The following is a 53,294-nucleotide window of genomic DNA, read 5'->3' as shown; positions in this document are numbered from 1 at the left end:
GACCTAATAAATATTTTCTGTTTCTACAGTGCATTTGGTGTTTACAGTGTACTTGTTACATCAGATTACTTTCACTGTAGAACATTGTATTGAAATGTAGATATAAGCCTATGAAAGACCAAAGAGCTTTAGATTTAGAACAGCAGTGTTTACATGGTATATACAAAAATGTATTATTATGAAAGAAGTGTTTGCCATTTGATGCAAATGCTTCATTCTGACATGTGTTTATGGCATTTTGAATGCAGTGTTGCATTTTGAAGGAGATGTGAGGCGTTTTGCATTTTGTGTGTGCCGTTTTGAGAATTGTGTGTAGAGTTTTGAAAAAAGGAGACTTAGTTTTGAAAACCTGTGTAAGCAATTGGTAAAAACTGTAACTTAAAGATCAGGAATGGTCATATTAAGTAAGAAGCAAATATGATTTCTTTTTTCCTCTGTGTTATTAAATAATTCATGCATCAAAGACAATTTGTTTGAACAAAAATGTAAAATATTTTATTCATTATTTATTAATACATTATAAGTACACTATAGCATATAGATAGCTTTAAAATCTTTAAATCAAACAAATGTACTCATTAAAAAAATGCTATCTGTTTTTTAATGTTTTTGACAGAAGTCTCTTATGCTCACAAAGAATCCATCTATTTGATCAAAACAATGTGCAGTATTATTACAGTTTTAAATAACTTTATTCTGTTTTAATGTTTTTAAAATAATTGACAACTTTAAAAGCTGAATTTTCAGCAGCCATTGCTCCAGTCATCAGTCACATGATCCTTCAGAAATCATTCTAAAATACTGAAATATTTATTATTATCAGTGTTGAAAACATTTTAATATATATATATATATATATATATATATATATATATATATATATATATATATATATATATATATATATATATATATATATATATATATAGAAAGTTTAAAAGAATACCATTTATTTGAAATATAAATATTTTGTAAAATGTATTTACTTTACTGTAATTCTTGATCAGTTTAATGCATCCTGGTTGGAAAGATTTAATTTCTTAAAAAAAAAAACAACAACCTTTGACCCAAAACGTTTTGAACATTATTGTGTATAAAGGCTAAACCTTTATAAACCTAAAATGTGTGACTGTGGTTATTTAGTTTAGGTGTTCAAATCAAGTTTATAAGATATTAAATATTTGGAGCTTGAATGTGAATTAATGCCAGAAAGCTAGCTGGAAAGATTCCTGCAGTGGAGAAAGCTGGAACGAGATTCTGAATGCGCAAGACGCACTAAAAATCACTGAGAATATTATATCAAGCTCTTGGAGAAAGACCAGACAGCAAACTGCAATTTAATGAGAACAAATGAAGTTACACAAATTCAAAGAGTTTGATGTGACACGTTCTTTGGTGACTTGATGTGATTATAAGGGAGTAATTTAGCTTAGATTTCTTTATCACAGATTTTAATTAATTTCAAATCACATAAAGTTAATCAAAGTTAGTACATCAGAAGAGTAGGTCCCATGAGTGCAAAAACTGAAGGAACTATTGAGTGAATTAATTGAAGCACATAAACCTGAAAACTGCCAATCAAATATCCAAAAAGTCTTGAAGTTTGGTCACTGATTCCATGTCAAAAAATGCATAATGAAGTGTCTTCCCCTCGAGTCCCGCACAAGGTTCATTAGCTTCAGCACATTTAAATTCAAATCACAATTTCAATATGAATGGTACAATTGAATGGTAAGTTCAATTATACCCTTTGCAAGAAATTTCACTTATGAATTATAGCCAGATTGAATATTTCATCTGGCCTTATTGTCACTTCCTTATCACAATGTACTGATTTTCCACATTGATTTCTGACAATGACTGTGTAATGGCAGGCTGGAATCAGTTCTATAATATGCTCTTTCCTCCAGAGAAATGTGATTATGTCTAATGAATCTGAAGCTTTTGGGAGATTCTTCCCTGATTGCTTTATAACCTGATGGGAAATAACTTTCTTAATTTGACCGAATAGGCAGTTGGCTTCTGTATATGATCCCAAAAAACGATAAGATCGAATTTGGAATTGTTCTGTAACTTTACAAGTAGCCTATTACATTAGGATAAAAACATGAATAGATCAGTGAACCTGACATGTCTTATTTCCTTTACACATTATACTGCCCATAAATCCCTTCATCTCTATTCACCAAATAAACATTAATCTGTAACCTTCCTCTTATTCCCCGTGAAAATGAGCTCTGTTGAGATGTCTGCCGCCACAGGCCCTTGTCATTAGTATTCTCCAGATAACTCTCCGGCTGCTTCTGTCATCAGCGCTGTCTCTATCATAAGAGCTGCCCTAGAAGCTTTCACAAGCCCACCATCATTTCCATTTCATTCAGAGTTGTAATTTGAGCGCTTTGCCTTAAAAAGACCCTCCTGACTGATTAGCTCTACATTAGGAGTTGCAAAGTGGTTTGAATTAACAAATATTTCATGGACAAAGTATTGGTTGACAGAGCTTTTTCAAAGGGGTTGCTTTGCCTGTATACAATAAGCAGCGTATATTTGTGTGTATCACTGGGTGTTTTGACAGGCAGAGTCTGTTCACCAGCTTGTCTAAGGACCTGTAGTCAGCAGTGATTTTCTGGGATGACAGTTTGAATCTGTTTAAAGACTCCATGGGGAGAGTGACAGTGTGTCCTTTAAAACTTCAGCACACACACCTGACAAAACATATAAGCTTACAGGCGTAATTGCTTCAGAGCCGACCACTCCCCAAACTATCTGAAATTTATTTATTTTTTCACGTTTTTTAGTCCGTACGCACAAGATTTTCAGGAAATTGGCCCTAACAAGGGTTGCAAATCAAGTACACGCTTCTGCTTCCATTCTTGGCTCAAAAGCTCTGATTGATGACTTTCTGACCTTATCAGATTCTGCAGAAATGTACTTATGTTCAGATCATGCAAGGCTTATTATTAGAGAACTGAGCAGAAAACTGATCAGTGTATGTTGATGTTTGGAGATAGAAACGACATGCATGGTCAAGTAAAATTCGGCAAAAGAAAAGAAATTGTGATTGTCTTTTCTTTCTTCTTGTGACATATATCTGGGTGAAACAGCTTCTTGAACGGGAAAAAATTTAAGGTGGTACTTGATTTTGTTCATCGGGAATTGATTGGATCGTTGGATGGTTGTCGTTTGCTAAAGCAATATCACATGAGAGATAGATTGCTGAAGAGGAAAGATTATTGTCCCATCCTCACACCTACACGTTGTTTTCGAAATGCTCAAATATGATTTTTTTTTCAAGGGTAACACAAAAAGAGCTTTAAAGCTGTCAACGCTGCTCTCTTTTTTACATACAACAAAATATATGATGATTACTGTTCAGTTGCAATTTTACATGTTTTATTATATTTATTAGTCTAAGATTTGAACAAAGATGCACATTAAACAGAAACTATACCAACAAATCTTATTTTTAATAACTAATATAATAAGCTGTTGTTTTTTCTCCATTGGTCATGTCTTTTCTTGCCCAGGACAAGTTAGTCAGGACAGTCACTCTTTAAAATAAATTAAATAAATACATTCATAGATACAGAATGTGTGCATGATGTTCTTGCCCTATACCTTTGATATAAAAGTGAGCAAAAAAAAAAAAAAAAAAAAAAAAAAAAAAAAAAAAAAAAATATATATATATATATATATATATATATATATATATATATATATATATACGTGACTCTGTTACTTAATAAAGCTTTTTCTTTCCAGGTACCATACTCGCAAGTATACTTAAGAGGTTTTATAATATTTGTGAGGGCATTTTCAGAAAATTGGCCCTCACAAGTGTTAACAAATCAACAACACACTTGTGCTCTCGTTCTTGGCATAAAAGCTTGGTGAGTGGCATCTTACTCCCATATCAGATTCTGCAGCAGTGCACTTACGCTCAGATCATAAGGGGCTTATTATTAGAAAAAGCAGAACCTGATGAAAGCAAACCAGGCCGAAGACAGATTAGTAAAATAAACTATGATAGTACATTTCTCTCTGTATAAGTGCATATGTTTATGCAAGTGTACTTGTTTATGCGAGTGTACTTGTTTTGTCCTCGTATCACGTGCCATTGTAACATTTCAGGCTTTGTGAGCCCTTCATTTAAGCAGCTGATTACCACAAGCATAACCATGGCAACTGGTTATGAAATGTCAGAGTTGCACCCATTTCTTTCCATTTTCGTTTTTTGCTAAGTATTTACTTATCTACGGCATCAGAGCCACAATTCATCTGTATCAGTCAGAGGCAATTTCATCTGAGACCTGAACATGTTCCACTAGCACCATTACCATGAATGTAAATCTATAAAAGCTTTTGTAAAATAAACTGGTTCTATTTGTTTCCCAGATGTAAATGCCAGCCATTGTAGCCAAAGATGTCAGCCGAAAGGCAATCTTACAAGAAAACAAGGCATCTTACAGCATATATTTTTATATTTTAAGCCTGTGGGGCCTATTTTAACGATCTAAGTGCATGTTTTAAAGCACTCGGCGCAAGTGCACTTAGGGCGTGTCCGAATCCACTTTTGCTAGTTTAACGACGGGGAAAACCATTGAAACCATTGCACCATTGACCCGCCTTCAAGGAAGTTAACGCTTGTCAATAGAGAGTGGCCAGACTCTCTGTACAAATGAAATGTACGAGAGTCTGGTAGGACCAGGCTAGCAGTCTATTTCAGTTAGGTCAAAATAGCAACACGCCAACAATGCGCCTGAATGCAACTTTTTTGCTATTATTTATGCATTTGCTATTTAAACAATGTGGCACAGGACGTGAAAATGAGAACTGCGTCGGACTGAAACTAGCAAAAAACACTTGCGCTGCGCTTGGCGCTGCATTGCGCCGGGTGTATATGATAGGGCCCTGTGAGTTAAATGATGATAAACAGATGTGGCAGTTCTGTTTGTTTTTTGTTTTGTGGACATTTTAAATGCAACAAGGTTTGTGATGACAAGTCAGATTCATTTATTTTTCAAGTTCAAATTCATATATGCAAGAGAACCTCTAATTTAGCACCTGCTGAAGACTTAATCTATGGTAAACAACAGTTGATTGAACTTGAATTGATTGACTCAATTTCATTTTATGAACCACACTAAAGGACAATAAAACAACTGATGACATGCTGATTACCCAAGGACACGGCAAACCACATGAGGGTATTAGGTAGAGCTATTGAAAATATGCTCTTATATGCTCTCCACAGCTCTCATTTAAACTAAATTAGAAATTCAAAACTGAAATAACCCTGGCTTTAGTCCTTCACTTTCACTTTCTCTCTTCACGTCAGCAGTACATGACACTTTGTATGCTGAGGAATTCAGACTTTTTCCTTCCTGCTTGTGTTTTAACTGACTCATTTTCATAGATGCCCTTTAAAGGTCAAAATGAAATAAACCACTGATGATTATCTCAGTGATGTGGTGCACAAAACAACAAGAAACAACTGTAAACACAAACCCCTGTGGACCTCTGCTGCTGTTCCTTAAGGCGATGAACTGCAGGGACTCTGAGCTTATACTTCAGCTCTGTCAGCGAGATCCACACAATAGTGCCTCATGGGAGAATAGAAAGAGAAATGAATGAGTGGATAAAGCAGCCAGACATCACACGGAAATCAATGAGGCTTCATATTCTCAGAGATGGTCCGATTACCCTGTGGACTGCCTGTCATGTTTAGGCTTGATGTCCATTGTCCTTTTAGATGCTATCATTAATCTCTCAGTGTTCTTCGGTTCCTTTGAAAGCGCAAAAATAGAGTAAGTGACTCAGTGACTGCCTAACATTAAATGAATGTTAAACACTCCATGGTATTGAAATCGGACACAATCTGATGCGGTTGATGCCTTGTATCTGCGCCTCGTGAGATTTGGCGAGTTAAATAAGATTCACTGTACAAAGACATTTAGAAAACCTTTGAGATTTCCATTCATTTCTGTGCCATTTGGGTTTTTTTGTAGAAAATCTGGCACCTTGGATTAAAGCTGACATATGATTTGGGATGGTTCCTTGGTGGATATATAATTAACTTGCAAGCACATTCTCCTTTGTGGATCATTCCGAATGATGCCTTGATAAACGGCCACTCAGCTTTAAGAAGGTGTTGATTTGGCTTTTGTTAGGCAGTAAAACAGCTGTAATTAAAAAGACAAGAGCAACATGGCTTGTCATCTCAATAACTTTGATGAGATAATTTTCTGTTCCACCTTTCGAGAAAATTTTTGGGTGTAGAACCGAGCAATATTGGACAGGAAAGACAAACTTGAGACCAAAATAATTATGTAGCACTATAGCAACCTTACAATACCCAGCCACCCACCTCCATGCATACACTGTTTCTAACAGCACTGCAGTCCTGCTGGAGAGAATCCTCTTTGAAACTTGTTTTCTTTGAGTAGATACTGAAACTCCTGAGAGATACACTCATGGCATGAAGATGTGTGTACGTTGTTGTTGTTGTTGTTGTGTGTGTGTGTGTGTGTGTGTGTGTGTGTGTGTGTGTCTGTGTGTGAGATGCAAGAGGATGTGAGACAGGGCGAGCTGAGCTGTGTGGTGTTTTTGCTGATGTACTCATCCAGAGCATAAGGATATTTCCTTCAGTGCCTTTGGGACATCACCAGGAACATTACATGGACATGCTTATACATTCATTCAGGAATGTTCAAGGCAAGTCCAGCCTTGTCCTGTTAACCTGCTTTAGTGTGTGTGTGTGTGTGAGGGTGTGGGGGGGGGGACTCCATGCTGCAACAAAAGTAATTCTATTTCAACATCCAATCCAATCAATAGTTCAGACTGCAATTATCTACGAGTCAGAACTCATCAAAATGGTGACTTATTTGATTAGACCAAGGATTCAAGTTCAGTATATTATAATGTTTATCGGCCACAAAGGTACTTAATTGTGCCTGCCCATTTCCCTTATTTTTACATTTGCCATAAACTAATACTCCCTGAATGTTAAGCTTTAAAAGCACTAAGAATTTAATAACATAAATAAGTTTTAGGTCATTTTTAACAAATCTTAAAATCAATATTTATTATTTCACATTGAATACTTTATTGTTGTGATGCCAAAATTCACTTGTAACATTTAAAACAATTGATTTTAGCTTTCTGACTTAAAATTTTAATCTGCCAGCTGGAGTGCCCATGATCGCCACCAGAGGGCACTCTTTCCGTCTCCTGTGCTACATCATCATAATCTACATTTCCGAGTATGGGGTCTCTGCGAACAAAAGTGGGCGTTTCTAAATTTGTGGGTGTTTTCAAAATGGTGGGTGTTTATAAATCATTCAATGAAAATTATGCCCTTCACCCAACCCCACCCCTAAACCTTACACTAACTATGATTCACTGGGTTTCCACCCATTTGTTGCAAAGTTTTGTTTATCTTACATCTGCAATTCTGACAATCTTTGCTGGTTTTGATCTTTTGCCTGTTCTTTGGATTACCTTTGTTTGCCTGTGTACCTTGGACCCTGTTTTATGTTTTGATTGTTTGCCTGTTTTTGACCCTGTGCCTGTTTATGGATTATGACTGTGGATTACATAAATAAAAGCTGCATTTGGATCTTCAGCCTGTGCTTCAGGGCAGTTTCGTAACAGAAAACTTTGCCAATATGGACCCAGCAGTCACCCTAGCCCACCTTCGCCAAGGAACTCGCTCACTCAAGGACCACAACAAGGACTTTCTGGACATTGCTCATTTCAATGATATACCAGACTTTGCTCTTACTGAAATCTTCGGCTATGGACTCAACGATCCATTACACTCAACGCTGTTGAGTGGCCACCATGCCTCCAGCCACCATGACCACCATGCCAGAGTCTTTAGCCGTCATGGACGCTGCACCTGAAGCTACTGAGGCAGTCGCTAGACATTTGAGACTGGCTTCCAGTTTGGTGGACCTACCACAGATGTCGGTGCGAGCAGCTGCATCTCCATGGTCCAGACATCGCCTTTGAGACCAGGGCATCCGAATCCGTTGGTATCAAGTCTGAGGGTCTCAGAGGTTCTCCCACCATCGATTGCATTCCCTGTAACGACGATGGCCATTCTGTGTGTCTGAGGCGAGGACACTTCGTCAGTTTCTCCAAAGATGACTGCACCTGATCTAGTTTAGTCCAAGGCGGTGACATCTGTTCATGAACTCTGTCTGCCAAGATACAACCATGGAGGTGAATGACAGTCTGTAAACTTACTGTCTGTCCTATTACGACCAAGGAAACCATCCCTGAATGTCCTGACTGTCCTGTCGTCTTCAAGCTCTCTGCCTGTCGTGTCACAGCCATGGGGGCTGTCTCTGAACTCTCAGCCTGTCAAATCACAGCCATGAAGGCCATCCCTGAACACTGTGCCAGTCCTGTTATGGCCTCAGGGGCCATATTTAACCTCTGTGTGCTTTGTTCCAGTTCCGCCTGATACGTTGTGTTGGTCTACAATTCCTCCCATCTGCTGTGGTGGTCTTCACTGTGAGAATCTTCAGTCCTGTCTGCTCTGCTGTGGTGGTCTTCTGCTTCGCTGTGGTGGTCTTCACTGTGAGAATCTTCAGTCCTGTCTGCTCTGCTGTGGTGGTCTTCTGCTTCGCTGTGGGGATTTTCATCTGCTCTGCTGTGGTACTCTTCTGCTCTGCCGTAGGGAACTTCAGCACTGTCAGATCTGCCGTGGTTTTCTTCTGCTCCACTGTAGGGTTCTTCAGCCCCATCTGCTCGGCTGTGGTGACCATCAGCTCCTTGGTTTTCTCCAGCTTTGCTGAGATGGTTCACAGTTCCGGTCCAACTTGGCCACATGCTCTGATGGCTCTGCCCTGGCTCCCTGATCTGCGTCAGTCACCAGTCCTTCTTCCACCGCACAGGACTGGTCCTCCGTCCCTCCCCCTGTTCCTCCTCAGCTCCACCTCCTTCCCAGATTCTACTATCTATTGTAGGAACGTCTTTTGTAGGACTTGTGTTTCCACTTATCTGCTGCAAAGTCTTATTTGTGTTACAACTACAATTCTGAGCGTTCATTCCTAGTTCCTGGGTTCATGGTTTTGATCTTTTGCCTGTTCTTTGGATTGCACTGTTTACCTGTGTTTTTTGGACCTTGTTTAATTGGATTGTTTGCCCTGGTTTTTGACCCTGTGCTTGTTTATGGATTACGACTGTTGGTTACCCTAAATATAAGCTTCATTTGAATGTTAAACCTGTGCTTCAGAGCATATTTGTAAATATATATAATTTAAATAGAATTTTTTAGAAATGTATCATTAAATCATTGGTTACATTTACATTTAGTCATTTAGCAGACGCCTTTGTCCAAAGCGACTTACAAATGAAGAATGCAGCAAGCGAGTCATCATGAAGAGGCAAAAACAATGCAAGAAGTGCTCAAATACAAAGTTCAGGCATTGCTTACAGTAGCATAAGTCAGACAAGGGAGGATTAAAGGGATTTTTTTTTTTTTTTTAAGAGGTTAAGTGCTCACGGAAGATTCTTTTGAATGTGGTCAGGGATTCTGCATTCTGGCTGAAGGTGGGGAGATCATTCCACCAGCAAGGAACCGTGAATGAAAATGTTCTGGAGAGTGATTTTGTGCCTCTCTGTGATGGTACCACGAGCCGTCACTCAGGTTATCTTCCATAACATCAACTTATTGGTATCACTGCATCCCTATTAAAATTGGTAGACATTTTAAAATCAACCAAACTATAGATACACTGATAACATATACGCATACACGTAAATCAAAAAAGCTGTTATGATCTTGCTTTCTTCTTAGTGTCATGAGACAGACAACAATGAAAAACAATGAGAGAACTCCAACAGCATTTTTCTTGTTAATTGCTGTCACATCAGATCACTCCTGCCAGAATATGAACAATCTCCATTTTAAAACAGAGCTTGCAGCAACCATTCCTCACTTATATAAAGTATTGTTTTGAAACAACACAAAAGACCTGCATCATGGTGTGAGTGGGACTGCGTTACCTAACTGAACAACCCACTATCAGTTTACTTGCGACCTGAGTCTGGATAAGTGTTTGTATAAAGGGAAATTAAATGCAAATGAAACATGGCACAGCATCATTCAGCAATTATCTTACAATTAAAGGGATGGTTCGGAGTAAAATCAACCTATAGGGTTCTTTGCACCATGAGCCCAAGGCAAACACCCCCCAGAAGCCTTTTTTCCCTTGGTCGAACATTATTAAAGTTAGAGCTTATTTAGAAATATCAGCCGGATGGCTTAGTGCAGGCGCTAACGGATCCAAGGATGTATCTCGTAAATTACCCCACTAATAATGCCCAGAATGGTACCAAACTTATACAGTAGTACAAATAGGTTCTGTACTCATAAAACAAGGCATTGGATAGTTTGTAAGTACATCAGGAGTTTATTTAAACAACACTTGCCTGACAGCTCATGCTACTGCTAACCCGGACGTCGACGTCACTTCCGTGATTTGGGAAAAGCACGTAAAATACAGTGTTTGGCTCGAGTTCATGGTGCAAAGGACCCTAGGTTGATTTTACTCCGAACCATCCCTTTAATCACTCTGAGTACTGTAGAATTATTGGTAGGGATTATTCAGTAGCCTTTTAACTCAGGTAGACTTCCATACACCCCATAGATTACTAAATCATAGCCCACCATAAAATTGTGGTCAGTGTAAAATTGTGCACCATAAAATATGTATCTGATGCTGACAGCCAGCAAAGATTGAGTGGAACGGTTCCAAATCTTCTGTCCAATTCAATCAAAACAGCTTAATACAAGCACCCATTCACATTTTTACATGCACACAAAGCATAATGTGATTAAAGTCAGAATGGGATCTGTCTATGATTATTATGATGTGCAACAGGAAGAGTATAGGCTACATTACTCTTTTCCTCTTCAAATATCGCAAATGAACTCTGTTGATGTTCAGCAGATTTTGCTATGCAGTATTCTGCACATGAACAACCCAATTGTACCCTAAATGGCAATTTATCCTCAGAATGATTTGTGTTAAATTGCTCAAGGCTGGGCATTATACACAGCGGTTCTGGGTTTTTGTCACACATTTCTGTTTGATTTATAGACCGGTGTTACACGTTCAACCACATAGAGCTTTCTTTTCCTCACAATGAAAATAAGATCATGCAGGGTTTTTAATGTTATCGTTGGAATGATAATTATTCCTGGCAGTATGACACTTTCCCAAATCAATTTGTGGGTTTCCACTCTTAGGTGGCTCATCATTCTTTAGCAAAAGGGCCTGTCAGAGTTCAGTCTCTTTTTTTTCGCTGAGCTGATCAAATTCTGAGTCATGTTGCTGATTCACAGCTAGAACTGACTGATGACTGCATAAGAGATCTTAATTAAACTGCTCATGGTTTGAATGCCTTATACTTTACTTTGAGATCATCTTCAAATGATGTAAGCCGTGCGTGCATGATCACCTAAGAATTACTGTGCGCTTTAATCTGTGACTTGAGCTTAAGTTATTATAGGCCTCCAACAATATAGTCAACAGCATGTCAGTGTGACAGAAGGTATGGTCTAATCGCCTGATAGTACTGTGCAAAGTTTGCAAGGTATTCAGGCCATCTTACTTTTTTTTTTTTAACAGAGATTGTCTTATTATTGGGAGATGAGAGGGTCTGTGGCTTTTTACCATTGGAAAAAGGGTACGGCTAACTTGGATCACATGAGGCATAATGCAATATTTATAATTAAATTATTCATTTTCTCTTCATTCATTCATTAAAATGCATTACATCAGCATCATAGTGCATGGCAGTCATTCAAGTCTTATTATATTTGGTAAAACCTGAAAGCAAGAAAGAAAACATCAATATTGTTTATTTTCTTCAGAAAATAATATCACTCAATATTACACAACGGCACCTATTATTAAATACCACTACACATTTGCTGGTAATGAGGCCTACCTGTCTCGACTTTCCCCAGGCTACTCTACTTTCTCTTAAAAAAATAAAACTTTTAGCATAGTGAAATCTACATATAGTTTCCAACGAATGTACTGTATTTTATATCAAAGAAAAACTCCAAGGCACTCTCCTGGAATGTTAAAAATGCCTTTATTTTATGGCATAGTCAAAAAAGACTTTTAAAATGACTCCAACACGTGTGCTGAAACGCGTTGGAGTCATTTTAAAAGTCTTTTTTGACTATGCCATAAAATAAAGGCATTTTTAACATTCCAGGAGAGTGCCTTGGAGTTTTTCTTTGATATAAAATCTACTCTACCCTTTCCAAAGAGCACCTCTACTAGGATAAGTGAATCCGGGAAGCGCTCCTGCTCTACATGTTTTAAGAATGTACTGTATTGTTTGTTTAGTGAAAAACATGTTGAAGATTAGTGAACAGCCTGTCGATTCATTAAATGATATACACTATTTCCTCACAAAAGCTGTTTATTCACTGTAGTGAAGCCTCCTCCATTGATATGCATTAAAAAAACAGCCATTTGTCCAAAGTATTTGCAACGCCTCAGGGCAGCTATTTCGGGCATCCATGACCAACGGTGCGTCCGAAATCACGTACTGAATAAGTGGGTTAAAAAAGTATGTTCTATATGAATGTGTGTAGTAAGAATGTAATCTGTACATGTTGTCATTATCATATGACCTTCAGTTGTGTCACTTCACCTTCATTCATAAATCCTCTTCCATGGCATCATGGGAAAAAGTGTCCATCGAATGCGCACTTCAGAATCTCGCTGACAATAGTAGGTCATCTGAGTACTTTTCGCCCACTGTATTTACATGTAATACTTCACTACTATATAGAATGCGAACAACAGTACGCCAATAAAGTTTTTTTTTTTTTTCTGGTAGTGATCCGCTTACTTTTCAAATAATATGTATTCGGACATATTACTCTGTTGGAAAAGTAAGCAGATCACATAGCCTACCAGAAAAAAATATTGGATCCATTTGAATTTTGCACCAAATGCTATATTTTAAAGCGATATGGAGGACATTAAGAGGAGGCTGGCTTTACCGAGCTCAACGGCTCAAGCCGAGCTGTGATATAAACGAAACGCTGTATAGAGAAGGAGGAGTTACGTCACAATCTTTTCACGAAGCGTTGCATTCCGGGAAGGCGCCGCCATATTAGGTGGTAACGCTATCTGTTGCCATGGTTACTTCAACAGTGAGACTGAGAGAAATAGCGAAAGAGAGAGAGGCCAGCTTAGTATTTGTTCACATTTTAGCAATACGCCGCAGTTTCTTGGGAAGATATGGAGAAGGAGGAAGCGAAAGGAAACGGGCTCTATCGGGAGAGACAAAATAAACGCTAGGCAGCGTTATTTAGAGAAACTGCTTGTCACTAAACTGACAGCAGCGACAACGAGCGCTCAGCATGATTTCAAAAGCAACGTATTTCAGCGCCAGATGATCGCTTTTTATTTAACACAAATGAACAAAATGAATACTCTGTTAGTCAACTAGAGTTGTTTAATTTGTTATAGATATATATGTACCGCGAGCTGTTTCAAAAAGACACTTTTTTTCAATGACTTACGACTCGCATTGACAGGGCAATGTCTGATCTTTCCGCTTACATGGCAGGTCCAAATGCACATCCGATTCATATCAGATTTATTTCCACATATAAATGACGCCTGAAACCTCAAGTATGACTGAGCTCTCGCAGTTATGGGTTTGTAAGTTGCATCCATCCACATCAGAAATGTTCATAAGCTTATAATGACTTAAAGCTTCTAAACTCTTGCATTGTGTAGGCACTGATACCATGAACCTGTAATTGACTATGTCTATGTGTGAAAGGTGGTAGTGCTTCTGGATCTTTCATCCATGCTGTAGCTGCAGGTCATTCGGGTCCATGTTGTTGATGCTAGTCAGTTTCTCTAAAAAACGCTGCCTGGCGTTGTTATTTTGTCTCTCCCGATAGAGCCCCTTTCCTTTCGCTTCCTATTTCTCCATTTATTCAACCGTATTGCAAAAATGCAAACGAATATCAAGCTGCTCTTTCTCTCTCTGTCGCTATTTCTTTCGGCCTCACTGTCGAAGTAACCATGGCGACGGACAGCGTAACCACTTAATATGGCGGCGCCTTCCCGGAATGCAACGCGGAGTGAAACGTGTGAAATCACATTCTCATTCTCTATTGGCTATTTTAAAATAGTTGGTAAGCTGATCAATATGTCCAGCCGATATGTCTTCCTGTTTCAGTGGAAATTACATCAATACATTGAATAATGCTTTGGGTTTCAAGGCACTTCAGTGGGCCTTTAAATCACAAAACATATTCGCTCAAAATATGATGACACTTTTTTTTTCTTTGTTTCACAATACTCAATGATTGTAAACTGAGGTTGGTGCTTTAGAACTATCTGTGCTGAATTTTACATAAATAAATTACAACAATCCCGTGCTATGGGCACAGCCATTGATACGGGCTGCAGCAGAAGTTTTCATCTTTGAAAATAAGGCTGTGAGGGATAGACAGACGCATACTACATCTCTTCAGTGGGTTGTACTATTTTATGTGTTTTTGGATTGTTCTACAGACGGAAAACTGCAAGAATATCTCTCCAAGAAATGTCAGAAGACAAAAAAAGAAAAAGAAAAAAACGAGCTGTGAAAAATTCTAAGTTAGCTTTTTACAGCGGATACCATTGAAAAGTATCACAGCCTCGCTTTTATACACCTGTCATGGCGCTGCTCTGAATAAGGTCTATATCATATTGATATCATACTGAGCGTTATATAGGCTACATAATATATTATTTCTTTCATTAATTTTTATAGGCTACGTTAAGACATATAGACCCACAAAGCCCCGCCATTTAGAGGGACCCCGCGGAGATTTTCATGACGATGCATTTTAAATGAAAGCATTTAAATCAAGTAAACTAATTAAGATGTCCCCTGCTCAGTGTGTAGGGAGAAGTGAACACTGAGGGATCGCTTCGCTGGCTCCAAGAAAAGAGCGCGAAAGTAACGTTTAATATTCTATTTGTCAATTAGATAGTTAGAAAGAATCGCTTTCAAGGAAATTCAAAAATAGCCTACTTTTTGACATTTACTGACGAACCGCACCTCAGAGAACGTAAAAGCAGCGCTGCGGCAGGACTTCTGAGAGAGAGAGAGAGAGAGAGAGAGAGAGAGAGAGAGAGAGAGAGAGAGGATGAAAGAGAGAGCAGAGAAGACAGCAGCATGAAACGGGACAATGTACTCTTGCGCACTCGTCGCTTTGCACTAACTACAAAAAATAGCCTAGATATTTTATTCTTATGTGTTGAGCACTTTATTCAAAGCTTTTGCGCTTTTCGAAATGATACGATATATGTCTTCTCATCTGGCTTTGGAGTCTCGTAGTAACTATGCATGATCTTTAACCACTGTGCTGGATAAGGCGCAACGCACATTATGAAAGCGTAAGTAACCGTAACGTTCTGTTGGATACTCGACTTGAAACGGACAGGTGATTTAATTTGAAGTCTCGCGCCTGATGAAATGATGAAAAACTTCAGCTTGGTAAGTTTTTAAAACACCTGACGCTACCCTGCTCAGTCTGCATCAGATGCAATGTATATGTAGCCTACTCTTGAGATTTTAACGTCCAGAAAATGAATCTGTCAACATTTAGATCAATTAAAACGTTCGTGTTTTTCAACTTTGGTTAACAAAAACTATCACATGATATAAATCTTGTTTTGGGGTAGCTGAATGTTGAAACAGAATAGGTGATGTCTGTTTCCTCTCCTTCCTTACCCTTTTGAAAAATTTGAAACATGTTAGCTGGTTTCTGGCTGGTGTAAAATGACCATGCTGGTTTGTTGCTGGTCCAAGATTGTCAGCTTGCATTTAGGACCAGGTAGAAACGGGAACCATGTTCTAAAACACAGGTAGCAGCTTAAGCTTGAATGTCCAACAGAAAGCTCCGGTACCAGAACATGTACCAGTCAGTAGAGTGATTTATACTCTTAAGTTAATACAAACCTGAGACAGTAGGCATAGGAAACATCAGAAAAATTCAGAACATCAGATTGTTAAAGGTCATGGCCATGATCAGTGTGAATGTGTGTTACAGTCAAGATGTATAAACTCTCACATGTGGTGTGGTGTGATAATGAATGAAGGGCAGAGCACAGGTCAATGTAACTCCATTCAATCACATTTGCATAATTGCTCTTTTCTCCTCTCTCACTTTTCTTGCCTTTCTCTTCCTTATACCTGCGTTATCACCCTCCCTTATCTGTCTCTCTTGCAAACACACAACACAACTGCAGTGTGTGAGATGGACAGATAGCTGGTGTGAAAGGGAAGCATATGTGCTGGCTCTTTGGATGCTCAGCGTGAATTGTCAGCAGATTGCTGTGACCTTCCCCAGTAAATCCTCTGCCCAAATAACAAGCATACGGTTGACCTGATGTATAAAACGAACATTTGCATATAGGCATTCTGAAACATGATTCTTTGTTAGCCTGATCCAGTGGGAAATTTTGCAGCGATGACTCATTTAAATGATTTTTTTAACCTTTTTTTAATTACCACAAATCTGAGTCAAGATCAATTTAGGTCACAAATGTTTTGTATGTGGGAGGAGTATATTCTCCTCTATTCTTTTAGGATTTACCATGAAGTTTGTTTGTTTCTGAAATCAATTTCAACTAATTTGAACTCACAGCTTTAATTTAGAAATTGTTTTTGGATTAAAGCATTGTCTAACCTACAAACAAACATTTCACATAGTTACATTTGGGCCGGCCCAGGCTTTGCTGGGGCCCTAGGCGAGATTTTAGAAAGTGTCCCTCACAAGCCAACAACCGCCCCCACCAAACTGCTAATGCTGTCATAAAACATGAATAGTGCTCAACGTTAAATATGAAATAAATAAATGATGATAATAAATAACAGCTAACAAATCTAGATAAAAGAATCACACAAGAATTAATCAAACTACAAATCAACAAAAAAAGGAGCACTCTTACCTGTCATTCCTATTTTTAAGCATACACTGAAAATCAAATATTTCAATTTAAATGACTGCAATTCATGAATGCTTTAAACTCCAGTCCTAGCCATGGTTTCTTTTAAAAGATGACACTTAGGACAAGTAAAAGCACTTTACTTGCAGCTAAAAACAAGCAAATACGGCACACAGTGTAAAGTGTTGCCAGTAAAGAGGTTCTAAAAAAGCTATTTCAGAATTGTACACAAACATCAATGTCTGCCATTCAGAGTCGCTAACTTATGATTTCACTGATTTTTTTCCAAAGCATATACGTTGCAATGCTAATGGGAAAAATGATACCTATGGTAACTGCGTTGTCATGCATAAATAACACGTTATGGTGATGTACTGGATTATAATCACTTCATGATGCTGGCAGTGTATAAATTAGTCCAGCATAACATGTTGTCTATTACAACTATTACATTTTCCGTTGATGTCAACTTTGTTATCGTAAACATTTTGTAATCTGAAGTAGGCTAAAATAATATTAATTGGCATAAACACGTGCAAAGTGTGCTCCATTTAAAATCACTAAAAGCACTTATCTCAGACTCCGTATTAATCAATTAAGCGTTCTACACTCTATAATTAATTTCTTATTTACATAGTGACGTTATAATGAGAGGATTCACGAGCCCGCAGAACGCAGCATTGAACAAAATCTCTGGCGTTTTGAGGTGAGTGGATTCTGACTAACCTCGTACACCACTAACACATCTGACTGGCCATCGCGTTTGAGACATGTTTGTGATTGGCTTCTTTGCTCAAAGATGCAAAAACACATTGTAAACCCTTTGACGCTCTCCAGAGTGCAAATACAAATGCGCACTGGAGCATTTGTAAAAAGTTTCTCCAATATGATATTAAATAGCATTTACCTGAGGGTGCTCTTCATAGTCTATGATTTCAGGTTTTACTATCCATTACATATAGTGACAATGTAGGTAAAACCTGACCCATCCACACACATGTTCCATATAGGTATTCTCGCTGTCAATCTCCAGCTATATGAAATCAATGAAAGAGTGAAATTATACTGAGATTGAAGGTAGAAAGCAGAGGATTGGGGAAGGGAGGAGAGCACATGGCCGTTTTTTGTCTCGGCCATGTATGTGTCTCTCTGTTTCTGCTTACAAGCGGTGGAATGTTGCATTTGTGTAACCGTAGCAACATCTCTGGAGAATCAAATCAATTCAGGTCTTCACTTTAGCAGATAAAGAGTCATGGCAGGTAGATGGGGATTTTATATACAAGGGTTTATTTCATAATCGTTATGGTTTATGGTTAGCATTTCTTTTTAGGCGCTATAAAGCACAATTTCTGCACATTTTAAGTGATCATATGTTTTATAATTTGCTTTGGGGAATCATAAAACTACTGTTAAGTCAATTCTAGTGATTTTGTTCTGACTATACACCGTTCTTTTGTTAAGATAAGAATGTCTGCGTGGATGTATTAATGCATTAAGAATAAAGGAATGTGCTAAATGGACTTCAGAATAGGACTGTTAGGTGTCAGTGTGTTACACTGTATGTCATTTACTCTCAAACCATATTTATGTATGGACCGTATGAAACCATATGCATATGCAGGCATACAGTATGTATGCCTGTGAAATTGCCTTAGGCATGAAGAAGTTATTCAGATATTTGTTTTTCAGTCCTGCACAGAAGGAACCCATTTCATTCTGGATATATTAAAGATGGGTTGAGCTTGTGTTCACCCTGTAAATGAACACAATACTTTGTTAGCAAGACAGATTCAGAGGATGCTTGTATGACATTACTGTATGTATTTAGCTGCAGTTAAACTGATTTGGTCAGTTTAGTCAGAGGTGGCCAGTTTAGTGAAATTTAGTAGCAAATGTATACATCTTACATGCAAATAAAATTATATATTTGCTTTTGAGATTGCACATTTGCTCTGAATAAATTGGCTGTGTGTTTGGTGAATTATATTAGCATATATCCATATCAAATATATACACTAATAGACTAGATATATAATAGACATACAGCAGGGCACAACCAGACTAATTTATGCATCTGTATTTTTTTGTATTTAAAGAAAAAATCAAGCTAATCTTTTTTATTTTATTTATTTATTTATTATATTTTTGTAATTCATCAACAGTTTAAGTCAAAGTCTTTGTCTTAGCTCTGGTAATTCTGGTGCCCTACATATTAAACACAGTACCAAATAGAAGAAGAAAGAAACTGTTTCCATAATCCAATTGAGAGAATCTTAATCTGGGATTTTCTAGAGGAAAAACGTACTGACGAGGCATACGCAATATTCCCCTCACATTATTCGTCAGTCTTTCTCTTGGTATTTACCCAAATCCTCTGAAAGTTTCTGTTTCTCATTTGCGTTACTACTGTAATTATTATGTAAAATATAACCTTTAGATTACTCTAGTTCTTGTAGATTCTTTCACTATTTAGAACTCACTAATATTTGCAGATATGATTCGTTTTCTCTCTGTGAACCAGATTATATAATTGTTTTCCCCCAATGTGTGAGTTCATTACTCTGTAATGGATGGTTACATAATATATATAAGTACCTCCAGATCATTAGCATTTACTGCCTCTGTTCTATTTCTGGTCAACCATTACAGTCAATTTCTACCAGACAAGGCATAACATTTTTTTTTTAAAGTCTGCCTTCACAATTCTGCTAATGTGTTCTGCAAGTTACTATATCTTTCTGCAGTACATCTTGCTATATGATGTATACTACCAAATTTGAACATGCTTAACTAAGTTTATGTTAATGACAATTAAAAAAAAAACTTTTTCTAATCTAAAAAATGAATCTAATCTAATCTACATTTTTTCTAAAGGGTTATGAAAATACTTGATATTAGTTTTGAGTGCATTATAAATAAATGTTATTATTAATTATAAATCCTTATTGCAGACACATTAAATCTGTGTCCTGAAGCTTGTTTCCGCCACAGAATAAAACATTTTCAAATATAATTGCTTCTTTTTATCTCACAATTGCGAGTTTACATCTCGTAATTCTGACTTTATTTCTCAGAATTGTGTTATAAAGTCAGAATTGTGTGATATAAAGTCGCAATTGTGTGTTATAAAGTCAGAATTGCAAGATTTCTGACTTCGCAATTCTGACTTTTTTTCTCGCAATTGCGAGTTTATGTCTCACAATTCTGACTTTATAACATGCAATTGTGACTTTATATCACGCAATTCTGACTTTATAACACACAATTGTGACTTTATATCACACAATTCTGAGATAAAAAGTCAGAATTGTGAGACCAAAATTCACAATTAACTTTTTTATTTTTTATTCTGTGGTGGAAACCAGCTTCCATAGTGTCCACATATGCACTGCTTTACCCAAAAAAAAGTAACACTTTAGTTTAGGGTCCAATTCTTACTATTAACTAGTTGCTTATTGCAGAGGTGGAAAGTAACTAATTACAAATACATTCGTTACAGTACTTGAGTAAATTTTTTCTACTTTCTGGGGTATAATTAAATTGTGGTACTTTTACTTTTACTTGAGTTGAATAAAAATAAAGTATTCAACTTCGCTACATTTATTTTCCACCAAAAAGTTAAAAAAATTGTAAAAGCTGAAATAACCTCAAAATATGTAGCAACATAGTGAAATAAGATCACATGATTTATCGGTCAATCAGATGCACTTAAAAGTGTAGCACCCTGTTTTATTGTTTTACTAGCACTTTTTCATCCATACCATTTTAATTTCTTTGTTTAGTCCTCTCACTTACTGTTCTTTGCTTTTGCCCTTCTTAAAAAAACATTCAAATGATCTTATGTGGACTTTTTAAATTTAGCAATAAAACAATCGCTCTTGGCAACAGGGATAGCAAATATGTTTGCTTAGCATAGTGACAAACATGACAGTTTATGAGATTAATATCATGTTTTTCTCCAAAATCACTATACATGTCAGTCGTGTTTGAAATAACTTGCTTCTGTGGTCCATGTTGCTACTTAACACAGAGTGAGACAGAAAGAATATTATTAAAAAAAAAATCTATACTCTGATACAGACTATGTCGATTAGCGTTGCATTTCCTATAAGGGTGCCCTCTGGCTTCCTGTATGAATGAAACAGAAATTACCAAATTGCTAACATTGCCTCATTTTGGATAAAAATAGAAAAACATACTAAAGTACTTTGTAGTAACTTGAGTAGTTTTTCAGCAAACTGCGTACTTGCTCTTACTTGAGTCATTATTTTTCAGTAATTCTACTCAACTAAATTACTCCTCAAGTAGCAATACTTTTACTTAAGTAAAACATTTTAGTACTCTTTCCACCACTGCCTATTAGCATGCATATTACAATGGTATTGGCTGTTTATTAGTGCTTATAAAGCACATATTAATGCCTTATTCTGCATGACCATATTCTACATCCCTTACCCAACACCTAAACTTAACAACTACTTTACTAACTATTAATAAGCAGTAATTAGGAGTTTATTGAGGCAAAAGTCATAGTTAATAGTTAGGTAATAGTGAGAATTGGACCCTAAACTAATTTTTTTTTTTTTTTAAATGGATGAGTTGGATCAGAAAGTGAAGCAGAAGCAGCTAACAAATGCCCAGGTGGCACCTCGTGAATTTAACTGAGAGAATGCCAAGTGTACAGAGATTCTATTTGTGTTATCATTTGTGTTATAGATTTGATGGCTTTATTATCATGAGTAGGTTTGCAGACTTTTGAGTGGTAGTAAATGTATTTGATAATGAGGTTATTGTTAGTTCATGAATAGTTAATTTTGTTGAACAGAAAATGAAAATTAAAAGAGCATAACACTGAACAATCAATACAAATAAAAAATCACTACAAACCTTTTTTTTTTTTGCTACTCTAAAAAGAGGTAGTTCACCAAAAAATAAAAAAATAAATCTGTCATCATTTACTCATCCTTATGACAAACATGAGTTCCTTTTTCTGTAGGAACAACATTTTTTTTCTTTCTCCTAGGTATTTCAGAGAAAAAAAAACTTTTTTAAAAGACATGAGGGACTACACTATTCATTTTTTAGATGATGTTCCAAAAAATGTTGCAGGTATAGAAATGATTTAGTCGTGCATTAATGTGATTCCATCTTTTTTGAGCCAGAAATCAAGGTGAAATAAAACAAGGTTAATTCAATATCAGATCAACCCCTTCACCAAGAATATTGTGTGAATAATGTGTGCCGTGCGGAGTGCTGAGTGGCTTCTGAGGGTTTATCTCAGTCTTCCATTGTGCTTTCAACACAGTCATTCCCTTCGAGGAATTACAAACAATCTCTGCATTTTCTTTAACTCGTGCAAGCCAGCACTCAGAACTACACACTCGCACACAGGCATGCTCGCTCGCACACATAATGGTACGTCTGTAGTGTTAAGAATCAAGGATTGTGCCACTTTATTGTTCACTCCCATGAATTAAATATAAAAACAATTCTCAATTCTAGCCCTCTTTCAACACATCTGATGCAACTTGAAGATGCTTTGCATAAGTTGGATATCTTTGGGGATTTTTTTTCAAGTTTCTTAAAATGTGTGTGAAAAAAGTTTGGCCAAAAATAATTAAAGGTTCTGTCAGGGTATAATAGGATCTTTTTTAGAGTAACAGCTACAAGTGTTTTCTCCCTGAGGGCCAGATTGTTATTTACAGTAAGAGTTAAGGCCCGTTCACACCAGGGATAGCTATAATGAAAATGATAAAGATATAGATTTAAAAATAATTCCAAATATAAAAGAATAGCTGAGTCCATTCCACAACTATATCGATAACGAAGCAGAGGAATGATAATGTTGGAATCACATTAAAAAATATTTTTTTTTCCAGCTGATGAACAATACAAACATTGACAGCCAATCAGAATCCATCCTGCTTTAAAGACTTTGAGCATTTAAAGCATCAGACGACATAACTGCATCGCACGCTTATAATAAACAGAATGATATCATCCGCTGGTGTGGACGCTAATATAGTTATCATTTTTGGTGTGATCAGGCCTTTAGTTTTAAGGAGAAAATCCCACAAACACTGTATCTTCACCACCCTGATTCTGTTCAGGCTTGGAAATTTTAAAAACCTCTCTTGACCTTCAGAAGTGGCTTAATTTAAACTCAGCCCAAGTCCAGCCGAATTGATCTTATTATGATTCAGCAGGTTCAGGTTCAGTGCCGGCCAATCTCTCAGAAAAGATGATTGAACGCTGTTCTTCTGAACTATTAAAAATTCATCACTTCTCAGGTTCCACCATGTCACTGCAGTCTTTGCGGTCTGTGAAGCCTGACGTGATGGAGGAACTCAACATGTTCATCATGCTTCCAGAGGTGTCTCTGTGTAACACCATTGTGTATCCATTATTATAATGTAATTATTTTTGAAATGTTGTCTCAGATAAGTAAGTGGTTGGTTTTTTACACGTGTACTTTAAAGATTGGAACGTGGCTTCGAAACATGCGTCAAAGAAACAAATGCTACGTGTTCACTCAGATGCATACAGTCAGCCTTACCTTGTTATGATCTCTGTTCTGAATTTCCTACTACAGATTTTCTTTTCCCCCTAAAGTCACCTTTATTTATATAGCGCTTTATACAATACAGATTGTTTCAAAGCAGCATTACAGTGAGAACAGGATAAGTTCTTAGTTGATTTAGTTCTGTTGTAAAGATCATCAATTATTAAATTAGTTTGTCATCTATAAAGCAGCTCTGTTCAGTTCTCATACAACAGCGTCAGTACAGTTTAATTAATAATATTGTTGAATATTAAGTGTCCCAAACTAAGCAAGCCAGATGCCAAATACAGCAAGCCAAAATACAGTGGTAAGGAACCCAAACTCCATCAGGTGACAGAATAGAGAAAAAAACCTTGGGAGAAACAAGGCTCAGTCGGGAGGCCAGTTCTCCTCTGGCCAATGGACGAACACAGTGTGATTATGATTCAGGCTGCATCACAAGTCAGAATTCAGCCTTATGTGCTTAGACTGGTCCGTAGTTTTATTTCACCCAGAGTTTGGTGCTTGGGTGAAGAACAGTGCAGATAGCAAATATGATAGGTTTTTTTTTATTTATTTTTTATCATCATTTACTCACCCTTATATCATTTCAAGACTGACTATCATTTGTTTTCTTTTCTTTGAACTCAAACTGTTGAAGAATGTACTGGGAGGCTGTTTCTCTGTGCTGATGCACAATATATCTGTACCAAATAAGTTATTGGCCCATATAAAAAAAATAGACAATGGATGATTAATTGTTCATGCTCATTTCCCCCGATTTTTTTAATTCAGATTACCTTTGCCGTAGACTAACGCTCAAAGTTTGTCTTTAAAAACACTGATAAATAATAACAGTGTTAACCATTTGTCAACCTGCAAATGTGATGGACATCGGTTATGCTCATCCTTGGTAGCTCCTCTGAGGGCATGTCGAGGAAAACAGCTCCGTATTTAACGGATCACGTACAAATCACGTCTTGAACCAGAAGCGATGCGACCTGTTTTACAGAATATGAAAGTTTGTTAGCGCAGTTAATTGCGATATGGCATAGAAGACATTTTAGATATATATGGTCTGCATCTATAATATTTTCAGGTACATATGTCCATTGGTGTGTTCCATAAAAGAAAGTAAATCATACAGGTTTGGAACAACATAAAGGTGAGTAAAAGATGACAGAACTTGAACTTTCTTTAAGCCTCTCTGAGTTCTTTAACTTTACTCTATAACTTCTTCACTTCACAGCTACCAGCTAACAACTAAAGACATTTTATGATTGAAATGTTGAAGGCTTATCTATTAGAGCTATTTTCGGAGTGCTAACTGTTTAGCCTAGGATTCCGAGCTCTGCAATGTAATTTAGTCAGAGGTTTACATGATTAGTGAAGGTTTAAGAAGGCAACAGATGAAAATCACATGAACACTGCGAGGCTTAGGATCTTTTGCGGCTTATCTGGTTTATCACTGACGAGACGCAGACTACATTTTAAAACATTGAAGCACTAAAATCTGTGTGTTTTCCCTTGCATGCTTGTGGATCTTCATTCTAAGGTTGGATTCAATAGAGTTGTAGAGACACTGATTGAGCAGTCGACAAGAGTCGACAGGAATCTTCTGCTTTGCACAGCAAGGTTCCAGATTTGAGGTGATTGAGGACATTCCCATGAACAGATCAAAGCAGAGTTCATACGTTGTATCTAACACATTCATTCTAACTATAAAAGAAAATGTCTTTTATTAAATGCTCTTGAGCAAAACAATGCAGACTCTGTATTGAAGTACTGAGCACAATCATTCTGTTTGCATAATCAAATTAGCTTTTTCTTAAGGTACAGTAATTGCAAAAATTTTTTCTTTGGATCACATTTAATCACAACCACTCAATGAAGAAGATTAAAAAGTTAAATCAGCCTTAGTTTACAATTATATTGATTGTTCCCAGATACATTGATTAGCACAAATGAACAAGTGTGTTTAGACTTTTCTGCTATTGATATTCACAGATCTCTGCATGTCACTCTGATGATATTTGACCCGTGTTCATAAAGCCTCTCGAATCCATAATTCAAATGCATTGCACGTTGCCTGGAGTCTGTGCCGTTTCGTCCGAAGCCCAGTTTTCAAACTCAAGCCACACACTTCAGCTGTCTTCAATATTTAATTCACAAAAGCAAACAGCCGTCATGCCTCAACAAAACATCTTCACACTTATCATTCTTGGCCTCCGTTAATGGTTGGGTTAATAAAGATCTAAAGAATTGCATCTACAGGACATTCACATCAAGAGTGAAAAGGTCAAAGGGGCATGAAAATATATTTGCAGGCCTGAGCTTTTTTTAATTGGAGAGACTATAGGGACATGATAACACTGCAGTAAGAGTCGAAGTGTTGTTTTCTTAAGCAAGAGTTCTATCAGTTCAAATGGTTGTTAACTATGAGATACTTTTCATCCCAAAGTGACCTATGGTGCAGTAATTACAGCGACAGTCCTCTGGAGCAATCTGGGGTTCGCGACCTGCATTACCAGGCATAAAACTAAACTACCGTACTATGTAAAAGAGTAGAGAAACATATCCAATTACTGATTATATTATGACTATATCATGCATTTATTGCCATATAATTGACCATATAAGTTAAAAGCATCTTACAAAGGAATAAAAAATTTACTCTGCACATTAAGAACTCAGTAGGACTGCATAGTGCTCTACAAATTAAGGTCATTGCTTGTCCGTCGATATTGAACTGGTCCTTGGAGCTTTTTGCTTGCTAGAATCGAAGACAACTAGAACTGAAAAATCCATTTGAATGGCTCCATACACAAATGCAGAGATGCATTGAGCAGATTGACAGTGTAGTTTCTGTGCTTGCGTGTCAATTACAATACCAGACCGCAAGTTGATTGCTGCTGTCTGTTTTTGATTTGTTTTCACCATATTCATTATCTTACAGGGATCAACAGTAATGCCTTTTTTCTGCTGGTAGTTTAGTTTTGCACTTGCCTGCCAATGTTTTCAATAAACATTGTTTTTTTTTGTTGTTGGTTTTTTTTATGTAAAAATGATTTACAGCAACAAATTATGTGCAAAAAATATATAATTATGTAATTTATGTGATTTTATATAATTTTTATTTAAAGAGAGAAAATTCTGTCATCATTTACTTAGCCCTACGTTTACACAAAAGAAAATATTTAGAAAAATGTCTTTATTTTTTGGGTCAAAGTTGTATTTACCCCAGCATTTTTCAAAATATTTTCATGTGATACAGAAGAAAGTCATGCAGGTTTGGAAAGACATGAGGATGAGTAAATGATTAACATTTTTATTTATTTTTTAAATCAAATATTAAGAGTACCTTTCTACAAACAATTAAAATCTAGTTATAGCATCACCGCAGCACTGAACCAATAAGTTGTGATTCCGTCAACTGTCCTGAATTCTCTCACACTGTCCTGGATCCCCTTAAGGACCCGATTAGGGGTGTGACAAGACACTTAGATCACGAGACGAGACATGAGATTGAGTTCACAAGAACGAGACGAGACAAGATTTTTCCACAGTATTTTCGACAAAATTCATGACTGGAAAATAGTCTGCAAGTGCATTTTGAAATATTTTAACATCATCTTGTAATGAATGTCATTTCAGTTCTACTTTCTGAGTATGAATTATAATATGCATTGAAAGACAACAATATATAAGCACTGTAAAATGTTTTACCACAAACTCAACTGACTGGCTTCTCTCCTGTATGATTTCACAGGAGTCTCTTGAGACCTTACTGTACATGAATTGTGAGCTTCCAGAACTTCAGATTGAGGCTGTGTGTGACCTCCTAATTGAAACAGTATAAATAACAAAAATAAATAACATTTTTTTTCTTAATCGTATTAAGTTGAAGTTGTAATTCTAATTGAAAGTGACACTGACACTGTTTTTTATCTTTATTTCCGTGAAGCTGCTTGCTTTAAAGCAATGAATTGCAGAGCTTGTGCAAACATATCCACATCGCTATGATCAGATGCTTTCTTAACTGTTTTTTTCTAACCGCTCTCAGCGTGGGTGGTCTCGAGATGTTTACTAGCAATATACCGCTGCTCAGATATTTCAAACTTCTATTTGCTCCTAAGTAAAAAAAGAAAAACAAAAAAGAACTTCACTGTGAGTGTATCGTGGCCTTTATTGCCCTTGCAGCTCTAAGGATAATAGTAGCTTACAAGAAGCTCTGGCTGTTTAATTCAAGTCTCCAGTTGTACTTTTTTCTACATCAGTAGGCTTTTACCCACATCAAAGTCCTAAATAATACCACTTGTCCACTCATCACTGTTCAAAACTTCTTGTAGTCAAAGCCAAACACAACAGCAAGGGCAAGAGTGGGAGGAGATGATGAAAGGCAGCAATGGAGGAGGTCAAATGGTATCAAAGAGACATGTAAAGCCTGCCGGCATACTTCGCACCAATTTTTTTTTCAGTGTTTTTTTGGTACAAATGTAACACTTATCAGACCTGACAGGAGAAGAGAAAGGTCAGAGAAGCTCTCAGTTGGGGTAGATTTGTATTACAATTTTTGACCTACTTAAGCAACTACTATTAAAATAGATTATTTCACAAAAAAAGGAAGAAAGAAGAGACATGTGTCCTTGCAGAAGTGTGAACATTTGACCTGATTATAACTTCTTGTAAGAAATGAAAAAGTATAGCACAAAAACACTTACTGACGAGTTTAGGACATACAGTCACCTTGGGGATGCAGGACAAAGTCACCTTGGGCAGCAATTTACCCATGAGCCACATTTAGTCCTCATGTCTATATAGACACCCTTGAACATCTGTGTGACAAAACATATTTACACTTCAAAAGTTTGGGGCCAGGAAAAATTTACTGAAGAAGTGAATTCAATTTCAAATAAATGCTGTCTTTTGAACTTTCTATTCATCAAATAATCCTGAAAAAGTATTCACGGATTCAACATTGATATAAAAACACTGAAATAATAAGAAAGAATTTCAACATTGAAATAATAAGAAATATTTATTGAGCACCAAATCAGCATTAGAATGATTTCTGAAGGATCATGTTTTGCCATCACAAGAATAAATTGCATTTTTAAATATATTAAAATAGAAAACAATTATTTTAAAATGTAACAATATTCGACATTATTACAGTTTTTACTGTATTTCTGAACAAATAAATGCAGCCTTGGTGAGCATAAGAGACTTCTTTCAAAAACAAAAAAATCTTACAGACTCTGCCTGCCTTCTGCTTTTATTTTTTTGTTAATGTTTTCTCAGTTCATATGCAATGAAGTCATACAGATGTGGTTCTGCTGAAATGTTACCATTTAACGCAGTCTTTGCACTACTTGCCAACCCAACTCACCTCATTGAACTGACAATGGCAGTCCCTCTGCCCTCAGGGTGGTGCCCACAACAGCTTGATTTACAAAAAACACACACTGTGTTTTTGAAGTTTAGGAAGTGTCTTAGGGCCAGATTTACTAAACAGGGCAAATAAGCGTGAGACTGCAATCCCATAAAAGCGCAGATGTGAGTGGTAAGTTTTGCGTGTGATCTACAGTCGATGTGCCAATTAAAGAACACAGACACAGCCGGATCATTTCCATAATGACCAACGCAATCTACCAAGAGCAGCGTCTGGTTTAAGACATGCTTTTCTTTGTCCATTAAATAATGTCACAAATACCAGTAAATTGACTTGCACAAACCTTAGTAAATCACCTTGTATGATTCATTTAAATACTCTCCTCCCATAAATTTTGCGTCTGAAAGGGAAACTACTACAACTGCATATGCAATAAGGTCAGCCGATAAAATAACCCTGCATGTCCACGCCTTTTCAGCGCTAATGTTTCACTGCGTCTCTTTAGTAAATCCTGACAGTAGTTTTTTAATGCCAAAAGAGGGTTTGCGTTGGCTCAAGCTGTTAGTAAATCTGACCCTTAGTATTTTAACTCAGTAAGGCACAATCTAAATCTCATCAGATCACATCTGCCTCAGATGTGTACAGAAAAAGTCCCCAAATTCAAAAGTTTTAGAGCAACTTTTAATGTACCTTCCAGAAGTACATCACAACCTCCTACGGTTATCACATGCTCACAAAAGGTGCTTCTTAATAGAAGTGTGAACTTATGGTACTTACCTGATGAATCATCCAGAGTGGTGATAGAGGCACAATGGTTTTTGTTAACTCCAGTGTTCCTCCTACACATCTACAAGACAGAAAACATTTATAGTAAATGCATTAGAGTCGCATTGCGTCCACTGAAACATGTCCCGAATAAATGCATGTTGAAGAGATTTCAAGACCTCAGCTCTGCTCACTTATGAAAGCTGATATTGAGGTCATGGGTCTTTTTAAGTCATTCAAATTGGAGCCATGATCTGTTACGAAGGATCAGAAAATGTAGCATTGTATCACTTCTTCATGAAGTTGGATTTTTTTATTATCATTTTAATATATTGTTATTGATTAAAGAAAATGTAAAGGTTAAAATGAACATATATTATTTAAATATAAATATATGGTTTTCTGCTGCACATAAATTGCTGCTAAATTAAAAAAAAAAAAAATCCCAACTTGTCTCGGTTTAATTTTTTTTTTTTTTTTTTTTTTGTGGATATTGTGGAATGGATTGGCTCTTTTTTCAAGAAACAATCTGTTATTTGAGTCATGTTGGGTTGCTATCTGCAGCTGTAATTGAAAAGGGTGGAAAAGGTGCTTTACTTCTAAACCTTCAAAATAAAAAGTTGTTAGAAGTAATATGTCACATTGACTAAATGGTCCCCAGTCCATCAGCCTGTCACAACAAAAACACACACAAAAACAAGTTTTTGGAAGACTTGACATATTACAAATGGAGCTGAAAGCAAGACCAGCCAAACTCCGGACATGAAAACTTTAAGTGAGAGATTGTTATCCATCAGTGGAGTTTGAATTAGAGTTATTTGTTACACGGATCATGAGTACTGACACAGAATTACAAGGATATGCCACACACACACTTATGTCATTCAATAATATCAAGATCTGCTCGGTTACCATGACAGTCTGCTTTGTTTTATAACCCATGGCAGACAAATTGAGTGTAAAAAAATAAATTAAAATATACCCATATCCCTGAAACATTTTCCACTCACAGTGGAACTAATCTTATTGCATTAACTAACACTATAACTGTATTTGTTCTGAGCTTTTTATTAGCATCATATGGTTTATGCCGCATTTCCACCGAAATTACCTAGAACAATTTGTCCCAGGAAATTTTTTTCCCCCAGACCTGTTGCTGTCTGCGTTTCCACCGCGGTCTAAAGTACCGTGAAGATTAGGCAAATTAATCCGATGACGTAGGACTGGACGCTACTTTACAGTTTCTGCTGGATTTCATTCATTCATTTAAGCTTAATAAAGCCTGAACATCATCGTCGGTCCATCTGTTGTTGTTTTTTAACTCCATTGTTGATTAAAATAGCAAACAACTGTTAATGCACGCACCGCAACAGATTCCCATCTCTGAAAAAAGTACTACCTCGCCAGCAGGGACTTTCTGAGGGGGAAATATTTACCCGGAACTTCATTTAGACCCTGGTTTCTGCGGTGGAAACACACCGAGTACCACCCCAAAGTCCCTATAGTTCCTGGGGAAAGATCCTGCGGTGGAAATGCGGCTTTAGACTTTAATACTTAACTTGGTTACACTTTATTTTGGTGGTCCACTTTAGACATTCTACTAACTAAGTAACTTTGCAACTACATGTCAACTAACTCTCATTAGAGTATTAGTAGACTGTTAGTGGACTGTTCGGTTAGGCCAGGTTAGGTGTTAGGGTTCGGTTAGTAGAATAAGTTGACACTTTGCAAAGTTGCTGACTGTTAGGGAACAAAAAATAAAGTGTTAGCAGATATTAAAGGGATAATTGACCCAAAAATGAAAATTCTGTCATCATTTACTCTCCCTCAAGTTGTTCCAAACCTGTATTAGTTGGTTTGTTCTGCTGAACACAAAGGACGATATTTTGAAGAATGTCGATAGCTAAACAGTTGTGGGGTACCATTGACTTCAATAGTATGGGGGAAAGGTATGGGGCTTATCAACTGTTTGGTTACAAACATTTTCCAGAATATCTTCCTTTGTATTCAGCAGAACAAACACATTTATATAGGTTTGGAACAACTTGAGGGTGAGTAAATTATGACAATTTTCATTTTTGTGTGAACTATACCTTTAAGCAAACAGTCTACTAATAATCTAATGAGAGTTAGTTGACATGTAGTTGCAAAGTTACTTATAGTCAGTAGAATGCCTAAAGTGTACAATCGAAATAAAGTGTTCAATAGTTCTTGAACTGTGTGCTTTCGTTTGCCTATTTTTGTAATTAAAAAGACAGTTCACCCAAAAATGTAAATTCTGTTACGATTTACTCACCCCCATGTCATTCCAGAGCTGGATGACTTTTGTTCTTCTGCAGAGCAAAAACAAAAGATATTTTGAACAATGTTTTTAACTGTATTTGTTCATACTGTGAAAGTGGTTCAAAACAGCATTGGACCCCATTGACTTCCATTATAATTTATGGAAAGAAAAACTTCACAAATTCACATTGTGTGATAAGACACAATTGACAATAAGAATTGACAATAGAAATAAGTCAAAATATTGTTTTATTTCTATGTTATACTGTAAGATTGAATTATCAAGTTTGTCCAAGGTAGACCTCAAGTAATTCATTGTACTTCCTTTCTCTGCCGTCAAGTCCAAATTGTATTTTGTTATTGTCAACTTGTATTTGTCAAAGGCATTTTATACTGTTGTGTGCGTTTGATTTTGTGTGAGCATTCGGTCAGTACTGGCAATAGGTGGCAACACATTTTGTGTTGTCTGAGCATTTTTTCAATTAACCTGACGGTCTCAAAGTCTCCTTCCTAAAATATATTGACCTGGGACCCAAATCATTTTGTTATTCTGACTTTCACCAATTACACAGAACCAAGCAAAAGTAGAGAAAATGTTGGGCCAACATTTGGAGCATAGTAATACCCTAGGGTTGGCCTCATTAGCTTGCAGCCCGTTGGATCTGCTGGTGTGGAGATAATCCGCTGTTGTTTTCTGTCGTCTCACATGAAGTATATGCTAATGATGACACTGTTTTACAGAGATACAAGCCACAACAAAAGCACTGCATACTGTTCTTTAGTTTGTAGATATTAACATCTGAAACTCACATTTATTAGGCTTTGCACAATTCCCACAATATGTTTCAATATGTTCTCACAACGTGTTTCAGATTCAAAAGCTTGGGGTCAGTAAGATTTTATTTTTAAAGAAATTAAGGCAACACTTAAGAATACGGTTCCATCATTATTGAATAACTATACAGGAACAAATGAGTAACCCAATATTAATATTCTAGTAACTGCTATTAACTATAAGAAATTCTGATTAACGAATTAGTAAGTAATAGCGCTTAGCTGTATGAGGTAGTTCACTATTAGCAAATCAGTAACTGCTATTTTTTCACTTGTAACCCTTTAGTTTAGGGTTTAATTCTCACTATTAACTGGTTGCTTATTATCATGCATATTATATTTGCTGTTTATTAGTACTTATAAGCAATGCCTTATTCTGCATGACCATATTCTACATCCCTTAATCATACCCAACACCTAAAGTTAACTACTACCTTGCTAACTATTAATAAGCAGAAATTAAAAGCTTATTGAGGCAAAAGTCAGAGCTAATAGTGTGAGTTTTGGACCCTAAAGTAAAGTGTGACCGAACTACTATAATTAATTCTAAAGAGAAGATCGTGTAACCCACTAGTAATGACAGAAGTGTTACTCTTTCCTTCAAAAGGAATTACTAATTATTTGTATCAGTAATCTAAAGTGAAAAGCATGATAACTACCTAGAAATGACTGAAGTCATTGTAAACTTTTGAGGTTACAATGATGCTGGCACTGGCTGGCAACTTTTTTCAAAAGCGCTGGCGGGGGAAAGTGTTAGTAGTCCCCTGGGGGGGGGGGGGGCGGGTATGAAAAAAAATAGTTATTGATTAGCTACTAGTGAACTACCTTGTTCAATTAAGCGCTGTTACTTACTAATTTGTTAATCAGAATTTTTTGTTAGTTAGTATTTTGTTCTCATTTGTTCCTGTGTTATTGATTAATGACGGAACGGTATTCTAAAGTGTTACCGTAATACTTTTGATTCAGCAAGGATGCATTAAATTGATCAACATTGACAGTAAATACATTTATAAAATTACAAAAGATTTCTATTCCACATAAACTCTGTTCTTTCGACCTTTCTATTCATCAAAGTATCCTGAAAAAATGCATTTCCACAAAAATATTAACTATGTTTTCAACAGTGATGACTTTGTTGACTTGTGACACTGAATACGCATCATAGTACACATCATAGTTTTTTTTTATTAATAATATTTCACAATATTACTGCTTTTTAGGGCTGTACTGTCCTAGTCGATTAGTCGATTAGTTGGTCGATACGTTCTGGTTCGACCAAAATTCTGATTGGTCGATTTTCTGCCGCGTTTATTTCATCAGTTTTGCCGCGCTGAGGCGCGCTCATTTCATCAGGTGGAAAGCACTAACTGCTAATGGTGGTATTTTCAGAGTACCCTTGTTTCACTGTAACAGTCTGTCTTCAAAACACCCCCCTTGTTTTCACCTTTTTTGGATTAGTTCAACCCAAGAGAGAGCGTCGAGCGTAGAAGGTTTGATGCTGAATATTATTTATTTAATTGTGAGAGCGTTTAATAGTCAGTCCTCTTCTAACATGTCAACAACAAAGAAATCGACAGTGTGGCAGCATTTTGTTAAAATTGATAACAGGAAAAAGGTCGAATGCAAAGTTTGCAAGCAACAGTTTTCCACAGTTTGACGACAAACATGACATATCATCTAAAAGTGGTAAGCTCACTTGTCTGCGTTAGCTTGCCCTGTCTGTTTTGAGTAGGCTATGAACATATCAGAATTAGCATATTTCAATGTTTTAGTGTGATAACCTAACTTTTTTATTTTTTATTTGGAGCCTAATGCGCAATTGCGCTGTGCTGTTGGTTGTGTTAGTTTTGAGCCTAGGATGCTTTATTTCAGTTATGCACTTTATTTCGTTTCTGCTCTTGATCTGGTTTGTTTAATAAATATTCTTTTTTTATTAAAGTGGACGTGCCTTTTGTGTTTATTAAGAGTAAAAGCTTTAAGTTAATAGTCTATTCGTGTCTCAGCTGCGAAGCTGAGCTCATGTTCAGCCTCGCTCGGTGCGAGGACATGCACGGTGAAATAATAGTGTCTGACAGTTATAACTTATTATTATAACATATGACAAAAATAATTGTCTAAATTATGTTGCATATTCCTCAACAGTTCTTGTGATGATATCACTAGTTGACAACATAGTACTATTTTCGGAAATCATAAGCTATGATATTGCGCAGGTGCACGTGATGCAGCGCTGTCAGAGCTGACAGACTCGAGTGTCAGACTCATTTCAGTGCAAAATAATTAGGTAAAAAACGATTTAATATACTGCAAATAGGCTAGTAGTTGTTTATGTTTATTTATAATTCATTTAGGCGGACAACAAGGCTATAGTACTGCGCACAGTGCGCATCTAATTAATTTAACGTTTTATTTTCTAACGTCATTTTTAGTCGATTTTAGTCGATTTTTAGTCGAAAATTTCAGGACTTCAGTCGACCAAGATTTTCTTTGGTTGAGTACAGCCCTACTGCTTTTACTGTATGCTTGATCAAATAAATGCAGCCCTGGTGAGCCTAAGCGACTTCTTTCAACAACAAAAACTACACCAACCCCAAACTTTTGAACAGTGGTGTGTATAATTTTGAAACGATGAGTATTGTAATGTTTACGGTTTGCCACAAATGCTGTTGACTGAGCTTGTACTGAACCCAGAATTCATATATGTGCTGTTTATTGGGTCAACCTGCAGCATCATCGCTGAGATGCTTTGCATTCATCCTGGCTACTAGGTACACCAACTCCTTTTACCAGAAAAAGTGTCGGGTCCTATTGGGATGTATGACCTTTATGCCTTCAATAAAAAGTGGAAATGGCATGTTTTATACATAAGGGGCAGTGGACATGTTTTCTTTGCATAATTTCAATTTCCATTCTGAGTGCTTGGCCCTAAACAGCATTACATAGAATATAAATTGCACCACAATTATCTTTTCCACCTAGTTTGACATGTACGGAGCCATGGCATGTTTTGCAATGATTTGCAATAGGGTTTTCTATAAATATTCAGATATGTAAATCTGTACATGCGTGCATCTAACTATGAAGAACAGGAAATGTGTGCATGCTCTGCAGCCGATCTGGTACCGCTAATGTTTAAGTGAAGATGCTGGCAGGTGATGTGACTGATGTGTGAGCTCTGCATTTTTTTTTTCTCACCAGGCCAAAACCAGAATGCTTCCAGGTGTCACGACACATTGTTAGTCAGACACAGGAACTCTGGAAGCTCTATGGTGGCAGCAGGTTTCCCCTCGAGGCACAATACTCTAGATACTCATCAATCAAAGCTTGAGTCTGAAAAGCAGAGCCCAGGGTAAAGAAATATGTTAATGGAGAAAAAACGTACTGCATAAAAAATAAAAGTTTTTTATTGATGATATCAGAAAAATAATGCTTTTCATTTGCATCTTAAGCAGGAGAGCACGTATCTTGATTTGAGCATGGACAATTGATTTTATTATGTGAGTTTGGCTTTGCAAGAATAAAAATCTGAATTAACGTTTTAATATGTTCAAGCACTTTAGGCTTTATCCTGTAATCCTGCAAAATAATGTGTAGGAAGATTAAGAGCTCTAGAAATCGAAATAGCTCTTTCCAGCTGCTAGCTAACTACTCTGCACTAATTTAAATACATAAATAAATAAATAAAAACTACAGTAAATAGAACATTGATCTTCTGATTCATGAATGTCCGACAGCTCTAATCTACAAGAGCTCTTTTTGCTTTCTCAGTTGGAGCATTTTCAAATTTTAAATCAATTATATTTACATTATATTTTTACATTATTTTAAAATATTATTCATCATGCATTTTCACACATATATAAAACGGTTCACTTTTCACTTTTTAAAACACGTTTCCAGGAAAATGTTGGCGTTCAAGCCAAAACATTACCAAATCATTCTGTATGAAGTTTTACCTGCTAATGTAAGTAATGAGAGCCTAATTTGCATTATTAAAATGAATCTTCTCAGTATATTTCCACTGGTGCATCTTAAACGTTCAACTATTGCGTGTGTAGAGACTAAAATCATGAACAGTTTTCTAAAGTTCTCATTCTTAATTCTCTCTTTTCTTTTTCTCTATTCCAGATCTTCACCTGGATTAAGTCCTTTCTTCTGGACTGGCACCTTCACGTGGCCAATATTTAAAATTAGAACTTTTTACAGTTTTGGTGTTCTGGGGAACTGCAAAATCACCTCTCTCTAAACCATTTGCAGCCATCACTGGATATACAGGGAATGAAGGAATATTCTGATCCGTATGACTGAACAACAGAGCTTTTGCAGACCAACAGGAGAATACATTAAAAAAGTCTTCCAGGAGTTCATAAGAGCCGAAATTGTGGGATCTCCAGTTTTTATGGTAGAATAAGGGACAATAAAGAAAATAATTAGCAGTGATTTAAGGGCTAAAGGAATATTTTTTATAACTCAAAGTTGAGCACAAAGGGTAATGCCGGTTTCTTGTTTGTTCTGTGGCATTTAACTTTCTGTGTGTGTCAACATATTCTACAAAAAAAAAGAAAGAAACAGAAACAGTCACAGTCACAGTATCTTCAACCATGAATTACTGCTCACATTTATCAGCCATGACCTTCACAAAGGCAAAGCATCACCAATATCTCAAACCAGCAAACTAAATTACTCTTTCATCACAAGAGGTTTTCATGGAATAATTGATCATTTATGGTAAGAATCATGCATAGATGATATGAAGCGCTGGTGAACCATGCAATATGGATCTGTTCAACAGCTCAGATGAGTTCTTCCTCATCAATGCTACGGTCAGTCCCACAACCCTGGAGACAAGGGACGGCGCTACGCTCCTCGGCCTTCAGATCTCCATTTCTGCCATGCTAGCAATCGTCACTTTGGCCACTGCTCTGTCCAACGCTTTTGTGATCGCAACCATTTTCCTCACACGCAAGCTTCACACCCCTGCCAACTTCCTGATCGGCTCTCTCGCAGTGACTGACCTCCTGGTGTCCATTTTAGTCATGCCGATCAGCATTCTGTACACGGTCAGTAAGACTTGGACTCTGGGTCAGATCGTGTGCGATATCTGGCTATCATCTGACATAACGTTCTGCACGGCTTCCATCTTGCACCTGTGCGTGATCGCGTTGGATCGATACTGGGCCATCACCGACGCTCTGGAATACTCGAAACGACGCACCATGCGACGAGCGGCGCTGATGATCGGCGTAGTGTGGGTGATCTCCGTCTCGATCTCCTTGCCTCCTCTATTCTGGCGGCAGGCTAAGGCACACGAGGAGCTCACAGAGTGCATGGTCAACACTGACCAGATCTCCTACACGCTTTATTCCACATTTGGCGCCTTTTACGTGCCCACGATCCTCTTGATGATTCTCTATGGGCGTATCTACGTGGCGGCTCGCTCCAGGATCTTTAAAACACCAGCGACCAGCGGAAAACGGTTCACCGCTGCTCAGCTCATCCAGAACTCAGCGGGCTCTTCGCTCTGCTCGCTGAATTCCACCTCAAATCAGGAGGGACATCTTCATCCTGGAGGAGGTGGGGGAGGGGGAGGTGGAGGTGGAGGTGGAGGTGGGGGAGGGGGAGGGGGGTCTCCTCTTTTCACGAACAGTGTGAAAGTGAAGCTGGCTGACAGCGTACTGGAAAGAAAGCGCCTTTGTGCCGCTCGGGAGAAGAAGGCGACCAAAACTCTTGGGATTATCCTGGGTGCGTTTATAGTGTGCTGGCTCCCGTTCTTCGTGTTTACGCTGGTGATGGGGGTCTGTAAAGACTGCTGGTTTGATCCTGTGCTCTTTGATGTGTTCACCTGGCTAGGGTACCTCAACTCGCTCATTAATCCAGTCATCTACACTGTCTTCAATGATGACTTCAAGCAAGCCTTCCACAAACTCATTAAGTTTAAAAGATGCTATTGATGTTACACCCCTGTCCTGTTTTGTCACATTCATGACTTAATTAGAGGATTTCAGCAGAAAATATCTGAATCCTGCGAGCTTTCATTGTTCATATGCTGTTGAGGACCCCTACGTACCCTGCCGTTTGTTTTTCTGTGAGCTCCTAAACGCGCATACAGTGTCTGGTCGATGTAGATTACTATTCTCATGAGACAGCTTGTAAAATATCTTGCCATATTGTTGATGCTTCCTCGTAGTTTATGAATGCATGCTAAGATTACAAATCCTTCGCTAGAGAGCAACGTTCTACTGTCTCTGTAACCAATAACTGTCTATAAACTGCCTTATTTAACAGAAACAGAGTGAAATTAATATGAAAGACTCTATTTAAAAATAAAAAAATAAATGATGGTTCCCATAGGAACACATATATGGGCCCCCTGAGGACCGTGCAGAAGTATATGAACATTAGCATAGACTCCCTAAATAAAAATGTTCATTATATAAGATTAAAAAAAAGCTTTAAATTTTGTGGTTTTGTATTTTTGTCTGAAAGAAGTTTGTTTTCAGTTCTCTCCTTCCCTCCATTTTGATGTCAGAGTTTGAGGGGTTTTATGATCATGAAGATGAAAAACAGGCTTCAGACTGCATGGCTCATTTCAGGACATGATGCAGCAGAAGAAAACCATATAATGATCAAACGTTCAAATTCTGGATATTCCTGATGTGTTTTGACACAAGGTGCAACTTTTGCAGCAAAAGTGCCACTATAGGTAGTTTTTATTGATATTTTAACAATGTCCACATCAAAATAACAACAACCAGTGTGTTTAACACAATCACATATACACATATACATCATATATGTACTGTATATATAACCAAGTGAACAGGGGTATATAAATTTATACTACAATTGTCCCATTATGGGTACGTGCTGGAATCTTCAGTTATTCCAAGAGACTTCAATGGTTCTTTCCACATTTTATTATATGACATTGTTTGCCCATAAAATAGAATCCAATTTTTTTTCTAAAGATATAAGATACTTTATCATAGCTAGCCAATCCCTATATAATGGAGGGCTATCTCCAACCCATTTGTTCATAATGGCCTTCCTTGCCAACATCAGCAAAGGATGAACAAGGTCTTTGGCTGTGTCCGAAATCACATACTCTCTTGAGTAAGTACTTATTTTGAATAAGTAATTACTACACGACCGCTAAAAAAAAAAGGATATTCCATAGTATGAATGTGAATGTGAACGTACTACATTCGCCATGCTTTCATTATCACAGCATCATTTATTTTATTTATTTATTTGGTGTGAAGGTCCTTATCTCGTCAAATATCCCAACAATGCAACTTGTGGAAAGTGAAGCACCTCTGACTGCAGTGGTATATATGAATAATGGCATCCAGGAAATTGGCAAACTTTGCCCTCCATCACTCTTTCTTATGATGAAGGTCAGCTGTGTTTGGTTCAAAAGGTTTTTTGATAAGAAAACATGGCAATAAGAGACTTTAGACCTGAGTCAGACAGGAATAATGAGGCATATCCCTGGAACGTGCTGCCTGCAGACTCTCAAACAGCATTTGAGAGTGCGGGGTAAAGCTGTGCTGGGCTATTTGGTTGAGATAGATTGTCTGTATATTCACAGTCTGTATATCAAGAGATAGAACTCCCTCTCACTCATCCACACAGCAAGGATTAGGTCACACGCCATAAAATAGATCTTTAGGCTCATTATCATTCACAACCACCAGTAAATCCAAACAGGAATATTTGTTCGGCACTGTTCTGCCGTGAATTTTGTACATGAAGGCTGGTGTGATGTATATCAGTGTGGCCGTCTTGAGATGGACTAGATTAGAAGATCAAATAGATACATTTGTGATGTAGAGGAGGTAAAACCTGAACACGACGGGGACTTTCCATTGTCATCTATTGTATTTATGACATTTTATATTCCCTAAACCTACACAACCTCTTAAAAGGTTACTTCACCCAAAATTATATACATCACACACATCACACCAGCCTTCATGTACAAAACTCACGGCAGAATACTGGTGAACGAATATTCCTGTTTGGGTTGTGAATGATAATGAGCCTAAAGATCTATTTCATGGGGTGTGACCTATTTTTTATTGTGTGAACAGAGACATTATTTTTCACAAAATATCTTCTTTTGTGTTTTGCATTAGAAAGAACATGGAGCCCGATCTCATGAAAGTGCGTATCTATAGCACGAATGATATTTCTCGTATCATTTATACGCCAAAATGAGTTTTTGCGTACATATGATACGCAGTTTTCGCGTGCATATAATACGCACTTTATGGCGTGTAATATGCATGCCCTCCTCATCCCTAATCCTACCCAAGGGGTTTACAGAGCGTATCATTTGAACGCAAAAACTCGTTTTGGCGTATAAATGATACGAGAAATATCATTCGTGCTATAGATACGCAGTTTCATGAGATCGTGTTGGAGCATCACAAAGGTTTAGAGCAGCATGAGTGTGTAAATTATGACAGAATTTACATTTTTGTGTGAACTATCCTTTCAATAAAGTTCTCAATATCGTTTTGTTTAATTCTTGACTAGGTTTCAAATTTTATATATCAAGGGCGTCATGGTTTTTTAGGAGACACCAGAGGCAGTTTTAAAGCAAATGATCTGCAGAAGTTCCAACCTGATAGCATAAACCAAATGTGACCCTGGATCACAAAGCAGTCACAAGTAGCACGGGTATATTTGTGGCAATAGCCACAGGTCAAAATTATAGGTCAAAATTATCGCTTTTTCTTTTATGCCAAAAATCATTAGGATATTAAGTAAAAATCATGTTCCATTAAGATTTTTTTGTAATTTCCTACCGTAAATATATAAAACATTTATTTTTGTGAGTGAATGCAGCACAATCGCAAACATAAAAGGACAACTTTAAAGGCGATTTTCTCAATGTTTCGATTTTTTTGCACCCTCAGATTCCAGATTTGCAAATAGTTGTATCTCGGCCAAATATTGTCCTATCCAAACCAAACATCAATGGAAAGCTTATTTATTCAGCCTTCAGATGATGTATACATCTCAATTTCAAAAAATGGACCCATGTGACTGGTTTTGTGGTCCAGGGTCACAAATATATAAATCTATCTGAATCTTTTTAGTTTTTTTCCCCAGATAAACCCAATATTCTAAGTGTGTCCTGTGAATAACTTTTCTATTATATGGATTTCTTTACATTTATTTTTTTAATCCTAATTCCATAATTTCAAATTTGAATTGCAATAAGATGTTTCTGAATTTAATTGAATATCAGGAATTGAATTGAACTGGTATTCTCTATTCAGTCCTGTACAATCTGCACACACATTTCTGTTACCCCCAGCTTTCTAACTAGTATTTCCTCCCAGATATTCATCCGTTCTTGCTCCCTAATGTTCTCATGTTTGAAGTTTCACTCGATGCATTATTCATATTCGATTTGTTGCTCACAAAACAAATTTGCTAATTAATTAAGTCTCATAAATTAAGACATATGCGTTTTAAAGCAGTCTAAGTAAACACAGCAACAAAATGAGTTTATTGATTTGTAAAAAGATATTTAGTAGTGTGAACAGATGAAAAACCACGTGTAAGGCTCCTGTTTTTATTCATTTCACGCTTTCAACAGGTCTCTCTTTTCTCTTTCAGCTGAAGCAGGGTGTCGTGAGAGAGCACTCGATGAGGGAAAGGTAATCACAGGTGACAGAGACGCAATTAGCTAGATATCTCCTGATTTCAGCCTCAGGAAGTGTTTAAATCGACAGCATCGCTGAATCAATTTAAAACAAATGGAAATGTAAAATGCAAACAGGCATTACAATTGAGTTGGGGATCGGGAGGAGAGATGGCCTGCGACCTCACTTTACAGGAAAATAAGCAAGGAGCTTCAGATAACGTTAAGTTTGCAGTGAAACAGGATGGAGAGGGTCAGCATGCATTTAACCTTGCTGGGTGGTGTCTGTCTGTTCGCACTTAGGTGAAACAGAGATATGGAGAAAGAAGGAGACAAGGGACAAACGAAACGCACACTCCCACAGAGAAGAGATACAGGGTTTAAATGAGGACAACCCTGAACATTAACAAACACTCGCATCCATAGAGAGCAGCAAAAAACACAGACAGGAGGGAAAAGGACAGCCAAGAAAACAATCTGAGTTTGCCCTTTGAGTGCACATCGATGAGACATCTCCCTCTGAGAGACATAACTACAGCCTCAAGAACTGCAGTCTGCTGCTGGGGAGAGTCACAAGCACTAAAGCTGAAGAACCACTTGAACATGAATCAAGAAGAGAACCCTTATTACCTGTTCAGACTGACTTTATTGTTTTTGTTTGGGGTCCAATACCCCAATGACTTCCATAACAATAATCCTTTTATTTACCCTTCAAATTATTTTAAAAAGTTTCCCATTTAACAGACTGACGTTGCTTCTGCTCGGAGTCAGGTTTATCCTGGTAAAAACACATTTTAAAAATTAAATAAAATATTCACGTTTTTGATAAATATTCATTTATTTTATACAGTAAAAATATTAATATTGTGAAATATTATTACACTTTAAAATAACAGTTTCCTCTTTTAATATATTTAAAGGGTTATTTATTTCTGTGATGCAAAGATGTTTTTTCAGCATCATTAATCCAGTCTTCGGTGTCAGAAATCATTCTAATATGCTAATTTTGATTATTAATAATAGTTCTTCTTATTATCAATATTGAAAACAGTTTCTGCTCCTTATTGAAACCGTGATATTTTTCTTTAAAACAATCTTTGATGAACAGAAAGTTGAAAAGAACAGCATTTGATTAAAATAGAAATCACATTATAAATGTTTTTACTGTCACTTTTGGTCAACTTAATGCATCCTTGCTAAATAAAATAATAATGTCATTGTTTTTTTTTACCTTAATTATTTCAAACATTTGATTGGTAGTGTATCTGTCACAATTATGTTCTGTCTTGTCTGCACCCGTTCTCGTTAGTCCCTGATTAGTTAGTCCCTCCACCTGTGTCTAGTTATTTCCCTTATTTCATCCTGTGTATTTATACTCCCTGTTCTGTTCAGTCCCTTATCGGTTCTCGTTTATGTTAGATGTGGTTGTGTATGTCCTGCCTAAACTCATCAAGTAAAGTTTGTGTTTAACCCAGATCTTCGTCTTGTGCCTTTAACTACCACCACACCGTTACAGTATCACAGTTACACAAAAATATTAGTTTTCAACATTGTTTTGAAAACATGAGGATTTGAGCTAAATCATCATGATTTCTGAAGGATCATGTGACACTGAAGACTGGAGTAATGATGCTTTTAAATTCATTAAGTTTCATTGTTTTATTAACGTAACGTGACTCGAAGTGGGAAAATATTTTGAGTGACGAGAAGCATTTACCATGAAGTATCTCTAAAAAACAACAGCTAATTATGAAGCATGACAGCAGTGATGATCAGTGTTGATGGTATTGTCTGAGATCCATCAGCACAGATTGATCTGGCTGAGGAAGGTTTGCTAACAGACGGGATGTGCTCAGTTGTGGCTGCTTCTAATAAGACTCCCTCTCATTCCCAGTTATTACAAACAATCAAGGGACACCACATGAGCCTGGTGGCGTTGTCTTGACAAATGACTTGACTAGAAAGCAAATCTGCAACAGATGAAAGGGGAGTTTCGAAAGAGAGTAGAAATATTGCACGAGAACATAGAATTGAAAGATCAGTAGCCACCAATTCAGAGATAATGATAATTATAGAACAAAGGGATCTGACATTAAAAGAGCTTCTGTCACTCACTATCACATTGTTGCATCATGAAAAGGGTATTTCACTCTTGGGAAGAGGAGGTTATTAGTTATTACCATGAGGGGAAAAAAAAGTTTGACATGATCCATGTTAATGGCTTCAGCTGGTGCTTATCTTAAGAGAGGTGTGCAATATTCTTCATTAGCTTTGCATTTACTATTCCTTTAAAGAACATCTATTGTGAGAATTGACATTCTTTAAAGGAATAATTCACCCATGGCTTTTCAAACCTGTATGACTTTTTTTCCGTGAAAGTGTACGGGGAAAAAACTGCAGCTGCTCTTTTCCATGCAATAAAAGCTATGGGTCAAATTGACCCTATATGACCTCTGAAGAATACTTTGTGTGATGAAAAAAAGGCTTAGATTTAAGCCATTATTCACTGAAATGTATATTCACTTTTGCATTTCCACATATTCTAATTACCGATGTCACGATTGGTCATGTGACACATGAGAACCAATAGCATTCTGCACCATAAATGAGTTTTATGGTCCTTTTTAAGACTGAAAGTCTGTGACTAACAGAAAACAAAGTCAGACAGGTTTCAAACAAAATGAGGTTTGGTACATTTTTGGGTGACCTTTTAAGTCTTAAAAGGATAGTTCACTCAAAAATAGAACACACAAATAAAACATAGTTTAAAGAATGTTAAGGTTCAGAGAGTGTTTGATGTTCCTTTTCATAGAAGTACAACAAGCATCTTTCCTGCTGATTCTGAATGTGGAGATTAATTACATAACTGCTTTACTTCATTTACTTGTGTAGAACAAAATGCCCAAGTGAATGATCTTTGGGGCATGTACAGCGTGTTAAAATTGCGAAAACAATGTTATGAAGTGATGAGTGATGTGAGCTTGTAAAATGATGGAAACGAGATGTCATCTGGGTTGCCATGACAACACTTTCTATACAGGAACATGCCGTGTGGGAAGCCAGCCCACCATTCACCCAGATCTATGCTGTCTCTAAGGCATAAGTGATATTTTATTTGAGTTAAATGATCTTTGCTGTAAACTTTTGCTGACCTCTTTTATAACATTAGACCTGTAATCCATACAGTCATTCTGAGATAACAGGATTTTCCTTTCTGCAATGACCTGCCTCAGTGGGTCAATCAAATATTGATATATTGACACTGACTGTCAGACCGGCATCCATGTGAATGAATCACTGTAAATGACTGAAGTATTGAGACTCCTCAGATTGAGTTTACATGAACCCTTTATATAACAACATATAAATATGGGCTGTCAAACTTTGAATTAAGCATATGCTGATTAATTAAATCACACTTAGTTGCATATTTCATTATTTGCCAAGAAAAGTCCACAATTGGCGTTATTTTTACATTTTTTAATTTTATTTATTTTTTGCCGTTTTTTGCCTTTATTATGACAGGACACTTAGTTGGAAGCAAAGTTGGAGAGAGAGAAGGAAGATGGGATCGGGAAAGGTCCACGAGCTGGGATTCGAACTTGGGACTTGGCATGCTGCCCACGAGGCTATTGGCACCAACACCGGAAGAAATAACTGAATAGACAAGATGTGAATTTAGACCTTTATCCTAAGTTTTAACCTATACATACTAAACTTAATTAAGTTAATTAATTAAAGCTATGGACAAAGAACCTTTCAGTGAACAGTTCTTAAAAGAACATAATATAAAGAAGCTTTTTCCACTATAAAGAACCTTTTGTGCTATAGAAAGATTGCATGAATGTTAAAGGTTCTTCATGGAACCATTAATGCCAATAAAGAACCTTTATTTTTAAGAGTGCACACACACTCGAAAACATGAACTTACCAGCAAAGTATTTTTTTTAGCATGTAGTAGAAATATGCATATTGGGACACATGTACGAATAAACCAATAAAACTAAAATGATAAAATGAGAGTTAGTGACTCCTAGAAGGAAACATTTAGGAGTCAAATGAACATTTGAAGTTACCATATTCAAGAAATTGCATCATATGTTCGGAAGTTGAATATGTGCTGTTATATGAAAACTACTTTCACTTTTTTTTACTTCTTGCATACCTTCTCACAATACCAGTTGACCATTGAATAATATCATTATTTTGCACACTGGATGTGTTTGAGAGGATCACTGGGATTATTGGGCTATAGTGTAAAAATGTTGGACATTGAGATTACCGCAATGTCTTGATTTTGTTATGTGGTTGAAGGAGAGAACCCAAACGCAGAGGATATGCAGACACTCAAGGTTTATTTCGACACAAAACAGAAAACAAAACCCACGAGGGGGTAAAACAGGACTGAGGAGAGGTCACTTTGGCTAAGACAAGATAATAAACAAAGACTAGACTCTGACTTGACGATGACAGGAAACAAACTCACAATTCTGATTAAACAGGTTTCTGACAAAGTACTCACAGCGTTTAACATGCAATGTATCACGCACTAAGTTTGACAATGTACCGACACCGGACAGAAAACAAGAGGGGATTAAATAGGGAGCAAACTAATCAGGAACACAGGTGAAAGCAACGATCTAATGATTACAAGATGAGATAACAAGGGGGCGGGGTGAGGTGACAAGACAACGCAAGCACACAGCCCAAACAAATGGCCATGTGCTTACACAGAAAACATGAGTCTGTCATGATCCTGCCTCAAGACAAGAGAAGATCTGGGACCCGAAGGCAGAATCATGACAGGTTTATTCTTGGTCAATACGAACTTCACATTCCCTTTCTTGCACTTTTAAATCCCCAGATGTTCTTCATTGATATCTGGGCCCAGTCTTTTAGTGATTACTATTCCATTGCGCTTGCACACAATCACATCATTAACTGAAAATTCAGCCCTGCAGTTCCAGAGCTCATGAACATCTGAATCAAGCAAGCTTAAAGCAGATGGCAAATCTCTCACACAGTTTTTATTTGCCATCTTAAAACTCATAATAGCTCCATACAGTAGTTTTTTTTACTGAAACAACTGCAGAACTTTATCAACTAGGGCTGGGCTTTAAAATCACTTTTTAAAATGTGGTCGATTCGATATCGATTCTCAAAAGCCACGAATCGATTTTTTTCATGTACATTCAATAATATCTGATTGATGTTAATCTTATCACTAGTCTTTTCCACTAGATGTCATCCTCCCACAGCGGGGATCCTACTCATTCGTGCTTAACTGAAAGAGAACGCGCGCGCTGTGAGAGAAGTTTTGTGTGTGCACACCCGAAGCACCCATGTGCAAATAATAAAATGTATTCTCTTTCACATCTCCTTGCGCTTAAACTCGCCTTGGCGAGTATCCAAGTAAACAGTCGGTTATGGCTTAAGTGAACAGTAGAGAAAGAACTCATGTGCATCATTTTATTGGGTCTGTACATTAGTCTTAAAGTGACAGCAGCCTAACATTCCTAATGCTGTCTGTATTTTAATGTTAATCAAACTACAAAATACAATCACTCCCTTGTCTTCACTGAATAACGTTTTTGTAACTTTAATAAGGATTTACCTTTATTTAATTTGTACGGTGAAGATTAAATGCAGTTATTTTACATTTTATTCAGTTTCTGTACCTGAAAACTACTGTTAGACCTACCTGAAAAACCTTAAAGGCACTGATTATTTAATTTGTATCTTTTTTCTTTTGTATTTATTTATGTGCGCTATTGCTTGTAGTTTAATTATTTAATTCTTTTTTCACTGATGACTATTTACTTGTCTTTAATAATCTTTGAAGTTTATATTAGTTAGTAGTTTTAGCTGTGGTATCGAAATTTAAAGGTCCCGTATTATGCCTCTGATGTCCCCAGAGTGTGTATGTGAAGTTTCAGCTCAAAATACCCAACAGATCATTTTTTACAGCATGTTTAAATTGTCATTTTTTGGGGCTCAGAAAAACGCTCGGTTTTAGTGTGTGCCCTTTAAATGCAAATAAGCTGCTGCTGCACGACACAGGGGGCGGAGCCTCACGAGCTCGCGCTCAGTCTCTCAGGACAATTTCATCTCACGGAATGATGAAAATATCAGAAACTCTCAGTAAAGGTGTTCATTTCGAGTCGGACAATAATGCCTACAGAGTCAGAGTGCTGTATAGAGATGAAACAGGTATAGTTTAGTAGTTTAATTACGGTTATTATAACGTATTTGTCATCTGCTTGTATGTATCCATTATTTATTAATAGCCTACAAGTCTGCTGTCTGAATGATGATCAAACATATACTGATGAGTTTAATAAAGTTTATTGTACATCACACAAAAGATGAAAAGTCAGTTTTACTTCAGAAAATCACCGTAAGAGCTGAGTAAACACAGTAAGTTATTAGAAGTGCGCAAGTACATAAACGAATTTCGGTAGCGTTGAGGGAGCATTCCTGTGGGCGGAGGTTAGTCAAAAAACGGTTTTAATGACGTCATTAAAGAAGGAAGTAGAGGGATGTAGTCCAAACGGGCCGTTCGATGTAGTCGACTTCTGTTAAATAAAATATCTCGCTTGGCATTGAACTTTGAGCTTTATCATTTTACAGATATTATTTATACTCTAACAACAACATTACACACTAACTAAAGTTTGAAACATGGGATCACGAAGAACGGGACCTTTAACAAATTCTCAATTCCAATTTTGCTGGTATCTAAAATTTTGGGTGTCGTAATTTATTACAATACAAGGATACATGGATCAAACACAACAAAAATAATAACTATTTTATTCATTTATTATTATTTATTATTATTCGAAATCTTGTGAATCGGAATCTGAATTGTTACCCAGCCCTATTCAAAACCTTGAGTAAGTTTGCCAGTACAATATAAAACAAGCCATTTGGGTAACACTTTATTTTGATTGATGTTGGCAGAACAGATAATTAAACAACTCTTACACAATAATGGCCAAATCCACATAGAGAAACAATCACTGGGCATTGCCACATCAGAGTGGTCATATACTGCAAGAAAACTCAACAAAGCCTTCGTTAATTTTGATCTGAATTGGTGTTTCATTATGGTCCTAAGGGAGGTTGATGTGTTTCAACAGGCTTAGCTGATCAGCTGTACTGTGTCCTTAATATAAAAAAGAAAGTTGCATTGGTGAGTTATAAAGTAACTTGCAATGAATTTTACTGCACATTCTAAAATAATGTAATTCTGTGGAGAAACATACCCTTTACATCAAAGGCACCCTGTGAGAGAAGGCTATGGGTGCTGGATTAGCAGGTAAAGTGTGGAAATTCTGACATTTTCAGAGGCTGCTGGTGTGATAGTGATGCACACTGGCGTCACTGCCACTGGGCAGGATCAAGGGGACTTGACCCAAACAGGCTGGGAGCTGAACACATTGCTGGTGGTCTTTATACAGATGAATACATACATACAAATACATAGAAAATGGCAAACTGGTTCAAGCTAACCAGAAGACGACTCAGTTAACTGCACGTTAAAACATAGCTATGTAGATGAACATCTCTGAACACATCAAACCTTGTGTATGAGTTACAGCCGGGTAGTTGACGTGACGTGGCTTTAAATGGTTAAACATTTTCTTGTTTTACATGAATTTGTTGTCTAAATACCTGAGTTATTTTTTATTTTTTTACAACTTTGAGCCAAATCTCAAAATCGTCCTATGGTGTGATGGTAGACAACATTATTTCATAAATATTAACTTTTATAAATAAAGAAAATAATGTTTAAACATCTTAATGAACACTCCTGGCATAATTGTGCAAGTGTCTATTTCACTAAGTGCCCATCACTTTTCCTATACATACATTTCTAAAAGTGTAGGAATTTAATAAAGTTTGTCACAGAAAAAAATGTCCTTTGGTGTTATGCAATAACCTGATATTAAGTTGGGCAATATCATGGACAACTAGATTTAGTTGAAAGACCCCATTCAAGGTCATGTGACTTAAGACCCCTATGAAGCCCATGAGCAGTGCACATGGTAAGTATTTCTCTCAGAATTGTTCAAATATTTAACTATTGTTTTCAGACCACTGAAGTTGTTAAGTTTTTTTGTCCTTTAGTGTGACACTCCTAAATTTAATTTTTTTATTAAAATTTGTATTTTTAACAGCAGGACTATGTAATATTATGCAAATGTATCATGCCAATTGCTAATAACAGTTCAGCTAGTATTAGCATGGTTATTAACTGCCACAAAAGCTCAAATGTCCTTTGGTGTGACAGAAAATGTCATAGGAAATGTCCTTTGGTGTGACACTTCGGCCTGTCACACCATAGGACACAGATGTCACACCATAGGACAGGACCTCCTTAAGAAGCTTTTAAAACGAATATATAAAGTTTCATCAAAAAAACAAATGTCCTCCTTTATTATTGTTACAATAAACACTATATATTCTGACTCTTTTTATGCAATGACTATCTTTGTCCTTTAGTGTGACATTTTGTCCTATGGTGTGACAAACATAAAACAACAGAAAAATATACTTATTTTAAAATATCTTTAAAAAAAAGAGTCAAGTTAGGCATTAGGGGAGTTACAATAATATCTCCTCTTAGATGGGTACAATTTCAAACAGTTTTGTAAGGTTGGCGAAAAAGTTTTATTGATATTCGTAGGGAAAAGTTTATCAAGTTCATCTATTCATGGTGAAAATGATTCTAATTAGTACTTTCATGTAAAATAAATATCACTTTAAGAAAATAATGTTTTAATAATGTGAACAATTCTGTCTCAAGTATTATTTTATGTTAATTAATATAATTTCTTAGTACTTTTTAAATGTCACACCATAGGACACATTTACAGTACAATTGAGTGAAAACGTGAAAAAAATATGTGAAGTCATTGACAAAATGAGTGACCACTACTATTTTCTGAAACTGCAGTTTTCATACTCCATAAATATATGTATTTTTTCTTAAAAAGTTATGTTTTTCAAAAAAAGTACTTTTTCTTGGCCATTTGTCAACTACCCAGCCGCAGAAGACCACCTGAGGCTACAGAGGTTAGAAACCCAACCAAACTGGTAGCTTAATAGCTTGGCATAAAGCATGAAGTCTGCACATGTCAGTAGCTTAATCTGGCAGCGGTGTAATGAATGATAGGAAATCATTTTTTGGCATATGTTAGGCTCCTTATTGAGCAGTATTTAAAAACCACTGCCTGCTGGAATGCTGACCATTTGAATCCCTTTATATCCACAAATGGCTATTCCAGCAGGATAATGCAAACATGACCATAAATTCTGTGTATTTCATCAGTTTTTTACATCTTTTGCATCTTTGGGATGGAGTTGAATATGTACATTTTTGGCATGACACAAGGAATCCATGGATACCACATTTATGATTTTCTGACAAACTGTTCAAATGTTATTGGCAAAAATAGCCATTTTCCAGATCTCATGACCTGTAGGTGGCGCTGTTCCCGAATTTGGCCTGGCCCCTCAGATCATGGTTCCGATAAAGCATACCAATTTTCGTTTCGATTGATCAAATTTTGGCCGAAATACAGCCTCTGAACCAATTTTGGGTCGACCTTGTTAAGTTTGCAACACCATAACTTTTGAACAAAGATGAATTAAAAAAACTGTACTTTTCTAAATGGCCACTACTGTAATGGGGGAGTCTTAATGTAATATATTGACTGTGATCACCATAATGAGTGGAATCAGGTGCACTAAGTTTAATTTTTCTAGATCAAATTGTTCAAAAGTTATAACCATTTCAATGTTGAATTTTTGAACTGGTGGTGGCGCTATAGAGTTGGTCCTAGAGACTCAAAAATTGGTCCAATTACTATTCATTACCATTACTACAAGTGTGCCAAATTCCATCATTTTCCTATGTTCTGTTGATAGGGCTGCCATTGACTCCCATTCGGGAAAAATAATAATAAGAAAACTAACAGGTACAACAGGGGCTATCCCCTTCGGGGCTTGGCCCCTAATAAGATGGAAATGTTGCATTTTAAGCAGCCATTACTGCAGTCTTCAGTGTCACATGATCCTTCAGAAATCAATCTAATTCGTGGATTTGGTGCTCAAGAAACACTTCATCTTATTATTAATATTATTAATTTTGAGGCTTTTTTTTTTGATGAATACAAAATTCAAAAGAACAGTGTCACCTTTGACCAATTTAATGTAGGGTGGCCATACGTCCGGATTTTGGCCGGACAGTCCGGATTTTAAGCCCCCTGTCCGGCACAGCCTCAAGCCGGACACTCATTTGTCCTCCTTTTTGGAGTTGCGCTGAATCGGCCTAAAAAAACCCGCTCTAGAATCTTTATTGTGACGCAGCAGCATAGTCTCTAATGCTGTAAGATTTCTGGTCAAACAAATGATTGGCTGAAAGCAGTGTCAAATAAATATCTGATATATCATTGGTTAAAAACGTAAACAAGCCTCCAAGTCCACAAGTCCACGTGCTGGCTACGTCATATCATAACGTTAACATGCCGAAACGTCAGACCTCATTTAATCCGGAATGGACAAAAGAGCACGAATCTGGCCATGATGACCCTAGAGGTGCTGTTGTCGCCTGAGCTGCTGCAGAGGGTAAACTTATTTGTTAAGAACTGAAATGTGTATTATTATTTTTTCGCATTCATTATTTGTTTATTTATGTATTTATGTATTTCTGTTATTTCCAGAAGTCCAGAAATGTTATGTTTTCTGGCACTGTGCACTTTTCAAGACAGGTTCATCTCAGTGGACAGTTTTAGAAACAGACATCACAATGT

General features: G+C 36.8%; 1 protein-coding gene across 3 annotated transcripts; it reads left to right on the top strand.

Moving 5' to 3' along the window:
• Positions 1–15,152: 15,152 nt before the first annotated feature.
• htr1d (5-hydroxytryptamine (serotonin) receptor 1D, G protein-coupled) lies at positions 15,153–39,270 on the top strand. Of its 3 annotated transcripts, none has more exons than XM_079853276.1 (3): positions 15,153–15,547; positions 36,015–36,165; positions 36,945–39,222. In XM_079853276.1, the coding sequence occupies exon 3, from the start codon at positions 37,592–37,594 to the stop codon at positions 38,765–38,767; it is 1,176 nt and encodes a 391-aa protein (XP_079709402.1). In that variant the 5' UTR covers positions 15,153–15,547; positions 36,015–36,165; positions 36,945–37,591; the 3' UTR covers positions 38,768–39,222. The 3 variants fall into 3 exon arrangements, with proteins under 3 accessions (XP_079709402.1, XP_079709401.1, XP_079709403.1); XM_079853277.1 differs by lacking the exon at positions 36,015–36,165 and adding an exon at positions 17,639–17,707 and having other exon boundaries at positions 15,219–15,547; XM_079853275.1 differs by lacking the exon at positions 36,015–36,165 and having other exon boundaries at positions 36,945–39,270.
• Positions 39,271–53,294: the final 14,024 nt, after the last annotated feature.

The sequence above is a fragment of the Squalius cephalus genome, assembly GCF_949319135.1.
Source record: "Squalius cephalus genome assembly, chromosome: 20".
Classification (NCBI taxonomy): Eukaryota; Metazoa; Chordata; class Actinopteri; order Cypriniformes; family Leuciscidae; genus Squalius; species Squalius cephalus.
Note: the sequence above shows the minus strand (reverse complement) of the source record. Positions and strands in the feature narration are given on the sequence as shown.

What these genes read in the sequence shown, in the direction of transcription:
- htr1d (XM_079853275.1), top strand. Translation starts at nt 37,592, where the DNA reads ATGGATCTGTTCAACAGCTCAGATGAGTTCTTCCTCATCAATGCTACG.